Raw genomic sequence first — 72,089 nt, 5'->3', positions numbered from 1 at the left:
GGCATCAGGATCGCAGTCTGAAAAGCAACAAATCACAATGTCTATAAGCGCACCGTGTGTGCCAGCTTTAGTGAAGAGAAAAACTTACTGCGAGAGAACTCGCTGTTTGCGGCGCAGCCAGAAATCAATACGCATATGCAGACTGTGCAACAGTCAATGCTATATTTACTCCCCTGTATATTGTCACGATAGAATTCAGTGCGAGTGTAACTGATCACAGGCATGTCTTTTCTGTAGCTCAAACAGTAGAGCATGGCACCAGCAACGCCGAGCCGCGGGCCCGATTCCCAGGAAAAGCAAGACCCGAAAACGCCAAATGTGCACCCTGAATGCACTCAAGGTGCCCGGACAAAAGCGTCCGCCAAATGCATAAATGCAATGTCCGTTGGGCACTCGAATACAATGCCCAATTGGAGGCGCTAAACAAAACAGAAAACACACAATCAGGATTGAATGGTTCAGAGCTTGTTCACCGCTAATTCTGCCTTCCAGTGCATACGTTTGACCAACGAATAGTAGAACATCCAATAGATCATGATCCGGTGTAGTCAGATTGACCACAGCAGTTTCCACTGAGTTTATCTGAACTGAAGCATTTGGCAGTTCCATGCATTTATAAAGGAGTGCACTCTGCTCACTATATTCATAAAAGATTTGAATAATTGTATTCCCGTGCTGCGATTTAGATGCTGTGCGATGCAATCTTATGTTAACAGGTCGGATTGAGTAAGGAATTAAATTAGTACTGCTATCGAATATCAAGTCAACCTTGTTTTGTATGGACACCTTACCCAACATATGATGCTGAGAGTACAAGCGAGATACACATTTGTTTTATTCATGAATGTAGCCATGGCGTCCTAGCCGGAAGACCAAGGGAGACATAACACCAAATTCTAAGTTTCTAGAAATATAAGGGTGATTCTTCAATTGGGGGCTATTTTGCCATCTTACATTTTGATGAATGAAATTTGGTTGAATTTTGTTAAAATTATGTCAAGACAATGTTTACATGCTTTGATGTAAAGATATAATAATGGCCACGACTGAGCTTAAATGTAATTTGAGTATTTTATATCTATTTGCCAACTGGCACTGCAAAACGTCATTACCATCACAACATCAAAAAGTATCATAATGCAAAGAATGTATCAAGGAGATAATTTAAACTCATTTATCTTGCAAACATTGTTAACCTTCAACAATACGTATAAAAAACGAAATGTTTCCATTCAGCGAATTACATATATTTTCTTGTTCTCACCATCAAAGTGTGTTTTCCTGTGTTCATCAAAGCACACTTTTGTTTATTTCTGGAAAAATTTTTTTTTTTTTTTTCTTTGAATAGGTGGATGAGTATTTCATTAGGCTTTCCATGTAGCACCTGAAGATTGAACATAAAACAGCACCTTTATATGAGCACAGAACGCTACAGATCTTCCTCATAGGGAAGGAAGCCATATCGAATCACGAAAGGAAGCCAGTCCAACGCTTGGTGCCCCGTATGTTTGAGCAAAATATGTACTCTGCTGGATGACAGCCAACACTTCAAGCTTGAAACTTTGTTGTGACAGTTAAATTGCATATGTGACGAACTCACAACACTTGGAAGATGAATCTAACGCCATTGAATCAGACCGGATCAAAGCACTGATGTCGGTGCTGTACCTAAATATGCTTATTTGCTCAGCATAGTTTTTAAATTCAATTTTAGTGATCTGATAACACTGAACCCAATCGCGATTTCAGCTTAACTTCAGTTCAACATGAAGCCCCGATTAAATGGGTGCATGTTGCTTTAAACCCGTGTTAATTTTCCTTGCATTCGTAGGGAGAATGATAGAGTCAAAATATGCTGTGCATATCTGTTCTGTTTCAGTTTTATAACAAAATACTATGTATAGCGGTAACCGGTGTCATGCGAATCATTTACGAGCACTATGGGCACAAACGAGTCACAACGAGAGATCACGTTGCACGAGCAGACCGGCAAACACCTGTGCGCGTCTCACACGATGCATGTGTGTGCTCTATACAAACATGCTTGCGACAAAGTTGAAAAAGAGTAATATACTACACCCAATCGGCATCGGAATGCATAACCATATGCATATCACTGTGATAAACGCTGATGTAGTGATGTCGCCAGAATGGTGATGAAAACCACAGCCGTGTCTTTGATAACATGCCCAGATAGTCCTCATGAAGCGATTGATCTGAGTCTGACGTGAGACTTGCTCTTGTTAGTGAAGCACTCGCGTCTGTTACTGCGGTAACCCATTGAACAGAATGAAAGGCTGACATGGACTTAGAACGCCACTGTAAACACATTATTAGTTATCGTAGGACCAGCGATCGACCACTACGGAACGCCCGGATCGTCAAGTGAATTGGAGCGTCAGCATCTGCGAACTCAAACATGCGTAAGTACCGATCTTTTATACCCAGGTATTTAGCATGTGATTGGATAGATAAAATTAAAGTGACATGACAATTAAGTCTTCCCGGCAGAACTTATGCTAAAGCTTCCATTTCTCAGCACGTCTCAGTTCAGTGACAGTTGTAGTTACAGCATATACTTCAGGTTATTAGTCTATTTCTAGTCGGAGGGGCTGTCACTCATGTCAGAAAGTTAGTAACTTTAGTAAATTATGGATCAGCGCTGACTGGAGACGCGAACCGTTTAGAACGATTCAGTCCGATTTGGTAAAACTGATTCGGTTCACTAAAAAGAACCGGTTCAAAAGAAAGATCGTTCGCGAACCGGACATCACTAGTGGAGCAGAGACGGAGCTCAACGATTGCTAAATAAGTTATTTATAGTAACTACTAAGTTATGAGAGCGCTGTCAGCGCGAGTTTATTGTGTTTGTATCTCAGAGTTCTGAATAAACACGAGTCCCAGTCACACCGAGTCCGTCTTCATCATTATTACCAACTTTGTAACACATGCAAAGTACCATTACAGCGAGATGAACGAGTTATGAGTAAGTGTTGATAATACCATTATTTTTTAGATATGTTCCTATCATATGAAAAGCGTCAGTGACGCGCATTGAGTACACAGCGCAAACAAAGACACAACAGCAGCAGTAATCAAATGTAATCCAGTTTATTGTGGGGAAAGCTGCCTAGCCCGGATATGCTCACGCGTTTGGTGCCTCCGCTGTGGGCCAGATGCAGTACTGGGGGTCGGGGATGTTGAAGGCCGACCGGTCAGTGCAGCCCGAGCCTCGGCGTGTGTGAGGTTTATCTCTAAAGATGTGACTCTGCTGATGTTGAGCAGAAACCCACGACTGTATGTAGAACAGATAGACGCGACGAGGACGTACAAAAACACTGACTCACAAGATAGAAAACACGAAAACACCGTTCTGTCGGGAGAGAGAGAAGCCGCATTGTGTGCACGAATAATAAATAATTAGCTACACATAAGAAATCACTGATCACAGTTCAGAAGGAACTGAAAAAAGACTTCTGTTTTCATTTGTACATCCAAACACTGAGAAACTGCCAGCGTTCACTCGTTCACAAGGAATGATCTCTCGAGTGTTTGCATGGGCGTGCCAGATTCCCTGGGCGGAGGAAAGGGAGGAAACCGTTCCTGCTTGGACGTCAAACCAGGAGACTTCAGGATTGGCTCGTCTGGCCTGTCATTTTCTCAAAGGCAGAGAAAGACAGCCAGAACTCGGGTTTACACCGATCAACATTTCTATCCACTTGGGGACAATATTCAGGCTAGGGGAACTCATATTAATGTTGAAAAACCTCATAAAATGAAAATTTCATGCCATGGGACCTTTAAGCTACAGGTTGCTTCGTGGAAGTTAATAGTTGCTTTCCTAACATTTGTTTTAACGTTTGCTTTTGTTTATTTGATTTTGTTTTGTGTTTAAGTTCCGTTGTGGATTTGGACTGGATTCATTTCCTTTTTCCTTATTTTCAGTAGTGTGTTGGAAAGCATTAATGAGAGTTTTGTTTTATTAGATTTATTCTTTCGTATCATTCGTATCATTCTGTGAGCTGGTGCATCCTTATCTTGATTGTACTACATTTGTTTACCTATTTTTCTTGAACTACCTTCGTGTTCATGTTAACTTTGTCAAGTTCTTTTCAGTTTGTGGAATCAGTTCTCATCAGATTATCGTTTTTTCAATTCTTGTAATATGTTTCAGTTGTGAGTAGAACACTCGTTTTACTGTTGTGTAGTGACTGATTTCTGTGTGTCTTTTATTCTGTGTTTAGTGCAGGGCCGGCCCTGACCAATTTGCTGCCCTAGGCAAGATTTTACTTGGTGCCCCTTGTATCAAGGTTTAGCATGTTATCAGTCTAAGTCATACAAGGGCAATATACGGCCCGGGGGCCGGATCCGGCCCGCATAGTGCTTCAATCCGGCCCCCGCGATGCGCTCGATGTGCTGGCAATTTGGATGAAAGTTGAATTTTTGTATTCAGGATTACAAATGAAATGTTTAAGCTTTTGACGATAGACGATATTATATCAGACAAACATAGTGGAAGTAACTATTAAGTCTACTCTATTCTACTCTATGCATCTGGTTATTGTGGGTGCGGTGTCACGTGACAAATATGACGCATCGCCATGGAAACATTAGGCTTGTTTGAGATGCGCCTCGCCTCGCCTGCAGTTCAGCCGAGACTAGGCGGCTGCAGTGAGGGGAGGAGTGAAAAAAGTGCAGGCAAGCCGGACAGTTCTCTCTTCTCGTAGTGGATCCGACACCTGCGAGATCAAAGGCGGATATCGCGGGATTCACACTCGTGTGCTTTGTTGCTGATAAACTGAATGTAATTTAAGTTCTGTTACTTTTATATGAAAATAAATATTATGAACAAGACACCCAAAGTTGTTGTTATATATTTCCATTCGAAAGACGTGTTTATCAATCATTTTTACTTTAATTAGGCCTACATACATGTTTGTATATATATATATTTATAAATATGACAACAATCATATAACCCACAGAGAGATCGCCTTTTTTAGAGAGTTTGGGAATATTCACACCTAAAAACATGATATCAGAGTTTTAAAATCAAACATTTTTAAAAAGAACCATACATCACGGTTGTTTAAACCAATAAGCATTAAGCTGTGTCGTCAGGAAGTCGTTTCCCATCATGCTTTTGCTCAGCGCAGTCGGTGGAGAGCAGCTGCGCTCAACTGCAGAATCCGACACATCCGCCTTTCGCTCGTGAGAGTTTTTTGACATACGTCGGCATGACATCAGAGCAAGGCGGACCGCCCTCGGACACTTTTCTAACCGGAATGCATCTCGCGCTGATCACCGGTGATCGGTTCTGCGCAGATTTCGCTCATCTCAAACAAGCCTATTAAGGAACAATCTAAAATAGGAACCGCCTTGAAAAAACTCACTGGGGACGCTGGCTTATCTTTTTATTAAGCTAGTTATCAGTGTGTATTGATCATTGATGGTATAAAGTTAAACAACATTGTTCAGTTTTATGTTGCTATTTCTTATGCATGTCCTGTAGATGGTGATGATGATACAGATTACAGCTACATCAAATTTACATTTTGTGAGACGCATAGGACGACTATTCCATGTTGTTCTTTCTTTCAAGCAAACATACGTGTGATGAAGTTGATCTGCACTTAAATTGTGTTCTATTTTATAAAAGATTTAAACAACATATGTTAAAAAAAGAAATTACAAAAAAAGGAATAATAACAAGTGAAATAAGCTGAATATGTTTTTCATTCAGTGATGAAGTTATCCCCAATTAAATTTGATAATACCAAGCCAGATTGCCTGAAGTCTGTATGTTAATGTAACCTGCACACATACATTTGCAGTTTTGTTAATAGTTTTCGATCTTGAATAGCTACAGCTGGTATGAATGACAGTTGAACAATATGCAGGGTAGTGTAAATGAATCCTTTTAAGTAAATCCAGTTATTGTAACCTTAGAGTAGCTAATGTCAGACAGGCCTAGCAAAAATATATATCAGGCTTTGAAATAGGCTGGTAAAAGTCAAAGTAATTGTAGCCTTATACATATCTGCATTTAATTAATTTGTACGATTTAATCATGTAACGATATTTAATTGCAATTGTCCAAAGTGTGGCCCTCCGTTTACTTTGCCAAAGTAACTGTGGCCCTCAGACTAAAACTGTTGCCCACCCCTGGTCTAAGTTGTGGAAACACTGCTACGGATTTATTTTTGTAATGCATTGATTTTTTTTATTTATTTTGTTATTGTTGTTTTATATGATGTCCAGTCCTTTCTACCCCGTCATTATGTTCATGATATTATTATTTTTTTTTTTTTTTGAAAGGCTGATGATAGTTAAACTATACTATTATTATTTTTTTATTTGAAAGGCTGATGATAGTTAAACTATACAAAAATAGCACCTACGCCACATTACAGCCTAAACACAAATAGCAAGACTGCATCTGACATTCATGCACAAACTATTCATTGAGAACTAGCAAAAGTGTTTGTTTTCCTGTAAATGGCAGCAATCTTCCACTAAACTATGCACATTCATGTTCTCACCATGAATTAAACTGAGAAATTTAGATATTTAATGTGAAATTTACATAAAATTTTGCTATTTTAAATAAACCTGTATCAAAATATCATTTTTAATTTCGGCAAATACATTTTAAAATTGCCATATGTCCCCTTAAAACTGCACAACTGTAGAGTAAAAACATTAGGCTATTAAAAAAGTGATATTACAAAAACAGATATGATTTTTTTTTGTTGACAAAATCACACTGGCTGTGGCCACTGGAAAACCCAGAATGGCTGCTTGCATACAGTTTAAGGTAAAACTGGAATTAATCAGCGAACATTAGTAGGCCTATTTTACTACTATGCATTTAAATAAACTGTTCATTCATTAGCCTACATCACTTTAACTTCTGTCTTTACACTGCAAAAAATGCTCTTCTTATTTAGTTTTTTTTTCTTGTTTCCAGTCCAAACATCTAAAAATTCTTAAATCAAGATACATTTACTTGTAAAATGACATAAGATATAAGATATAGAGATATAAGATATAAGTGAGTTTTTGCTTAAAACAAGCTAAATGATCTGCCAAATGGGGTGAGAAAAATTATCTTTTTTCTGTTTGGGACAGAAACACAATTTCAATCAGAAACTATATTATTTTTCTCACCCCATTGGCAGATAATTTAGCTTGTTTTAAGTATAACCTCACTTAAGAAAAAATATAATTTTACTTATCTAGTAAATGCATCTTGATTTAAGAATTTTTAAATATAGACTAGAAACAAGACAAAAATACTAAATAAGAAGAGCAGTGTAGGCTATCCCTTATCTTCCCTGCATCAGGGGGCTTCGATCTGTCTTTTTTGACACTACAATTCGGCCATCCATCATAAATTATCAGGCAACTTTCACCGTGTCTATACCTGGAGCGAGCGGCCAAGCACCCTAAAATATGAAAGCAATCCTGTCTGCGCTGGATGCAGCGAGAGGCGACGCGACACAACAAATCCCCCCAATATAAACTTAAACTGATCACGCGTTATATTTCTGATGCACTTCAAGTAGCTCGGCGGGGGGTGATCGATGAGGCGGACCGGGAACAGGCGGGGGACTTTGTTTTTTGCGCTTTATTTGGTAATATTTCAAATGAATATGAAAAAAATAGTATCAGTAATACATTTTGGCGCCCCTATGGATGAGTGGCGCTCCTAGCATTTGCCTATTCCGCCTATGCCATGGGCCGGCCCTGGTTTAGTGTTTATTTTGTGTTAGTGTGTAACACATTTCTGCTTGCTTAGGCCAAGAAGAATTGTCTTTAAGGGTACTGTCTAACTAAACGCACAGTTACCTGACAAATATTTTTAAAGTAAACCTGACTCTCCATTTTCTTCCACCCCAGATAGGGGATCTCATCTTTAATTTTTATTTCTTTTCATTTCTATTATAACTGTTTTAATTCACTTACGAATATTTTAATTTAATTTCTGTGTAAAGCACTTTGAATTGCCACTGTGTATGAAATGTGCTATACAAATAAACTTGCCTTGCCTTGCTTGCAGGAGCCGAGTGCCTAAGGCAGGGTGGATTTCTGGTGGCGGTCTTTTCTTCACGAGTGCTGCTGTGACTTGTGGTGTGTGTGTGAGCATGGTTTTGCACAGGTGCATGGAAGTGGTGATGTGCTGTGGAGGCCTTGTTGTGCCCTTAATTCCCTCATGCTGAAACCCAGACGTCCAGGTCTACTCCTGTTGAATGGTGTGATTAAATTGTGTTTTCTTTTGGGTTTGACAAGTGATTATTATACTCTTAGCCTGTGCTTTTACAAAAAGATTTTATCTTTGAATAAAACCATATATATTCTTTATATCCAGGTCTCCAGCGACTTTGTGAACGAACCTGTGGTGCCTTAGCAAAATTAATTTAGTATTGTCCCTGCAATTTTTCCAGGGTGGCGTAGTCGCTAGCTGCAATCTTTACATTCAATGAACTAACGTATGCAACAATGCTTACACTAGCCGAAATCAACGATGTGATGTCTCAGTCACACCTCCTTTCATTATGATATAAATTAGTTTCCTCCTTAAATGGATAGGTAACATCTTCAGTATGAACCCTCTTGAGTCTTAGCTGTTTTGGGGCCCTTTAGAAGTTTTGACATGCTCTTACATTTGTGCTTATAAACACATTCATGGCAAAAGTGTAATTACACTGTATTCGAATCAAACTGGGCTACCATAATATGTGAGCAACATGTATGTACAGTACATGCTTGTATTTTTGAGAGAAAAATGTTTATGCACGTTTTTGAAAAAAAATAAAAAAGTGTTTTAAGATGAATGCCTCAAAACACACAAAAGATATGTGTCCAGAAGACTTTTGACTAATGGGTGTTGTTGACTAGTTTTTTCTTCTTTCTTCTGATTCACATAAAACAATATGTTCATGTACATTTTCTAAGACACTTTTTCTTAACAAATGCCAGTATGCGAGGAGGTGTGAAAGTTAATGAATAATGCTGGGTATCACACCTGAGAGACAAAATAACGCATAATGTGCTGCATAATGATCTGCATAAAGAATGAGCTTCAGGCATGTGACAGAGAGCAACAGAACAAAGGAAGTCTTTTTTGTAGTTTAAATAGAATGTAGTCAACAAAGGCCTATTATATTTTAAATGATCAAAATATTTGAATACACTGCAATAAATGCTTTTCTTATTTAGTATTTTTTTTCTAGTTTCCAGTCCAAATATTTAAAATTCTTAAATCAAGATTCACAATTGCAATGCAATGCAATTATGATTTCAAATAGTATTTGGTGACTTCAGGTTGATTGGGACACTTTTCCCAGTCATTTCAATGGCAAACATTGTTTTGATTTGATCATCATTTGATTTTGTAAACTATCATACACAAAATATAATTTTGAGCTTCAGTTCATTTATAAGACATGCGTGCAATGCATGATCACCAGGCTAACGCTATTTTGTCTGATATATTGGCTTCTTATTAAATAAGAAACAAATATATTAAAAACATTGATTAAAATTAAGGGTAACACTTTAGATAATAGTCATTAGTTAACATTAGTTAATGTATTAACTAACATGAACTAACCATGAGCAGTACATTTGTTACTGTATTTGCTAATCTTTTTTAATATAAATAAATACAGCTGTTCATGGTTTGTTCATGTTAGTTCACATTGCATTAACTAATGTTAACAAGATTTTAATAATGCATTAGTAAATGTTGAAATGAACATTAACAAAGATTAATAAACGCTTTATAAGTGCAGTTCATTATTAGTTAATGTTAACTAATGTAGTTAACTAATGTTAACTAATGACCATTATTATAAAGTGTTACCAAATTAAGATACAATTTATACAAAACGAAAACAGGCCAAATAAAACATATCTAAACAGTCTTGCGCCTAACTTTTTTATTTAGGTGCACCCACAAATTTCCCCTGGCTCGCGTCGCCTTTAACGCCAAAATTTCAAGGTCACCTTTTTATCACACTCCAATACATTCATTTATATTATTTAAATGACAAAATAATATATGCAGTTACACAGGAATTAAAATCAAGGGATACAATGCTTTGAACATTAATATTTTAAAACTACAGTTTAAACAAAGTGTTATAACCTAATTTAAAAGATAATGAAATAATAAACAATGAAATACAACTCATAAAAAATAAAAATACGGAATTTTTCATTTCCTCTGCTTGCTATATATATATATATATATATATATATATATATATATATATATATATATATATATATATATATATGCTTTGATGATTGTCATAATTACGTGATAACGTTACTGATAGGCTATTGTATAGTTTTTTATATTTCTTAATAAAATTGTGCCAACAGAAACAAATGCTATAATGAAATTATGAATTATTATGGGTTGATCACCGCAGGATTAAAAGTGGTTGAAAGTTTTTTCAAAGAGCCAGAAAGTAACTTTGCAGCAGGCACAACAAATTAACAATGATAACGTTAGCGTTTCAGGTAGGACAGTAGATACATCAGCAAATATCATTCTCAAAGAGATTATGCATTGTTATATTATATTCCAAAAACAATCACAGTGGTGATGCCGACTGGGTTAAGGGAATCTGAGGGAAATGTTGCAGCGCGTTCGGCCTCTTCAAAGGAAGATTACACACGACGATTTTGTTTTGGTGGTTTGCTTGACGATGTGAGTAAGTTACAGGACTCTTTCACTTTAATGTTAACGTTAGACTTTTTTTATTTGCCTAAAACATACGCCGCTATTACTAAATGTTTTGATTCTCGCGGCACCTGGGGCCTATACCATGAAGCCGGTTTAGCTGGCTAGCCAGATATGTTTAAGCTTAGTTTGTGCCAATCCTGGGTTTAAGGTACCATTAAAGTGGTTCGGCTTTTAGCTGTGTTCATCTCCATAGTAACTTACGCTCCACGGCTAACCTGCTCCAGGGCAGGTTATGTTCTGGATTAGAGATCTCAAACTGAAATTGGACCAATCAGCTGTGAGCAAAGTGACACACCTCTGATGCAATAAAGTCACTCCCCCTTTTTCTACTCCAAATTAAAGGTCACTACATAGCTAATGGCTATTAAAGACTTAAGCCCCTGGCTTTTAACAATGCTTATTTATAATAATAATAATTTTGAATTATTTAAAAATAATTTATGTAATTATTATACCCTTAATCAATTACACATGTATAATTTTAGTAAATCAATCATTAATATGCATTTTGTTAATATTAAAATAAATAGCCTATATAAAAGGTCATACAAATAAGCTTTAAATTCAATAACTAAATCTATAAAAAATTACATGTGAGCATAAATGTTCAATTCTCTCTATATATCAACTAAACTAACTTCATAACTTTTACTTGCATTGACGTATAAGATTTTTCTTAAAGTTGTCCTCGACAGCTCTTTTCTTCTGTGTAAATTTGTTTAAATTCTTAATATTTTTCAATCATGTAATATTCTGCAGAAGAGTGAAGTGAATCTCACTGTTTCTCTCGTGAGAAGTGAATCTCAGTTTCACTGATCCACAGCCTGTGATTGGCTGTGCACTGCTGATGTCACAGCTAAACTCCTAAACTCAGGATCAAAGCCTGAGTTGACAGAGAAAGTTGATGATCAGCATCATGGGACCAACAAAGCCTGAATAGATTGGTTTGGTTTTGTCAACTCTAAACTAATCCTGTAACCCTGAGTTTGTTAAACTACCATCATGGTACAGGGCCCTGAGCTGACACTGACAGGCGGTTGACATGACAATGAAGTAGTTTAGGGCGGCACAAGTTCACGTTCATTCTCTCTCTCTCTCTCTCTCTCTCTCTCTCTCTCTCTCTCTCTCTCTCTCTCTCTCTCTCTCTCTCACACACACACACACACACACAGTGAAATGGACTCACAAACCGTTTCAGCGTTGTGTTTAGCTTGCTGATCGCTGATTGCCGTAACTGATTCTCTGGTGCTTCTCAGGTCGCAAATTCAATCTCACACACACACACACACACAACACGGAGCAGGAATATCTGTACCACAGCCAATCAGAGGCAAAGACCCGCCCCCTCTCTGTCTCTGATTGGTTTAGACCACGACATGATCCAACCATGAGTGTGTGTGAGTTCAGTGACAGTCAAAGGAGAGGTAAATGCTTCATTCGTGGAGAGGCAGCTGAGCACATGCAATGACGTTAGGTGCACCGGTGCGACCTAGGAAAAGTTTTAGTCGCACCTTTACAAATTTTGAGCGCATTGGTCGCACTCTAGAGCCCTGCCAGTCAGCACTTACATTGCAGCACAAACGCAAGTGTTCAACACCTGCTATACATGATGTGTAAAACATGAATAAATCATTATACATTGCTTTCTAAATCCCCTAATCTAAAGTCTAAACTATTCATCACATGTTTCATATCACTTACAGATCTTCCTGTTACAAGTTATGCATCTAACATGATCTCATGAGCTTAGTACGCAAAGTCAGTCTGACATACTTGTGTTTGCATAAACACTAATGGGCGTATGTACAGCTTTTAAATCAGAATCAGAAAAAGCTTTATTGCCAAGTACATTTTTACACATACAAGGAATTTGTTTTGGTGTTGAGCAAGTTACACCGAGTCGACCATCTGCCGCGCCTCTTGAGTTGGAAAGAAGAATACAGCATAACATGAGGAGAGGTAAGGTGAGGAGAGGAGAAAAAAAAACAACCCCCAGACTATGCTCCAATCAGGAGGACAGTGTGGGAACAGTAAAAAAAACACTTCAGCAACGTAAGCGCATACACTTTACAACATGAAAAACACACGATTGCAACAGGGGAGAGGAGTGGGGGGGTTGAGGTGTCCCAGCACAGGCAGGCGGCCATCCGGTCCTGCAGCCATTCTCGGCGCTGGTCACAGACCCGCTTGTCAGACTGGGGGTACAAAGCGGCGAAGGCGAGGGATGTGGGGTGGGGGGTGAGTGCATAAATGTGCGTTTGTGTGTAAGAGTTCATGTACATGTATGTGTAGGCCTGGAGAGTCACGTCTGGCACAATCTCGGTGCCTCAGTCCGCAAGTTGCCATGGAGACAACCTTGATCAGGTCCCAGTCCGAGTCCGTGTCTGCGAGGAGTGGGGGAGGAACGCAAGAGCGTCTCACTGCAGTGCTCTTCCGGGGGAGTTGTTGTTCCAACAGCGGCCTTGGACCAGGCCAGTGCTGGTTGAGGGAGGCCGAAAGCAGATAAGATTGGAAATGTTTGGTCTTGGGGCGAGTAGCCACAGTTTACGACTACTCTCTTAGTTCGTTCTGGTCTCTGAAACGATCCATCTGCCAAGCCGTGAGCTTCTCCATGATGTTATCCATATTGCGTTTTATCTCCATGATGTTATCCATATTGCGTTTTATCTCCATGATGTTATCCATATTGCGGTTAATAGTCCCAGTCTGAGAGCTGACCGCTCTGCCCACTGCTTCAATTATGACGGGCAGCCTTGTGGAGGTTTGGACAGCTGTCACCGCTTCCTGAATTCCTCGAAATATACCAGGGCAATGCCTAATCCAATCAGCAGAAAACCTGTTATCATGGTTCCGAATAGGTAGATATCTTCAATGTCCTCCACAGAAAGAGCCACTAGACACACGACCTGCCACTTCTCCCACGCATCCATCGTGTAGCCAGCAGCGAACGTTCCGGCAGGGCAGTCAGGTTCCCCCAAACCCAAGCTTCTTGTCGAGAAGATGGTGTCAATTGCGTTGAGAGACCAGTTGATCAAATCCATATAAGTTTTACATATAAATACTTTTGGTAAGTACAAATGTTTCCTTTATTCTACTTCTCCCCAGAATGAATTCTCATGTGGACTTTAAGGTTTCCATCTTGACTGAAACTGTCTCCACAGTGAGGGCAGGTGTAAGGTTCAGTTCTATTGTGGATGTTCATGTGGACTTTAAGGGTTCCTTTCTGAGTGAAACTCTTTCCACACTGTTGGCAGGTGAATGGGCTCTGTCCAGTGTGAGCTATCATATGGTTATGAAGGTTTACTTTTTGCCTGAAACTTTTTCCACACTGTTGGCAGGTGAAATGGCTCTCTTCTGTGTGAGTCCTCATGTGTTTATTAAAGTTTCCTTTTCGACTGAAGCTCTTTCCACACTGTTGGCAGGTGTAAGGCTTCTCTCCAGTGTGAGTCCTCATGTGTTTTTTAAGGTATATTTTGTGCCTGAAACTCTTTCCACACTGTTGGCAGGTGAATGGGTTCTGTCCAGTGTGAATTCTCATGTGCCTTTTAAGGGTTCCTTTTAGCCTGAAACACTTTCCACACTGTTGGCAGGTGTAAGGCTTCTCTCCAGCGTGAATTTTCATATGAACTTTAAGGTTTCCTATTTGATTGAAAGTTAAACCACACTGTTGGCAGTTGTAAGGCTTCTCTCCAGTGTGAATTCTCATATGGATTTTAAGGGTTCTTTGTCGACTGAGAGTTACTCCACACTCTTGGCAGGGGTAAAGCTTCCTTCTAGTGTGAACTCTCATATGGACTTCAAGGTTTCCATGCTTTTTGAAACTTAGTCCACACAGATGGCAGGTGAAATTACCGATAGTCTTTTGAGCCCTTTTACGTGAGGTTGTTTTTTTAGTCTGTGAGGAACTAAAATATTTTTCATCAATTTTAAAATTATGATGTTTCCTGTCCTGATCTTTCTCTTCCATTTTATTCAGATCTTGACTCACTTTCAACGCAATCAGGTCTAAGGCGAAAAAAAAAAGACATAAAAGTTAATCCCAGTTTAGTGCCACAAAGCAACAGACATTTAGACACACAAACATTTAGACACACAAAACATTACAACTAATAACATTTATACTGGATCATATACGCCAGGGGTGCCAAACTCAGTTCTTGGAGGGATTCCTGGTTGCATTCACAAAAGTCAGAGATTACTTAAAGGGGTGGTAAACCACGATTTCACTATTCTAACTTTAGCTAGCGTGTAATGTTGCTGCTTGAGCATAAACAACATCTGCAAAGTTACAACTTTCAAAGTTTAAAGCAAAGGGAGATATTTGCTTTTAAAGAAATCAGTTTCTAAGAACTACAGCAAACGGCCAGTAGGCGACTACAGACATTCCTCCAGGGTTGGTGACATCAACAGGCTCAATATTTACATAAACCCCTCCTCCGAGAATATTAAATAAGGGGAGGGTGAGGCCATTTTGTATCGCGGCGCTGTTGTGGTATAGTTAGGCTGGAGTGTTGTTGCCGCAATGCCTACGAAACGCTGTTATATTCATCCGGATTGCAGGTCTGGGGTACTTGCTTTGTTCAGCCTTCCTTGGGACGGGGGTGCGTTGCAGAGCGTTTAACATACAGCATGTTATATGCACGTGTTTGAGTCAGCGAGGAATCAGGCACGCGCAGGGCTCCCTGCAGCACATCTAACAGAGGAAAACATCCACCGTCTTCGCGATTTCAATGCCGGATTTGCACAACGTCAGCTGCGTGAAAAAAACACTGCCGGTGCGTGGATGCACGACGCGCGCGCTGCACATTTCACGGAGGACAACACAAACGTCCACAAACTTCGCGAGTTCAATACAGGATATGCACAACGGCTTGTCCTGAAAGCTGGATTTACAAACAGAAGCTGTTTACGGGCCACAACCTGTAAGTCTGATTTATATTTCATCGATGTGTTTTCCTGTAATAGGTTGTAGCAAGGAAGTAAACAGATGACAGCGCTGTTCTGCAAACCAGTCTGTTAAATGCTCATTCATACTTAACGTTATCCGACGAACACCTAACATTACAAACACTAACATTAAAATCTCAACAGCGAACCTGACATTAGTGTAAATGATTCTTTGATTAGAGCTTTTATGTATTGTTTATCTTCAGGCATGCTAAACATGGTTCTGTGTGTGATTTGGCTAACTTACTAGTTAAAGCCAGTGCTTAGTGTTCGTTTTGGGTTAGTTCTTGCGACAGATATTTGGCTATAATCGTTCTAAAAATACAAAAGTTAAAGTGCCATTCAGTAGCGATCACTATAGACCCGCAGTCTTTACTCTTGAGGACTGAACAGGTTCTGCTCGATCATCTTCACTCAAATGTTCTGGGTCTGATTCGGGCTCATATGGTTTTATTGACGCCGACCAAAGCACAGCCTCCAGGTAAGGGGCGTGACGTTTCCGACAACCGTGCACTGCGGTTAGCGAATCAGAACACACTAGGCCAGCTAACCAATCAGAGCCCACTGCGTATTTTTGAGGGACTGGCTTCATACAACCCGGAAAGCATCAGACCGTTTTACAAGGAGGGACAGAGCAGTGTAGAATAAAGGTCAAATATATGAAAAATAAGGCAATTATTTTTAAAACGAAGCATGAACACATGTTACAGTGCACCCCACAAACACAGTCAAGCCTTCAAAAGAATGTGTTTTACCACCCCTTTAATAAGCACACAGTATGTGGAAAATATCTACGATAATACCTATGCCTAGAACATCAGGGAAACACTATCTGACAATTTTAGACCAGTTGCACAGACTTCTATCCTGGCAAAATGTATGGGAAGAATTGTAAGTAATCATGTTCTGTCTTCAGTGAGTATTATTTTAAATGCATTGCAGTTTATATATGAAGAGTTCGGTTGCAAAACGCGATAAACGCCATTTTTTGACATTTGGGTTTTATTATTGGAAATCACTGTTTAGATGTACCTTAATATATGTGTGAATTGCTGCCATTAATAAGATTTAAAAATGTACATTTTAAGCCTACTACAAAATGTATTTTTTCACAAAACGCGATATCCGCCAGCCTAGTTTCTTTACAAAGTGCGATATAGAACGTTCTGCTGCGCGAGCTCAGGATGTCACGCGAGGAGAGAGACACCGCCGGTGAAGTGCTCCGAGTTTGCCCAGTGATTTAACGATAATATCAAAACAGAAAACATATTTTTAAAAAGAGGATTCAATAGGCTAACTAAACGTTTACCATTTAATTGTTTATACTGTAGGCGAGCTGTCAGTCACGTAGGCTACGTCACTGATCAACAGCTGTCTGTCAGTCAGAGAATCAAAGCTTCAGAGTCAAGCTAACGTTATGGATTTCGATGACGGATTGGAGCCGGTCATTCCAGCTGCTGTTGGGAGAAAGAGGAAGGCATCTTAAGAAAATCATCAAAGGGAGAAGACAAACGGGCAAGGCATTCAGGGGAGGGAAAACATTCAAAGATGAATTGTGGTCATCGTGCGACTGCGAGTAATGTTGGTCTGTGTCATGCCGACAAACTGTCAGATGAAGATGTAGCCTTCAACTTCACAAAACTGTATAAAAACGCTACAAAAGTGGACCAGGATAACATTGATTCACTAGCTTTTCTTAATGGTATTACAGTAGTAGAATATAGCCTAATGTGGATATAGCGTTTTGCAAAAAAAATAAAAAAATAAATTATGTTGTGTATGTTCTGGCCAAAACTAACTCGGAATCTTATTATTATTAATCAATCTTTGTATATACTATTCAATATATTTATGATGTATTGTTTTTTTTAACCAATTTAAGATGTTTGACAATGTTAAGATAAATATGTTGCATTTTGGCATGGTTTTTGACTTATTTATGAACTATTTATGGACATAAAATTAAATAAAAAATATCCTGGATTTGAAGAATATTGTATCCCTGGCCTTCACTGAGCTCAAGTAATAGTTTAATGTACAAAAAATTGTGAATGAACTTGACTGTTGATGTCTTAAATAATAATGTCAATAACCAACATTTCTCAAAATGGATATATCTCATTTTGCAACGAAACTCTTCATATAGACCATACAGGGGTACAGAGTATGCCACAATTACTTTAATTGATTTTATTATAAAGCATATTCAGGACTCTTACGTAAAGGAACTTTTTATTGATTTCACCTCGGCTTTTAATAGAATGCAGGTTCACTTGCTTCTATCACATCTGTACAATGTGAATATAAATTCTGCTGTGGTATATTATTGGGTCAAAGATTTCAAAGATTCAAAAATGTGTGAAACATTTGTGAACGCTGCCATCCGAACCTTGGTACGCACCAAACAAGATGGGTCTCGGTCCGCTTCCAGACGAATGTTAGTTACGCATGTAACTGCCTCTGGCATTCACCTAGAACTCAAAGAACCACAGTGTAAACACTATTGAATTATCGCAGGGCCAGCCAGCTAGGTCTTTCTAGCTTTCGACAAAAAATTTCGACAAGACACGTGGATACGTATGCTGAGGCCTGGGGGGTTATAAGCCACAGTAGCTCAACAATCTGCCTCGAAACACCTTTCTCGCGCAATCCGAGTGATTAAGGCGGTCATTCAGAATTCACAGAACCACAGTTACATGCGTGGTTTCATTCCTACTGACCACCAGAGGCAGTCTACTGCACTAATCACTACTGCATGACACATACTAACACAGTCATGAGGAATGCCACCCACCTGATGTAAAATTGAGCAGTAGAGTAGAGTTCACATAACACTTCAAGACATCCAGCAACCAAACGCAAGTACAATTTGCAAGAAAGTGAGGATTCTGAGCAAGGTTCAGACAGCGTGCACCCTTCAGAAAACTCCAGAAAAGACTGCGAGATCCAAGAGGAGATCCACCAACTGGAACATGATACTCAGAAATCGCAGCAAGGTACGCTCGTCCAGTAAACGTTGAAAAAAGCTGAAGATGCTCAGAATGTCACGTTGCAGAAATCCTGTGTAATGTCTCCCATAACAGAGGGATAGGTGGAAACGCATATAGGCATTTCGGCCATTCGTGAGAAGGGACTGGACACTTCCATCCTTGCAAACCATAAGCGACAGTGAGTGGTCATCTCTGAAGCAAAAAGAGCCACACAGAGAACATGGAGGCCTGTCAGGACCAGAATGAAATACTTTAGAGCCAAGAACACTGCACGCAGTTCCAGCCGGTTGATATGTTCTGTGGCCTGGGTCAGTGTCCAGTGCCTACAAATACCCCTCCGATTCTTTGTTGCCCCCCATCTTGTGGGAAGTGTCTGTCGTGACCAACTCCCGACAAGAGGGAACAACAGGGCACACCTCCCTTCAGAAACTACTCTCCACCGCCTCAACGCACGTATGCAACGGTGAGAAACTACAATCAGTCGATGCCAATATCTGGTGGGATCTAGCCACAAACCGTTGTTCCATGGAGTGGTCTGAGGTGGAGTGAACCTAGGGGAATCACAAGGGGAATAATAGTGGCCATTAACATTCCTATTAGTTGTAGGACCACCTCGTACTGCAAAGACACACCCGGGTGAAAGCGAGTCAAAAGTTGCAAAATGTTTGTCACACATTCCTTAGACAGGGAGGCAGACATTAGGTGGGAATTCAGGGTCATTCCTATGAACGTAGTGGTCTGTGTTGGAATCAGACAGCTCTTTTTCATGTTCATGGAAAAGCACAACTTCTGCACATCTCAAAAGCAGCCTGGAGTCTTGCGCAGCCTGCCGTCTCGTGGGGGCACAAGGAAGCCAGTTGGTAGCACTTTGAACTGGTAGGATTGATTCAGGAAACTGTTGTTCATCACAGAAAGTTTCTGTGTTTCAATCGTGACGTGAAAGTATGCATCTTTCAGGTCGACAGGTCGGAAACCACCGTCCTTTGGAACAAGAAACTATTTTGAATTGAACCTGTCTCTCTGAATGAGTGTATGAATTAGAATATTGTGAAATGGTTCAATATTGAAGACACCTGGTCCCACACTCTAATTAGCTAATGAACTCAAAACACCTGCAAAGGCCTTTAAATGGTCTCAGTCTAGTTCTGTAGGCTACACAATCATAGGGAAGACTGCTGACTTGACAGCTGTCCAAAAGACGACCATTGACACCTTGCACAAGGAGGGCAAGACACAAAAGGTCATTGCAAAAGAGGCTGGCTGTTCACAGAGCTCTGTGTCCAAGCACATGAATAGAGAGGCGGAAGGAAGGAAAAGATGTGGTAGAAAAAAGTGTACAAGCAATAGGGATAAACGCACCCTGAAGAGAATTGTGAAACAAAACCCATTCAAAAATGTAGGGGAGATTCACAAAGAGTGGACTGCAGCTGGAGTCAGTACTTCAAGAACCACTACTCACAGACAGTGAGTTATTCCGCACTGGGTTTCGGCTGTCGCATTCCTTGGGTCAAGCCACTCTTGAACAACAGACAGCGTCAGAAGTGTCTCACCTGGGCTAAAGACAAAAAGGACTGGACTGCTGCTGAGTGGTCCAAAGTTATGTTCTCTGATGAAAGTAAATTTTGCATTTCCTTTGGAAATCAGGGTCCCAGAGTCTGGAGGAAGAGAGGAGAGACGGCATACAATCCACGTTGCTTGAGGTCCAGTGTAAAGTTTCCACAGTCAGTGATGGTTTGGGTTGCCATGTCATCTGCTGGTGTTGGTCCACTGTGTTTTCTGAGGTCCAAGGTCAACGCAGCCGTATACCAGGAAGCTTTAGAGCACTTCATGCTTCTTGCAGCTGACCAACTTTATGGAGATGCAGATTTCATTTTCCAACAGGACTTGGCACCTGCACACAGTGCCAAAGCAACCAGTACCTGGTTTTAAGGACCATGGTATCCCTGTTCTTAATTGGCCAGCAAACTCACCTGACCTTAACCCCATTGAAAATGTATGGGGTACTGTGAAGAGGAAGATGCGATATGCCAGACCCAACAATGCAGAAGAGCTGAAGGCCACTATCAGAGCAACCTGGGCTCTCATAACACCTGAGCAGAGCCACAGACTGATCGACTCCATGCCACGCCGCATTGTTGCAGTAATTCAGGCAAAAGGAGCCCCAACTAAGTATTGACTGCTGTACATGCTCATACTTTTCAGTTGGCCAAGATTTCTAAAAATCCTTTCTTTGTATTGGTCTTAAGTAGAGATGCTCCGATCAGCATTTTTGGGGCCGATCACCAATCACCAAGATCATGATCTGCCGATTGCCGATCACAGAACGGCAGGGGAATGGCAATCTTTTATCTATAATCTTGCAGAGTTTGCACCATTTGTAGAAATGAAACTAACTCTAAATTAACTGATTCAAGATCTTGAAGAACCACCAAGTGTTTATTTTAGAAAATGAGATAACTTAAGGCTACTGTGGGCCATCTTTCCCAAATAAATGTATATAATAAATGTATATTATCTCACTTAAATATTTGATCATGCAGTGCATTTTTGTTTTTAAAAACAATTTTTCAGGTAGGTCTAACATTAGTATTGAGGTAAGAAATACTTAAGACATTTAATAAGAAATCAAATGTAAATTAATATTGGTCTTCCCTGAATAAATTTAATTAGATTAATCCTTACACTTAAGGTTGCAAAAGTTAGTCATTCAAGCAGTGAGTGTCATAAAGGTTCATCAAACACCACAAGACAAAGAGAAACTCAGAGACAGCAGTTAATTCGACAGCTGTCACTTTAAGAGCGAACACGGATACGGTTACAGTTGCACAAACGTTCACTCGCGAGTCACGACGGGGTTTACGTGCATACTCGTCAAGACGGTCATTTAGTACATACATTTGTGTGTATCTGACCATTTCAGCGCAATTTGTACTCGCAAGCTTTTTGTGAGATGGCCTGTGTGTGTGTGTCTCTCTCTTCAGACCGTGCGCGTGAGTGCTGAGCAGTTTGAACAGTTTTATGTGTCGTCAGCATGCGATCGGTTCATGAGATCGGCCTTTTTGGAGACCGCCGATCAATCATCCCAAAGCGATTATCGACCGATCGAGATCAGTTGCCGATCAATCGGAGCACCCCTAGTCTTAAGTAATATTCTAATTTTCTGAGATACTGAATTTGGGATTTTCCTTAGTTGTCAGTTATAATCATCAAAATTAAAATAAATAAACATTTGAAATATATCAGTCTGTGTGCAATGAATGAATATAAAATACAAGCTTCACTTTTTGAATGGAATTAGTTAAATAAATAAACTTTTTTATGATATTCTAATTATATGACCAGCACCTGTATGTATATGTATATATATATATATATATAAATAAATATATTATTAGCTGCAAATTACTATATAAAAGTAAATTGCTATAAATTCCCTTGTTAGAGGTGTACCATAAAGCTTATTATAAATGTTAGTAATACGCATGTAACTCAATGGTAATTTTCTTCAAATCTGCAGTTCTGGGTATGCGGACCCACAGCAGCTTTGGTGCCTACGCTCTGTTGTTATGTATCGTCATCACTGTCCTGCGTTCTCATTGGTTCGCTGGCATATGAGGGATTTAATGAGCAGGGTAAGCTGTGAGCGAATCGCTAGGCCAAGAGGAAATATTTGCTATTACTGCCTTTACAAAACATAATAGACTGAATCCAGTGAAAAAAAAGTCATAACTATAAATAAATGCAATTAATGACTTTAACAAACACACAGACTACGATTAACAGCCTTGGATAGTTACAGGTCTGTTTACAGTAGGTCAGTCTTTAACAGTTAACAGTTTTCATTCAAAATAAAATGCTATGAAAATAGTTTCAGTTATGACTTTTTTTCAGTCTATTATGTTTTGTAAAGGCAGTAACAGCAAATATTTCCTCTTGGCCTAGCGATTCGCTCACAGCTTAGCCTGCTCATTAAATCCCTCATATGCCAGCGAACCAATGAGAACGCAGGACAGTGATGACGATCCATAACAACAGAGCGTAGGCACCAAAGATTTGAAGAAAATTACCATTGAGTTACATGCGTATTACTAACATTTATAATGTAAGCTTTATGGTACACCTCTAACAAGGGAATTTATAGCAATTTACTTTTATATAGTAATTTGCAGCTAATAATATATATATATATATATATATATATATATATATATATATATACACATACATACATACAGGTGCTGGTCATATAATTAGAATATCATCAAAAAGATAGATCAGACCACGTGACAGCAGCAAGCAGGCTCCTGATTGGTTAACGCGGCGCGAATTGACGCCAAAGTTCAAATTTTTGAACTTTTGAATTTAAAACTTTAAATTTAAAAAATGTTTGGCAAAACGCGCCGCGGGACCTCCAGACGCGCGTCAACGCGCCTTTCCATTGACTTAACATTGAAGTCACTCGCGCCAGACGTTCAATTCGCGTTTGGTGTGAAAGCAGCATGACACATTTAAATTGACACCTGTCATGGTGTTTCTTATTTGTCGTCTTGGATTTAGATACGTGTCCTCAGCCGATGTGCTGTACCATTTAAAGGTAAAGCAGTTAGTTTATGTGACATTAGTGCCACATTGCGGAATTACAAAAATACAGCATATTTTGCAAACGGCTCTTCCGCACGTCATGCCAGACTCAACTCAAACAACTCAACAGCTTTTACAGGTGCTTGGGAAGGAATCAACAGGTAAATGTAGGCCACTTTCAATAAATGGACAAATATATTAGGAAACTTTTAACTGTGAGAGTAAGCATTCTAGTTACTGGAGTTCCCCAGGGCTCAGTGCTTGGACCACTTCTCTTCTCCATCTACATGTCATCACTGGGATCTGTCATTCAGAAACATGGCTTTTCCTATCACTGCTATGTCAACGACACTCAACTCTACTTCTCATTTCAACCAGATGATCCCACGGTTGGTGTTCGTATCGCTGCCTGCCTAACAGACATTTCAGCCTGGATGAAGGAACATCACCTTCAACTCAACCTTGCAAAGACAGAACTGCTTGTGGTCTCTGCCAACCCAGCACTTCACCACAATCTCTCCATTAAGCTAGGATCATCAACTCCGTCCAGGACAGCCAGGAACCTTGGGGTTGTGATTGATGATCAGCTAAAATTCACTGACCACATTACTGCAACAACCCGGTCCTGCAGATTTGGGTTATACAACATTAGGAAGATTAGACCCTTCCTATCAGATCATGCCACACAACTCTTGGTCCAAGCTCTTGCTCTCTCCAGACTGGACTACTGTAATGCTCTTCTAGCGGGCCTTCCAGCATGCACTATCAAACCCTTGCAACTGATCCAGAATGCAGCGGTGAGGGTGGTCTTTAACAAGCCGAAGAGAGCACACGTCACGCCTCTCCTCATCAGTCTGCACTGGCTGCCAATAGCTGCTCGCATCAAATTCAAGACACTGGTGCTCGCCTTCAAAGCAACCACTGGCTCTGCACCAATATACCTAAACTCGCTCGTTCAGACTTACACACCCTCCAGGAACTTACGTTCTGCCAGTGAACGAAGCCTTGTGGTGCCATACCAGAGAGGCATGAAATCGCTCTCACGGAGCTTTTCCTGGGCTGTTCCCACCTGGTGGAATGACCTGCCTATCTCAATTCGAGCAGCCGAGTCTGTAGCCATTTTCAAAAAACACCTAAAGACACATCTCTTCCAGCACCACCTGACCAATCAAGAATAGCACTTATCATTCTATTCATTTTCTGTCTGTCTAATTTATTTATTAAAAAAAAAAAAAAAAAAATCTGTCCTGTGTTCTGTGCTAGATTAACTGAGACTTGTTACAGCACTTGCATACTGTTGCCCTTGACTGTTCTAGTTGCTTCTTTTGCTCTCATTTGTAAGTCGCTTTGGATAAAAGCGTCTGCTAAATGACTAACTGTAAATGTAAGCAACTGATCAGCAAACACACCAACTAGAGTGATGGCGAACGCGCTTATTTCAAACTCATCCAACATACAGGTGCATTTTTGACATAACACGTCACTCAGCATACCCGGGTTAAAACCGCTCGCCACTGATCTATATATGTAACAGATGTAGGCCAGTAAGAGCTGTGCGTGTAAAACTCACTCCCCCTTGCCTCAAGAGGTGTGCTAGCGGCTAGTCTTTAGCGTCCTTGTGAGAGCCCGCCTCCCATGCCGGATACTCCAGTTTGAATCTCGCTCGTAGTGGGTCAGTGGGTTACATATATCTAAAAGAGAAACCCAATACAAGTAATGAACTTTATCTTGTGTTCTCACTCAGCAGCAACTATTTATATTTAAGGCTATACAGCAATCTAGTGCTTACACCTTGATATTGCAGATGGTAAATGGTGCATGATTTAGAGGTAAATATTTAGTATATTTACTAAGTATTTAGTAGGGTGACAGACTTCCACGTTTTCCAGGGACAGTCCCGGTTTTTAGTGTTCTGTCTCCGACTGGAGCTGTCCCCGTTTTACAGCTTGTTCAAAACAACCCGAAGATATATTGCAAAAAAATCGCCCAACCAACATGAGCAGCTGCTGGTTATAGGAGCAATCGTGTAGTGATTATTTCTCCAGCAGATGGCGCTGTGAGCAACGCTGACTCTACTTGGACGCGTGCGCCGCTACTTTATGAAGAACGTAACCGAGAGCAGAACGCCATTATCATCAAATATCAAAAGAAACATTGTTATCGCTTTCAAGGTAGTAACATACTAACTGTTCATGTTTAATTACAGTAATGCTGTTTGTATCTGCTTTATAACAGAGCCTCAACAGGGATTGTTTTGTCCCCAAAAGTTCCGCAGTCACAACGCAGTGATTAGCACACATCTGAACTATAAAAAACCCAAACAATTACACTTGCAAAAAAAACATGTGCAGAATACACTTATTTTCTGCTTAAAATGAGCCTTAATTAGCCCAATGAAGGACAGTAAGAGTTATTTTCAAGCACAAACGTAACAAAACATTTGAAGAAAAAAAAGTAATTTATATAGTATAAACTTGTGAAAATTTAAATATTAAATACAATTTTAAAATGTTAAAATATTTGTTGAATAGTTTTATTTATATTTATGTTGTTTTATTTTTGTGATGTGTTTTTGTTGAGTCGTGTTATAATATTGTTTTTAACTGCTTGTTATTTACAATGGTTAGGCTTCTATTAATTGTTTTTTTGCGGGTGCGTTGAATTGTATTAAATCCAGACCAAAAATCCTAATAATCAAACTAAAATCATAATAATTATTAATGTTAATAATAATACAGGGAGACCACAACAACAACAACAAGTCAAATATATTGTCCCTGTTTTTTTTATTAAAAGATAATAACAAATGAGATTTTGACCACTCAAATAGGAAATGTCCCCGGTTTCCATTTCAGAAATCTGGTCACCTTAAGGGGATTTTTAGTAAAATATTAAAGGGAAAATATTATTGACATTCTTCAAAAATATACTTCATTTCTGTAGAGCTGGATATTTTAATAATGATCAAATGACTGAGTTCAGCTTTGAGAATGAAACCAACCTGTGTGTTCCTCAGTTTCCTCAATCTTCAGTTCTTCAGTCTCCTCTTTCTCTGTTTGTTCCTCAGTTTCTTCATGTTTCACTCTCAATGTTTCCTCAATCTTCAGTTCTTCACTTTCCTCTTTCTCTGTTTGTTCTTCAGTTTCTTCATGTTTCAAACTGAATGTTTCTTCAATCTTCATGTCTTCACTCTCCTCTTTAATGAAAACCATCTTTATAATAGTGTGTCATGTGGATAGTGTTTTTCCGTGTGTTTGTCCTGTTTAAGATGAGAATAATTAACAGAAAGAAAAATAAATCCACACTAAATCATTTCAGTAGGTCATCGCACAATGGAGTCAGTCAGAGGGATCGTTTTTTTTTTCTTTTCTTCAAAATTACAGAATTCAAATTATTATTCAACTCAGCTACCGATGTATCGGCCAATGGTTGGTAGCGGCCGATAAAAGCTGTTATTTTCACTGTTGGCCATCTGCTGACTGTTTAAAACAGATCAGGGATGCGGAAAAACGTGTCCGACTGCAAATCATACTGTGTGTGAATAAAATGTCTCGTATTGAATTTAGGGCAAGATAACGCGACAATAATGAAGGCAGTTTAAATAGCTACATAAAAGCTTCTCTATTTGACCCTATGAATCACCCGTAGCTCAAGCCAGGGTTGCAGGTGTGTGGTTTTTCCCTACACTAAACATGATCTGTAGCGCCTGTCATCCAGTAATCGCAAATAAACTGCTTTGTTACTTCTAAAAACCATCATCATCTTTCCAATTCTGTCCATTTTATCACAAAATTCAAAGAATAAATGCCGTTTTGACGCTCCTACATGTGACGTGACAGATCGCTGTAGCGCCTCAGTTCAAGCAGAGCACGAGTCCTGTCTAGCACTTTAAAGGGGTGATGAACTGAGAAATCAACTTTCCCTTGAGCTTTTGATATATAAAAGGTCATGGTAATATAAGAATATCCAGTATGTTTCAGAGCTGAAAACTTCATTGTTATTCAAAGAAAAGCTTTTATTGACACTAGGCCCAGAAATGCTCGATCTCATAATGTGCCCGGCTATGACGTGAGAGTGTAGTGAAGCACTGCCTCAACAGAAGAAGAACAACGCCTGATTCTGTAGCCCCGCCCACTCGTGCCACTAACATGACACAGGCCTACATGGAGCTAAACCGCATCGAATTTCTAAACATAGCGCATAAGCTTCATGGATCCCAATATTATGAATGCATGGATGAGCTTTATTTTTAATGAATAGCCTGCTCATGTTGGGAAGACAATGAACGTTTGTTCCTTCATTTCTCTGGATTTGTTTGTAAACAAGAGACTGGATTTGCAGACAGGATGAGATTAAACACTAATGTGAGTAAAAAAAATTTTTATTTGTGACAGTATTGCATTGTTACAGATCATTTGATATCTATTGATTATGGGTATGTGTCTAACTGAACATTAGCATGTTGTCAAAGGCTGGAGAATACTTTCTGGCGTTGTTTGTTCATTGCGAATCGGGATCAGACTTGGTCATGTAACGTTATGGGCTAGGGCTCGCAAAGCCCAACGTCCTGGGACTATGTGTTTTTCAGGCTACCAAAACAGGCTATCTTAAATAGTGAAATAACATTCCTTTCTTGATGTGCGTTCACTCTCTTGACTTGATATTTGAAGGAAAAATACAATCGCGGAAGTTTTGATCATGCAGTCTGCGACGTACTTGTTATTTTGGCAGGGCTGCCTGCTAAAATTTGCATTCCTGGGTCTGTATTAGGGATGGCGAAAACTAAACATTTTCTTGACCGACCACCGAGCCTCATTAGCCGGTTGAAACCGGTTAACCTATTAGTTTAAAATATGCCGCACTATTTGAAATAACTGCCGCGAGCCGCGCCTGCAAATTCGCAACTCTGTCGCATCTCTCTGCCGCTCTGCCTCCAGCTCTCACACACACGAGTCCCGCAAACGCGGCGCCGAGGAGCTTGTTTGTAATCGGAGGACAAATGGCTCCTTAGTTTCGAAATGGTTTGGGTACAAGGTGATCGCGTTGAAAATAAAGGCATTTGTCTAGCGTTAGAAGCTCATTTGAAACATTGCCGCGGCTCATTTAAGAAAATAACAGCTCCAAAAAGACGCTGCTTTAGTTCGAGGTAGTGCTAACAATAATAAAGAAAGATGATGATCAACACCGTACGTGTTACCACTGAAATGTAGATGTAATATATTTCCAAATGTAAGCCCATCTTATGCTGAATGTTGTCTAATAGACTGCAACACGATAAAACCAATGGATAAAACCGGCACCTTCAGAATGCGTAAAAGACGCACCGGCCAAGACGGTTCTAACTCACTGTGTGCCTTCTAATTAAGCACTGTATCACACAAGTTGCAACTTACATCTGTGTCGTTCTCTTTGGTGAAATGGTCCCACACACTACTTTTCTTTGCACCTTCATACTGTCGTCTGCCCTGGCTCCCTGGCTAACCGCAAACCTTGTGAGCGCGCAAACCCAAACGCTGTGACCTCGCGCCAAATGTTTTTATTGGTTTATTAAGTACAAACAGTCGAGTTATGAAAAATTGAGTGTGAGGGATTTGTTCACTTCACACAAAAAGATTTTGGAATGAGATGGCTAACTGTAGTAGCGTTTAGTCCACTGTCTATAATTGCCTAATTTAGAGATCACTTTTTGTTTTTAACCGACAACTTTGATCGGTTAACGTTGATACGGTCAACCATCGGTCAAACGGTTATCGGTTAACATCCCTAGTAGGGCTGCACGATTCTTGCTAAAATGTGAATCATGATTTTTCTCCATGGGAATTGAGATCACGATTCTCTTACACGATTCTCATTTTTTCTTATACTTTAAAAAACAAATGATCAAAATTTTAAATAAAAGTAGTTACAATTAAATTAAAATGTAGAAACAACAAATGTAGACAGACTAGTTGTACATCTATGCTTATTACTGTTTATTTCTATTTTTATGATTATTTAATATCTTGGCTTGTGGAGAGAGGGTTTTTGTTGTCTTATCTCGTTGTTTCTTTTTGTTTTTGTGTTTTTTGTAAAAAATGAAAACTATAAATAAAATATTTTTTAAAAAATGTTATAAGAAAACGCTTAGCGTGGCAAGACAGTGTTATTAAGAGACCAAACTCAGGAAACATAACAAAAATACTGTTCGCTAGAACTGCGTGTGCTTGGTTTTTTTTACCAGTGTTATCTGCGTGCTTCCTCAGCGATGAACTTCCACATTTGTGGCAACTTTTTTCTTCAACTTCTCAGGATCCATCTCGACGAGTGCAGTGCAGGCAGATTGCGTGCGCGGTTGTGATTGTCCTTGGAGGGCGTGTGCGAGGGCATAAATAAACTAATGGATTTGAAATTATTTTATCATCTTGAAATGCAGGTGGAGAGAGCATTTTCTTATATATATATATATATATATATATATATACGTGCATATATTTTTATATTCGTTTGCACGTGACTCCCTTGTCTGACCCGACCCGCATCCGACACAGTTGGGATGTTTTTCACCCGTTTCAGCAATATTTGCGGGTACCCGCTCTGCATGGCACTTTAAAAACCAGATAGTTTATTTATAGTTCGATTACGGATATTTCACGTCATGTTCGAATGCATATTCGAATATCAAATAAAAAGTGACAGCCCTAATGGCTTTTGTTATATCTTTGTACCGCTGGGAACTTGGAGGGTATGGCGATGCTCCGTACAACGTCTGAGTTATGGAAGTTTGCGTGGTCTGGTGGCTGGTATTTTGTGGTGTGGCTCCCTTGTCTCTCATGGCTAACTCATACTGTTTTTTGTGGTGACGTTTGAGGTGATTTTATAGATTAGTGGTGTTGCCTTGCGGTGCTGCGACGATGCAAAAGCAATTTTTGTCACACGTCAGTAACAGCGGAACGTGGCCAATGAGGGAGAGGAGAGAAGTAGAGATTTTTGATTGATTGGTTAGTGTTTTGTTATTGTGTGAGTGTGACAAGCTCTGGTGTGACCAATAACGCGTGAACGCAGCATGATCTGAGGAAAACACGGAAGAGAATCGCCAACATTAAGAAATGAGATCGCATTTATGTTTGAATCGAGATCGTGATTTTTTTTCGATTAATCATGCAGCCCTAATCCCTAGTCTGTATATCACATAATTGGGGTCGCTTCAACCCGCGGACTTGGCAACACAAGTCAGTTGAGTTCTGTTGACATTTGACGACTAACGTTATGCGTCGCTCCGTTGCTCTGATTGGTTGTAGGTTATCCAATTGATGTCTTTCCTGGTTCGGCTGAAACCCGCCCCATAATCACAGCCCAACGGAGCAGATCAGACTCATATTCTGACTAGAATTGAGTATGACGATGTCAGGCTAGTTCATGACACCTTTATATCTCAAAAAATATGCGTGAATATCAAAAGGTATGTTGAAAGATACACTACAACTTACCGAAATCTGTAACATGACTCATGCAAACACTCAATCACTGTTTCAACCGTGGAAATACGTCAGTAAAACAGCTTGTAAACAATAGGTCACCATTGTATTTAGCCTAACGTTACCTCAGGAAAGTCATTCGATGTTCCCTGTTTGTTAGTTAACGATAAAGAAACACTAGAGAGGAGCTTATTTACTGTTAATTATACATGTTTGCTTGAATAAATTTGTCATGAACACAAGTGCTTATGAAAAATACCTTATATGAGCAACATATGCATTATATGTGTACAATCATTTCAGTTTATACCAGATACCATATGAAAAGGTAATGCAGGATTTAAAATGTTTTTAAAAGTGCAGTGCAGAATAGGATGGTGTTCAGGACGAGTCTGTGTATTTTCTGTAGTTTTTCTATTTCAAGTTATCATTGTCATGGTAAATTATTGTGTCCAGCCTGTCAGGACATTGAGTCCACAGGTTTCCTTTAAAAAAAAAGTTAGGAAACCTGCATGGTGGCGTTTTGTGCAGATGAAGAGAAGGGACTTACAATGACATTTTCAGCTGTGTGGAAGGCCTATACTTCATGTTAAACATACATATATAGCGAATATATAATATCATCAGCCTACTGATACAGCAAAGACAACGTCAGCAGTTTTGACGGAAAAATAGGCTACAGTATATTTCGTTCTGTATTGACAGGTGCAATATTTGAAAATCGATCATTATTAATTTTTTAAAATTACAATTATATCTGCATTTATGTCAACCTAGAGACTTTCAAACATCTAAATGTTATTTATTAATATGTATTCATGTCAAAATGACAAACATATTTTCCTATTCTATTTTGCCTGGAAACGCGTCCAACACGCTCGTGTGTCGTGTGAAAAATAGGCGTCGGTTCTATTTCTAGCACGTTCCCAGCTTTGCTATTGCCTGAGACATGATAATAATCAGTAAAGTGTTGTGATCTGAGCACAGTGTTCATATCGTTAGCTAGCGTATAAACAGTATATATAGCTATAAGCTAACACTGTTCTCTCTCCGACACCTGCTGTTCTCCACTGGTTCTCCTCACACAACTCAATGTGTCTCCTCTAATCGTTGCTCTGTCTAATCCTGGCCTGTCCCTAATTGTGTGTCATTATTGTATGGCTGTGTTCTGCCATATGAGTATTAATAAACATTTATAATTTCCTCAGCGTCCGAACTGTCATTGCGATCCATTGTTTTCTTCACCGCACTCCCTCCCGTTATGTCACTTCCGGATTTGGCGTTTTTAGATGCGGAAGTAAAATTTTCTACATAGTTCCTACATTATTTTTCTATACATTGACTCACTGATGTCTCTGAATCATTTGTTGTGAATCAATCGGTTCAATTGACTCGGAGAGTCGATAGCTCCAGTTCTCTCATAATTATTATTTTTTTAAATTGAATTTTCCAACAAAACATACAATGACATTTGACATCAAACCAAAAAAAAAACAGAAGTTGGAGAATAACCGAGAATCGAATAACGAATAACGAGAATCGAATAACGAGAATAACGGAGAATAACCGAAGTATTACATTTTGCTAATTACTTTTTTCAGTATAAGAGATATTTTAATACACTTCTTATTTCTAGAAATTGAGTTCAATGAGTCATAAAATATTTTAAGATCTTTACAGAAAAATTTAAATGCAGGTGTGATAGACATTACTTTATCTTTATGAATATGAAACTTCCCAAGAAGAATAATTAACATTAATGTGTCATCAATTATATCAGATCCAGTATTGCAGTCCATGAAGAGGATCATAGACTCTCCTATTTTAATTATTTAGTCAAATGTATCAAAAACCACCACAGATATCCACTTCCAGAAGTCTTCTGAATATTTACAATTACAAAATACACGTATGAGAATTTCAGATTTGATTTTACTAAAATAACATTGTGGAGAGGAGTCTACTTTAAACTAGTTCAGAAACATTACATGGATAATACATGTGCAGTATTTTAACATTAATCTCCTTTACCTTATTTGGCAGTAAAAACATTACTTACTGACCAACTTTCTCAATTGAAAGTAAAGCGAAATATTGTTTCCATTTTAAAACTGCTTTTGGGCAACAACTGATATCTCGAGTAATGCAATTTCTGATGCAAACGTTATTACTATTACACATATCCAATATATTAACACAATATATTAACACATCCAATATCACGTTTTGGAGTCTGCAGACAAACTGAACTGTAACTGAGATGATCTTTCATAAGAGCCGCTTCTTCTGCTACTCAGGAGTTTATTCTGTTACTTTACTCACACAGCGCTGATACATGTTAGATAAAGCAATGCAGTGTTACATTTAATAATACATAACTCATTCTGCGTCGCTTTAATCACTTAAAACACAAACCTTTCCTCAGCTGAATCACAACAGATGCACGAGCGCGGCGCAGCCTTATGACGTCATGCACCAAGACCAAAATAAAAGTCCTGATGAACCAGGCCTGAGCCTAAAACCACAGAAGTGCAAACATTTATGTTCATAAAATATATTAATAAAAATAAGATGACAAAAATTCTGATTTTCAAAGTATTGATGAAATACATTTAATAACACAATGGTAAGTTAATAATACAGTTCACATTAAGAGTTACAAAATAATTAAAATTAAAGCAATATAACCATTTTTTTTCTTAATGATGTACTTCTTATTACTTAATATTCCATGTAGACTCACAACTAATGTCACAGTATTTATGTTCATTGTCCCATCCAGACGGTTCTGACACTACCCATACGGAAATATAATAAATATGTGTATGAAATATCAATATATGCGATATATAAAGTAAAAACATATGAAACCTATTAGAAATTGGAACAATTCCATATTTTTACATATAAATGTATCCCATATATTATACAGTATATGTTTATGTATGTATAATATATGTCTCATATATGAAATATCCTAATATGCTCATATAGAGTAAAATCATAAATGCACAGCTTTCAGAAATACCATATATTGACATATATCTCTATTCCACATATTATATATGTTCAAATTATATATGTGACAAATCACTATCACTGACAAATGTCGTAGAGTCTTAGTATAGATTGTATGTATAAAACAAATTATATTTGTAATGTTACTTCTTGTCAGGTGAGGCAAGGGATGAAGGACTCAAGGATGCAGAGGTTAATGGGCTTTTTATTACACTTCAAAAATAAACAATCAAAACACAACCAAACCCCTTCATGCTTGTAAGTGGCTCGCCGTAGTTTTTTATACAATAAGAAAGCCTCATAAAAGGGGAATTCACTTTTGCCAATAGTTTGTGTTCAAAATAACTGTAACAGTCTCAATGAGGGAGTGAAAATAAATTGTATCTATTGAATTGCCCCTACTTTAGTCCACTAATATAGTTCACTTGAAGGAGTGAATGAAAACGACTGCGTGAAGTCGGACAGCCGTTGCGTGTACATCGGCTGTACACTCGTTATTGAGGTGCAATGTGGGATTGAATGAGTGCACTCAATAATGTCCACTATGGTTTCGGACACCACTACAAATGACTGTTCCCTCAAGTAGTGCCTCATTTAAGGGTATAGGGGTTGATTTCAGATTCAGCCACTGACAACACAGTCAGCATGAACAGGGGAACCTGCGAACTGTGACAACACCCACATTTGCCACCAATTGCACCCTTGTATACATATTTGAAGCTAAATTGGACATACTTGTGAATAAACAATATAGCAGAATTGGTTCAGGGGGTTTGGTGCTTGAGTTACATGCTGTGGCCATTGTGTCTCAAGTACCAGTATTTGTGTGTAAACAATTGAGAAAAACTAATGTAAAAAAAAAAAACTCAAAGTGCAATTTTCATGTCATGGGACCTTTTTAATAAAATAAATGATAAGTAAAAGTATTTAAAAGACTGTGGGGTGAGAGATTAAAATGTTCTTACATAATCTTTTAATATTTATTGATGATAAACTTTTTGAATGCTGTCTATAGTCAACATCATGCACAATATAATATAATAGTATAATATTGGTTAATATAATATTTCTTAATTCTGCAAATTATGTTCACATTCTTAATTCAAAATAAAAGATTAATTTATTAATAATATCCATTTCTGATAATCATAGGTTGCTATGGTCATACAAGTTTGTTAACGCATTAAAACCGTACGACACGAGGACACGACTTCACATTGCAAGGCCATTGGCCACAATATAAGGATCTCATGGCCACGACATATAATCACATTCCCACAAGTTAATATTACGTTCCCATGAATTAATATCTCATGGCATGACAAAAAACTGTCACCGTAGATTACAGATATTATTACAGAATAAAAGTATTAAAAAAAATATGGAATATTACTAAAAACACTTTCACTGTAAAATACAAAATTGAATATTTAAGAATAAATATAATAAAACAATTTGAATATAATAATAACTTTATTTACAGAAAACTGCAGTTATTAAGCTTATATTCTGACACCTTGCTGGAGCATGCTTTAGTGTGTCTGCCACAATGTCCTCCACTTTTGCCTGATGGATTCCACGATTGGACGTTATCACTGCCTCTGTAAAATGAAATGCAGCAATGGTGTAAAAAGTACTGGTAGTAATGGTTGTTTTGGAGTCATTGATATATTGAACTGACTTTTTATGACCTTCAAAATAGTCATGTTTTGCAGTGGTTCTTCCCTTTCTTCCTCTTCAAACTGAACTCCTCCTCAACACTATAGGAGGCCACTGCCCGCATCACCCGCCGGGTGTTCTCCCCAGGGTTTGGACCTCCAACGAGAATTAAATGGTGTCTGTAAGATGGAATACATTTTCAAAATTGTGACCCATCACGGGAACCAGTGACATAAGTCGGCAGCACAACTTTCGAGCAAAATGAGAAAGAAGCTTTTTTTTTTTTTTTCAAAATTGGTGATTTTCGCTTTTTTGCAGAATCTGTTAGTTGAGATCACGAAGAAGCCTCTCCGTGTTTGAGATCGCAGAATTGGTATATTTAAAAGCGTACACTTTGAGGTAGAAATTGGCTTGTTTTTCGGAGATTCTAGCATGCAGCAGAGGCGTGTTTCTTTTGTTATTTGTTGTAATGACCTTCCCCTTTAATTTGCTTCGCTTTGCGCTACCACTAGAGGGAGCACTAACGTGTATAAGTAAACAGGAAACTAAGCAATGGCAGTGCACGTTTGTTCTCGAGCTAACATCAACTCGGGGAAAAATGGTTCAAACTTTTGTGTCCCTTTGGCAAGCAGAGCGAGGTATGTTAAGTTTGTTTCATGTATTTCTTTGGTAAGATTTGATTAATTTGAACAATGTTAAATGTGTAGTGAATGTTGGTTAAGTTTGTTTATGAATTTTTACTTTAAATGTTTGTTTCTTTTGTTATTTTGTTTTCTTGTAGTTTTACGGTGCCATGTGCTGTGATGCTATTGTTATGGTGCAAAGAGAGATAATTTGCAACAAAGAATTGAGACCATGAACACTTCAGCCATGAAGTTTATTGCATCTGAGTAAAAAATAAAACAAGAGCACCCGTCAGAAACTCTCTGCCTCATTCTTCGACGCCAAAGGGCCGCTACAGTAAAACTCGATGCTTCACATGGCGTTTGCATCGCGTGGCTGCTGTTTCTTCGCATGAGTGGGGTCCGACGCTGCAAACAAAGCCTTCATCGATTCACTGTCGTGTGCGTCGCAACAGCAAGAGACTGTTTCCACGTAAGGACTACAACATTACACAGTCAACTTGGAATGCTTTTATTCACGAAAGACTGAAGGTAATTGCAAACGAACATTGTTGTTACGGACTCATGGAAAAAAAAAAAAAATTGTGATTTTTAGTGAAACTTTTTGAGATTTTGTGGCTTGCAAAAAACAAAACAAAAAAAAAAAACAGATTTTGTAGTAAGTTTATAAATGAAGGGTGATTATTGATGAAGTGGAAGTTATGGATTTTGAGTATTCGTCTTACAAGTATTGACTGCCATAGTTAATGCTGGGTTTATATTTTGTGGGATGCCTAACAAAATAAGTGTAAAGGGTTGAATGTCAATTTATAATTGTGTTGCATATACGATTTGACTGTTCCTGTTTGCTAAATTATTTGAGTGTCAATATAGATGTCTGATATGAGTAAATTATTGCTCTAAGTTTGTAGACAGACAAAATGGAAGACACCGTTGAACAAGCGGTAGCACAGGCAAGTCAAAAACCAGTTCCTGATAAAGATTTAAACATTTCTGCAGGAATGCAACCGGTTAGATCAAGATCAAGTTCTCGAAAAAGAAATCGTACAGAGAAAGGCCTAGAAATGCATAAACAGGAGGCAAAGAAGCATGAGAACGCTTTTAACAAGGCTTATGACTTCTGGAAGCAGACAGCTAAGGAAACTAGGTCTAAACTGAAAGCTTTATGCACAGGTGAAGAGCTTGAACAAATTTTAAAGGACATTCAAAGTAGACACGATATAGTTACCCAGCATTATGCTCCCTTACTGCGTAATCAGACTACAACGCCTGAGATTGTCAAAAGAGTAGATGTATGTGCCACTTTGACTGCAGAAATCAGTGATTTGGTGAGCAAACGAATAGAAACTGTTGATGAAATCCATAAAAGGGAAGTCGTGAAAGAAAGAGTAAGGCAGATATTAAATAAAGACGAGTATGAATCTATCTTTGGTTACACCAATACAGATACTATAACCTCAGCATTATCACAGACTTCAGATTGCCTATTAACGACATCAGAATCCTCCTCCAAAGCTTCCAGTAAGCGAGCTGATGCAGAAGCAGACCTCGCAGCAAAAGTAGAGCAAGTAAAGGCTATGCAAGAAATTCACGATCAGCAGGCCCGATTACTTAAGATGGAGAAAGACTGGGAGCTGAACGAAGCAAGAATGCAAGCAGAGGTGAAACAGAAGGGAAAAGAGATGCACCTAAGACTTGAGGCAGAAAGGACAAAGTTGAAGGTGCTACAAGCAAAAAAGGAAGTTAAGGTAGCCGCAGCTCGAGTCAATGCCTACAATAATTGTGAGAGCGATCTTGAAGATGAGGAGGAGAGAGGAGATGCAACTCAGGCTGAATGGGGAGAGGCCGATAATAAATCCCAGCTGAATTCTGAGGTAAAGTCATTCCATTCTCAACAAGTGCTTCATAAGGTAAAGACAACTCAAGAGACTGAGAACTTAGCTCAAGTGTTAGCAAACTCCCTAAGCATAAGTCGATTACCTGTTCCAGAGCCAACGACTTTCACTGGGGATCCCTTGAAGTTCATTGATTGGAAAATGTCTTTTACAGCACTTATTGACCATAAGTTAATTCCATCAAGTGAGAAGATGTTCTACTTGAAAACCTATGTTGCTGGAGAAGCTCGTAAAGCTGTGGAAGGTTTCTTTTACAGAAATTCTGCAGATGCATATCAGGGTGCCTGGAAGGTCCTTGAGGAGAGGTATGGAAATCCATTCATTGTTCAGAGAGCTTTTCGAGAAAAACTCATGCGGTGGCCTAAGGTGGGAGTAAATGATCCTCTTTCTTTACGAGAGTTCACTGACTTTCTACAAGGCTGTGTTGAAGCTATTCCATATGTTAAAGGTTTGGCTATTTTGAATGACTGTGAGGAAAATTACAAACTACTCAAGAAATTACCAGAGTGGATTGTACGCAAATGGAACAAAATTGTGGTCGAAGTGCTGGACGCGACTGGTGAGTTTCCAGGCTTTAAGCGATTTGCAGAGTTCTTGCAGAAAGAGTCCAAGATGGCTTGCTGTCCTTTCACCTCTCCACTTCTAATGAGTTTCAAGGTTCCAGATGAGAGATTTCCCAAAAGAGCCAAAGCCTTCAACACAAAGGTTCAAGTTAAAGATTCACCAAGGCTAGAATTCAAGATAACATGTTCTGTTTGTAAGAGCGAAGCTCACAGCATTGTTAAATGTCCGACCTTTGCAGAAAAGCCCATGGATGACAAAAGGTCTTTTATTCGTGAGAACCATCTTTGTTTTGGATGTCTCAGAAAGGGCCATATTTCTAAGGACTGCAAAAGACGACATATTTGTGGCACATGTGGCTTGCGCCATCCTACCTGTTTGCATGAAGACAAAGGGTCTCTGAAGGTATCAAGAATGGATTTCACTCCTACAACAGTCCACACAAGTCAAGAAGTTCAAAGGGTTATGTCTCATGCAGTAACACAACGCGAGTCTGCTACCTCGAGCATTGTTCCGGTCTTTATTTCAACAGTTGAGGAGCCACATAATGAGATACTTACTTATGCTTTACTGGATACACAGAGTGACACAACTTTTATTTTTAAAGATTTTCTTGATGAGCTCCAAGTAAGCAGTCAAGCAGTGAAGCTGAGACTTAGTACTATGACGACCACAGATACAGTCACGGCAAGTAAGAAGGTTAGTGGGCTGCAAGTTCGAGGATTCCAAGGGGGAAAATGCATCAAAGTTCAGCAAGCCTATACATGTGACTTCATTCCTGTGGATAAAGCTTATATTCCAACCAGAAAAACTGCATTGCAATGGCCTCACCTCAAGCACATAGCCAATGAGTTGTCACCACTTCAGAGCTGTGATATAGGATTGTTGATTGGCTATGATTGTCCTTCAGCGTTGGCTCCCTTAGAGGTCATCATCGGCAATGAAAACGAGCCTTTTGCACAGAAAACAGAGCTGGGTTGGAGCATCATAGGCCTTTGTAATCCCCATCTGGACAGACAAGGAAGTCAAAGTTTCGTGCATCGAGTCTCTGCGAAAGAAATGTCAGTTCCATCAGCTAATGATGTCTTAAAGGTGTTGGAGTCAGACTTCAATGAAAGGAGTTATGAGGACAAATATGTGTCCCAGGAAGATGTCCGTTTTATACGCATTCTTAGTGATAACATCAAACATAAAGAAAATGGACATTTTCAACAGTATAAATCTGAGTATCCCACAGCTTCGTCATTCGTGAAGAAGAACTTCTATGTTGATGACGGCTTGATTTCAGTCCCACTGATCCAGGAAGCGAAAGAGTTAATTGCCAAGGCTCAAACCTTGTGCAAGCATGGAGGGTTACGCCTTCATAAGTTTAATTCAAATGAGAAAGAAGTTCTACATTGTGTGGATTCTTCAGAGTGGGCAATGACTAACGAACCGCTTCACCTGAATCCTGAAGTAACAGGATATGTTCTTGGAATTCAGTGGTCTACGAAAGATGACACATTTAGTTTTGATATCAAACTGAAAGACCAGCCTTCAACACGTCGGGGTATTCTGTCCATTGTTGCTTCTCTGTTCGACCCTATTGGGTTTGTCGCGCCTTGTCTTCTGAAAGGAAAATGTATTTTACAGGAGCTGTGCCGTAGAAATGTTGGATGGGATGATCCTCTTCCTGATGACTTATTCCTACGGTGGGAGGAGTGGAAAGGTAGTTTTCAGGACTTGAAAGATTTCAGCATACAACGATGCTATCATCCACCATCTTTTAGTAACATCATCTGGACAGAACTGCACCATTTCTCGGATGCTAGCAATGTAGGGTATGGTGCATGTTCTTATCTTCGATTCAAGAATGATAAAGACGAAGTATACTGTAGTCTTGTAATGGCGAAAGCTCGAGTTGCACCAACAAAGATCAAAAGTATTCCGAGATTGGAATTGTCCGCTGCCGTAGTTTCTGCCAGAATGAGTGTTATGTTAAAGGCTGAACTGGAAATGAAGATCGATCAAGAGTTCTTTTGGACTGACTCACAGGTTGTACTAGCATATGTTAACAATGAAGCCAGAAGATTTCATGTGTTTGTTGCAAATCGTGTCCAGCTAATCAGGGAAACCACAAGTCCAAGCCGGTGGTATTATGTTAATACAGCTGAAAATCCTGCGGATCACGTCTCTAGAGGTCTTCTTGTCTCAGATATATCCTCAACAAACTGGCTGTCAGCACCCACATTCCTGTGGAAACAAGATGTTTGTCCAACTCCTAACCCTTCAAATACTCTACTTGTAGGAGACCCTGAGGTCAGACTAGTTCAAGCCTTTGCGACCAAAGGAGGTGTTAATGCGGACTTTCTTGAACGATTCAGTCAATTTTCTTCCTGGAGAACCCTCATTAATGTCATTGCTAGAATAAAAAGGCTAGCCACAAGACATAAAGGTCTTAAGGGCGTTGTGACTGTGGAAGAATATGAAAGGGCATCTGAGGTTGTCATTAAGCTCATTCAACAACAGGCTTTTCCCCAAGAGTTCCGAGAAATTCAGGGAGGACACATTCTTCAGAGATCAAATTCGCTTTTCAATCTCAATCCGGTGTTGAAGGGAGGTCTTCTTCGTGTTGGAGGAAGGTTGAACCAGTCTTCTCTCAGTGAAGAGGTCAAGTATCCAGTCATTTTGCCAAAAGATAGCCATGTCACTAAACTCATTTTGACACACTACCATGCCAAAATTTGTCATCAAGGAAGCTATCAAACACTCATGGAGCTCAGAGCAAATGGATTTTGGGTTATCGGCGGCAGTAAATCCATAGCTAAGTTGATCTACAAATGTGTGCAATGTAGAAAGCTCAGACGGCCAGTAGAGGAGCAGCAAATGGCTGAGCTTCCAAAAGAACGCACTGAAGCTTCTGCTCCTTTCTGTTACACTGGTATGGACTGCTTTGGTCCATTTATCATAAAGAAGAGTCGAAAGGAGTGTAAAAGGTATGGTCTTCTGTTCACTTGCCTTTCTTCACGAGCTGTCCATATCGAAATGCTGGAGGATCTGTCGACAGACATGTTCATTAATGCTCTAAGGTGTTTCATCAGCCTCCGTGGAGCTGTACGTCAACTTTACTGTGATTGTGGTACAAATTTTGTGGGAGCGAGAAATGAGCTTCGTGAAGCTCTTAAAGAATGTGAGGTTAAGAGACTGGAATCATTTCTTTCTGAAAATCAGTGTGAGTTCATCTTCAACGCTGCGTCAGCTAGTCACTCGGGTGGTGTCTGGGAACGCCAAATTAGGACTGTGCGAAATGTACTGAATGCTACACTTTCTCAATGCCCAGGCAGACTTGATGACTCCTCCCTTCGAACATTGTTTTATGAAGCGATGGCTGTTGTTAATAGTCGACCATTAACTGTAGATGGAATAAACGACCCTAAGTCACTGGAACCCTTAACACCAAACCATCTTATCTTAATGAAATCCAAGGCCGCTCTTCCTCCTCCTGGAAAATTTGTGAAGGAAGACATGTATGCCACAAAAAGGTGGCGTAGAGTCCAGTACTTAATCGAACAGTTCTGGAGTCGATGGAAAAGAGAGTATCTCCTGAATATTTCCACACGACAGAAGTGGCATGTACCCCGACGTAATCTCAAGGTGAATGACATAGTCATCATCAAAGATGACATGTTGCCAAGGAATCACTGGCAGTTAGGTCGAGTTGTTGAGGTCATTCAAGGCAGCCATGGCTTAGTACGGCGAGTTAAAGTTCAAACAGGAGAACGAAAACTAAAGTCTAAGTTAGGGCATCACTCTAAATCTTCAGTCATTGAGCGACCAATTCAAAAACTAGTAGTTCTACTTGAGAGTGAATGATTCATTAGTGCAGGCGATTCTCTTGCATTAAACAAAGGTTAGCACAAGGATTTATATATTTATTTTTATTTGTGTTATGTAATTTTTTTTTTGTTGAAAAGGGTTTTGGAATTTAAAATCATGTTTGGGTTTGTGTTTATTGTAACATGATTTGGTGGGAGTGTAATGACCTTCCCCTTTAATTTGCTTCGCTTTGCGCTACCACTAGAGGGAGCACTAACGTGTATAAGTAAACAGGAAACTAAGCAATGGCAGTGCACGTTTGTTCTCGAGCTAACATCAACTCGGGGAAAAATGGTTCAAACTTTTGTGTCCCTTTGGCAAGCAGAGCGAGGTATGTTAAGTTTGTTTCATGTATTTCTTTGGTAAGATTTGATTAATTTGAACAATGTTAAATGTGTAGTGAATGTTGGTTAAGTTTGTTTATGAATTTTTACTTTAAATGTTTGTTTCTTTTGTTATTTTGTTTTCTTGTAGTTTTACGGTGCCATGTGCTGTGATGCTATTGTTATGGTGCAAAGAGAGATAATTTGCAACAAAGAATTGAGACCATGAACACTTCAGCCATGAAGTTTATTGCATCTGAGTAAAAAATAAAACAAGAGCACCCGTCAGAAACTCTCTGCCTCATTCTTCGACGCCAAAGGGCCGCTACATTTGTTCTTTTGCTCCAAGGGAAGCGTGGCTCAGTGTTGCCAAGTCCGCAGTTGGGCTACTTCAACACTGTTGCCGTGGGCTGTTTTTCATGTCCGCGGGTTGAAGCGACCCCAATTATGTGATATTTACCCCCGGGAATGCGAATTTTACTGGAGAAGCCCAGTTTGGGCTTGTTTTGGGCAAGTTTTGAGTTGCAATTATGTGGGTTTTGTTGTGAAAACCTGGCAACCCTGGTGGCTGGCCGCGCACAGATCTCTGCTGGCAGTGCCAAAGCAATAACGAGCAGCTGATATGAAGTGCAAACCTCCCAGATGATAGAAAGTCTGAAGCAGTAAAGAAGCAACAAGATCATCTTTCCCTTGTGCAGAAAGAGAGGGCTGTGTACAACGACATGACTGAAAATAAACATACATACAGGTCCTTAAAAATGCTTGAATTTATTTTGTGAAAGAAATTCCATATTATTCTCTCCGGTCCGATAATGTGTTATTTCGCCAACACTTCATGGACTATGTTTGATTTACGTGTGTTACTTGCATTTACGTGTTACGTTAAGTGTTTCCCGTGTGAGGTACTTTGTGTTTTGTACGTTGCCATGATGTTCACGCTCGCACAAAACCACTACGGTACCTCAGCGTTTCACAGACACACCGTGAAATATTGCAAAAATAGACTGGTTACTAGGCATGTGCCGGTATCAAATTTTCATGTTGCGATTAATTGCTGAAGCTTTTATCACGGTATACGGTATTATCACGATATTGAAATAAGTTGCAAAAAAAGTGTTGTCATACTATAACAGGTTAAATCACTTTCTTATAACAAAAGAACCAAACATTTAAATACAATAAAGCAATACACAAAAATGTATAAATTAAACAAATATTTAAAACAGATTAAAGAGCAAAAGAATTATAAAGAACAATAGGTAAGCTGAAATGTACATTTAACATAGATTAATACATGCTTTAGAAGTATTTTTCATTGTCAGTTTGTTAATGAAGGAACTAATGTTAAATACTGGAGCCTTGTAAAGTGTGTGATTGAACAACAGTCAGAACATATTCAAACAATATCTAGGGCGTGTAATTTAGTCCAGATTAAAATATAAAATGCAAGTTTGAAAATGAATAGCCTTAAGTCTTTAAGTATTATGTATTAGGTTATGTGATTACTGGGGAAACGGCTGTATTTCTGCTGTTGCGTCAGCGCCCTCTGCTGTCAAAGAATGAATGTGCACTTCAGCACAAGTCTCCTCATTCCGCCATGTGCTCGGGTCATGAACGGTCTATTTACATCAGTGCGCGTTCCTCTTTGACGTGTTGTTCATTTTAAACGGTTGACGGGTTAAGTATTCTTAAAATTCATTCTAAAAATCTGAATAATTCGTAATAAATAATTATTCACGGTATTTTGAAGTGCCCACGATAACTATATTGTGCATATTCATTATTGCGGTATATCGTATTACCGTTTACCGGCACATGTCTACTGGTTACATGAGCCTAAGCTCAATAAAATCCATGCAAAAGTTAAAATCAGATCATTTTAGAATACAGTATAGGATGTACTGAATATTCTTCAGTTTTATGCAAAACAGAAATATGACAAATAGAATATCAGACCTCTGTCATATGGCCAAAAGTAAAGTCCTTGAAAGGTTCTTGAATTTGAAGTTAACCAAGCTGTGGGAACGCTGTATTAACAACTATCCAAACAGTTTTAGACCTAAAAGAGTCTTTGTAGGCCTATGTTACTCTTAAATGTCAGAGAAAATAACAAAATATAGAATTTAAAAAAAAAAAAAAATAGATTTCCATATTTTTTTCTTATAGAAAATTGTACTTTGCATATTATACTATAAAAACACATAATTATAGTCGATTTTAGTTTTAGTTTAGTTTTAGTTTATCATAGAATTCATTTCATGATTATAGTGACCAAAATGATCACGGTTATCACAGAATCCTGTTCAAAAAGAACACAATGCATCCCGTTGGGTCTGTCGTTGCTATGCAACCATGCAGCTTTACAGGGGGTGTGGCTTATCTAAATGAGATGTAAATGAGCCCTATTGTCACTCCCAACAGGTGAGAACTGCACTTCTCCAAACATTATCAGATTTCCATGTGTTACACATCGTTGGAAAGCTTGGAGACTACACTTTCAGAATCTGTGAATAACTCAAAATGCCCCAGAACCGACTTGTGCCCCTACTTTCCGTGACTGGTCACATTTCTGGTTAAAAAAATGATGATGAGTGAAAAGTTGGGTTTGATGGAAATAGCAAGTTTAACAAGAAGGTTCTTGAGTATGTGAAAATAATGATTGAGATGGATGAGATGAATGTTCTAGTTTGGTTCTGTTTGAAGAAGAAAGGTATAGGATGTGAGGTAATTAAGATGGTACATGTATGTAGACGGTAAACTGAAGGGTGTTTTATTTAGAGACTGAATGTAATTGGATGGATTATTCTGTTTTAATTATTTTGTTGTTTATTTTTATTTCAGGCCACTATTGTGTTTTGTACCTGAAAAAGATCTGTGTTTTGAAAGAAAAAAAGTATTTACAATCCCTATTTTTGAGTGATTTATCTTGGTGGTAATGATGAGGATGGATATGTGTTTGTTGGTGATCAATCAAGCCAATGATAAAGCCAAATTATCCCAGTTAAATTCTTGAGGGGAAAAGAGCTTTTATGTTTTTCAAAATTATAACTTGACAATGGGGGGCATTGGAAATTATGAAGCTGCCTAAATTGGTAGACCATTTGTTGGGGGTGGGGACCCCAAAATTGGCTTAAGGGGGGACTGAAAGATGCGGGAATCTACCACTGCTTCAATATAATGAATTATGTGTATATGTATATGTATATATGTGTGTATATATATATATATATATATATATATATATATATATATATATAATATATATATCCTACTTAAATTAATAATCAAAGCCTCAATCAATATTCATCCTCCTATATAATTATTATGACTTTAATGATTCTTTCCAGTTAGGATTTTGCTTAAATCAAGGGGACCAATGATTGTTTCTACCTTTATATTTTCTAAAGTTTGTATTTTGTCTCTGATTGGTGATGGCTTCCAGAGATGAAATATGGATTTTTCTTTCATTTTATTTTATATTTCCTTTTACTGAAACCCTAAAGAATCAATATGAAAACAATTGTACTATTGTCTGTATCTCTTACTGAGAGAAAAGCACATGTTATCAATATGTTTTGGAAAACTTTCTCTGGTTGGGACCAGATCTCACCAACTCCAACCTTGGGAGAGCTGTGATTCTAGAGAGCTTTTGTGTGTGCGCGTTGCATGATCGGTGCAGGCCCAATATTGAAGATGGACGTTTTCTGCACACGACACCAGACCTGAAGACGCCTTTCTGCAACCTCCGGGTCATTGTGATCTAAATTTAGTCATGGGGCGACAACTAGTCTACCATTTTAGTGATATGCTCTGCTATCTATCCTTGTGTGGAAATTTACCGTGACTGTGCATTTTCTCTGCTGTTATCCTAAGCTGTTACCCCAACAATCTGCAGCTCATAATAAGATCTAAAGCTCATTGTGTGTTAGAACAGCTGTACACTTTATACTTTCACTGCACATGGGATTTTGAGGATTTTATCAAACACTTTAAAAGCACACATCAAAAGATTCAAATCAACAAAGAAAGTTTTATTCACTTATGCTGCATAACAGTATGTTGGTCTTACGGCTCTGAAAATATTTAAATGTTGACACACTGTTGTGTAATTCACAGAATTAACAGAGAGTTTAATCTGAAAATAGTGATTCTGGTTTGGTCATTAGTTGGTTCTCTCCTCTTGCTCATTCTTTGGTGGCATAGAAAAGCCCCAATCGTTGGTCTCCTGTCTCACAGCGCTGCAGTTTTTCTGTCCATCCGTTTATGATCGTATCATAGTCTTCCTTAGAGAACTCCTGTGGAGGAGACAGCGATTACAAGCGCTCTATCAGCATGCGTGCACACATAAAAAAGGGGGGGAAATGGGAAATAAAATATTTCCTCTAACAGTGTGCATGCAAATGTGAGGTTGTAAAGTGTGTGTGTGTGTTTACCTGTATTAACTCCTCTTTCATCTCCTCGGCTCTCTGCAGTTCAGACTTTGTGACCTGAATAAACTGGTCTGTCCTGTCCTCTGCACGGACATTACTGAATCCCACCTCGCTCAGGAACTGAAAAACACACAAACACACTCAATATTATCATGGTCAAGGTGAATAAACAAGCTTTTTGTTCCTCTGTCAACTTTACTTGGCACGTATAGTTAGGGGCGTCAGAAAGGGGGTAATAGTGGAACCGAGTAACCGGGGCCCCTACAAAGATATATTGATAATCCACAATATTAACATGACAATATTACATAGTTATAATAAAATGCTATCAGTAGGAATAACAATTTGCAAGTCTCAATTTCCCATTTGCAAGTTCTTTATTTGCTTAGCAGCTTCTGCCCTCCCATGTTAACAATCGCCCTATCAAAAGGAAAAAATGGTGTGGAAAGAAGCCTCACACTACAACACATGAAGCCTAAATCAGGTTATCAAAAAAGACAGGAGCGGAGAGAAAAAGAAAAAGCTGCAGAAGGGCAGAAAACTTATGACTACTTTTTTCCCCTCCAGTACCAGTTTTATTGAGTACAAAGACTTAATTCGATACACACAGATACACGGCTGCATTCAAATGGACCGTTTACAACATTTCCGTTTTCAGCACTGATCACAGAGAAGTCTGTTGACCGCATGAATGTAACGGCAGGCCAGAGTTTTCTTTCAGGGCGAGCTCAGAGTTCTGCTGAACAATCGCAAATCCCTTCATTGTAACCAAAATAGGAGATTCTTTGTGCTTAAAACGAGAGTTTTCACAAGAGTTTAGTACTGAAACTGAGAGTGCACTGAGAGCGCAAGCTTTCTGTAGGCTATATACACAAGTTTTTGAGCCGTTTCCGCTCAACATCGTAAACTCCTCCCATCGATGCAATCCACTTCCGTTCTGGCGGGCTGGGTTTGTTTTGCTAGCTAGCTCCGTTGTGCCGACAAAGCACTGATATCGCAGTTACAAAGAGGATATAACGTTAAACAATTACAACATGAAGAAAAGTGGCTCGGGAACGACGTGTGCGGTAGTAGACGTGCTCCCTCTCAGTCGTGTGTCTTAATTTGGCGTTATTATTGGAAACCATGGTAAACCGTTGCTGCATTGTGGGGTGTAACACTGCATCACATAATCGCCATGGGAAAAAGGTCGAAAATGGATTAACTTTCCACCGCTTTCCTGCTTGGAGACGCAACCACGGAGACCAAGTATCCGAGGTAACAAAGAGTCGTCGGCTCGCTTGGATCGCGGCTGTAAGACAAACTGTTACCTGGGGATATGGTGTTGGCTGATCGCGGCTTTGACATAAAGGACAGTGTGGGACTTATGTGTGCCGAGGTAAAGATCCCTGCTTTCACAAAAGAACGCTGTCAGCTGGATGCAAGAGATGTGGAGAGCACAAGAAAAAATGCCCACCTCCGAATTCACGTGGAAAGGGTGATTGGAACCGTCCGCAACAAGTACACTATTTGGTCAGATAAAGTAACGATTCACATGGTGTTGCCAAGCAAGGACGAAGACATGACATTCCTCTATAAGATTGTGTATGTATGTTGTGCTCTGACAAACATGAGCCCTAGCGTTGTGCTGAAATAAATGTGCATTAAATACAGCCATAAGTGTCTGTTGCATCCATACCCACAATCTTCACAATAAATATACTTAAATCAGTATGATGTGCAAAAGCAAGAAGTGTCACACAATCAGATATTTTTCAGTGTTTATTTGCAAGTAGTGCAACCTGAGAACACAGAACGGTGCAGAATGCTTCAAGGTAAAAGGTTAACGTTACATAGGCTTCATGATCTGCAGCTGCTGAACCCATCCATTTGTGAACTGCAAATTTCATATGAATCCAAACCGTTAATAGTTCCGATTTTATGTTCGCTGTGTTTACACCCCTATGTTTACACCGGCAGACGCTGCGCAAACCACTTCCGGCGGAAATGAAATGCATTTGTGTAGAGTAATGGCGCCGCCCACGATTTGGCGCGTAAACTTGTGTATATACACTTTATTGCCACACGTATTGGGACACCCCTCCAAATCGTTGAATTCAGGTGTTCCAATCACTTCCAGGGCCACAGATGTATAAAATCAAGCACTAGTCATGCAGACGCCTCTACAAACATTAGTGAGAAAATGGGTCGCTCTCAGGAGCTCAGTGAACTCAAGCGTGGTACCGTGATCGGTTGCCACCTGTGCAATAAGTCCATTCGTGGCATTTCCTCACTACTAAATTTTCCACGCTCAACTGTTAGTGGGATTATAACAAAGTGGAAGCAATTGGGAACAACAGCAACTCAGCCACGAAGTGGTAGGCCACGTAAAAATCACAGAGCGGGGTCAACGCATGCTGAGGGTTACAGTGCGCAGACGTGCACCAACTTTCTGCAGAGTCAATCACTACAGACCTCCAAACATTGTGTGGCCTTCAGATGAGCTCAAGAACAGTGTGTAGAGCTTCATGGGATGGGTTTCCATGTCCGAGCAACTCATCCAAGCCTTACATCACCAAGTGCAATGCAAAGCGGGGGATGCAGTGGGGTAAAGTGCGCCGCCACTGGACTCTAGAGCAGTCGAGACGTGTTCTCTGAGTGACCAATCACGCTTCTCTGTCTGACAATCCCATGGACGATTCTGGGTTTGGCGTTTGCCAGGAGAACGGTACTTGCCTGACTGCATTGTGTCAAGTGTAAAGTTTGGTGGAGGGGGGCATTATGGTGTGGGGTTGTTTTTCAGGGGTTGGGCTTGGCCCCTTAGTTCCAGTGAAAGGAACTCTAAATGCTTCAACATACCAAGACATTTCGGACAATTTCATGCTCCCAACTTTGTGGGACCAGTTTGGGGACGGCCCCTTCCTGTCCTAACATGACTGCGCTCCAGTGCACAAAGCATCGCCCAATAAAGACATGGATGAGCGAGTGTGAAGGAACTTGACTGGCCTGCACAGAGTCCTGACCTCAACCCGATAGAACACCTTTGGGATGAATAGAGCGGAGACTGAGAGCCAGGCCTTTTCGTCCAACATCAGTGCCTGACCTCACAAATGCTCTTCTAGAAGAATGGTCAAAAATTCCCATAAACACACTCCTAAACCTTGTGGAAAGCCTTCCCAGAAGAGCTGAAGCTATTATAGCCGCAAAGGGTGGGCCAACTCCATAATAAACCCTATAGATTAAGAATGGGATGTCATTAAAGTTCATGTGCATGTAAAGGCCGGCGTTCCAAAACTTTTGACAATATATTATGTCCCATTTACTATTTCAATAGGCTAAAAGCTGTGTTTTTCACGCTGCAATAAGCATTTATTGCTTCAGACAAGCACGTGCAGGTCGCGGTTTCTGTTTGCGTCATCACAACATTTCGGCCGCGTTGTTTGGTGATAAAAGTCTTTCGGCCGAAAACCGAAAATGCACTGTTGGCCATTTTCGGACGAAAATTTTCGGTGGCCGAATATTCGGTGCATCCCTAATTATATTATTGTGTTGCTATGTTAATAGTTTCTTTTTGACACTCTGAATATAGACCTTGTAAAAAATAAAAAAAAGTTTTAAATAATAGTGAAAGTCTACGGTGAAGTGTCCCACCCCTTTGTTTCTTTGACCAGGGCCCAACATTTGGTTCTACGCCCCTGCATACATGTAACCAGTCCTAATCGACCCGCTCCGAATGGGATTCAAAATGGCGTCTCTGGCATGGGAGACAGTTGTGCTAATAAGGATGCTATAGACCAGTGGTTTTCAAACTTTTTTTAAGAGCAACCCCCTTTTTTTAAATTGACACAAACCATATATAGGCCTACAACCATTTACATGCAAACAAGCCAAGAATGGACCATTTGACTTTAATCTCCTTTAAACCACTAGATGGCACAAATATTCAGCTCAGCGCTTTTCTTAAAGGGATAGTTCACCCAAAAATTAAAATTCTGTCTTCATTTCCTCACCCTCAAGTTGTTCCAAACCTGTATGAGTTTCTTTGTTCTGCTGAACACAAAAGAAGATAGCATGAAGAAAGTTTGTAACCAAGCAGATAGAGCAACTATTGACTACCATAGTTTTTTTTCCCCTACTATGGTAGTCAATGGTTGCTCTATCTGCTTGGTTACAAACATTCTTCATGCTATCTTCTTTTCTCAAGACCCAAGATGTCAGCACCCTATTTGAACACTGGCGGCTTCACTTACTTCAACGGAAGAGAGTGAAGATGCGTCGTCCATCTTCTCTTACAGTCTATGGTGTACACTCAGAATAAAACAGAACATTGTGCCTTTGTAAAATAAAACAAACAAACAGGATGAGCTTTCTGTTGTCTCAGCACAAAATTCCTCAGCACGGCACAGCGTGGAGGAATCCAATGTTTTGAGGAGAATATGCGGCTGTCAGTCCCCGCGCCGGTGTGGATACTGTCATTCAGAATCACAGATTATAATTTTTTAAAGTATAACCAACATAAGAATTTTCACCGGAAAATGTCATCTGAACAAGTAAGTAGATAACATCTCTGCAAAACGGACTTCAGGATGGACTAAAATGAACTCCCAAAACGTACTGCCAGATTCTGGAAGATGAATTCTTCAAACAGTGGTACTAGAGGATGTGGTGCTGGTCCTTCAAGAGTCACTCTCAACCTATCTGTCCATAAAGCCTATAAAAAAACCTTCTTCATGTATTTTACAACACTTCAGCTTGTGATTCTTATCAAGTGGGGGTCTTTTTTTAGGATTCTTTACCTAACTGAAGTCTCTGAGATCCTGACACCTTGCACTTCTGGAGACTCCAGGTAGGTTGCAGCTTTGGAAAATGGTGGCGCTGGAGACTAAAGGGTTCCTGATGGTTTCACCCTTAATTCTTCACCTTAATTCTTAATTCTTTTGCAGTTAACAGGTGTCTTTTCTCCGCCACATGTTTTTGTCAGATCCTGCTGACCCAACGAGCATTTCACTGTCCAATGGTCACGCCTTAACTGCAATGTCTAGTATTGCATTAGTATTGCATCCTTCTCATGGGCATTTAATACTTTTTGACTTTTCAGTCTGAGTTAAATCTCTTTTTTGGCTCAATTTATCTGTAAAAGAAAACATGCCTAATAATTCTGCACACCTGAATATAAGGTGTTTTTCATTTCCAGCCTTCATGAACAATTATATATCACTTATACATTATTAAATACTAAATCAATAGTAGTTATTAGGATTACTGTGGTTTGGAATTGGTCAAATGTGCCTGGAAAAAAAATATGATCAGAAAATCAACGTGCCTAATAATTCTGCACTCCCTTGTACTGTTTTCAAGGTCTAGCCACGTCATTACTGCCATGTGAAATGATTCTGATTGGCAGAGAAAAATGCACAGTCACAGTAAATTTCCACACAAGGATAGATAGCAGAGCATATCACTAAAATGGTAGACTAGTTGTCGCCCCATGACTAGATTTAGATCACAATGACCCCGGAGGTCCTAGAAAGGCATCTTCAGGTCTGGTGTTGTGTGCAGAAAACGTCCATCTTCAATATTGGGCCTGCACCAATCATACAACGTGCACACACAAAAGCACTAGGGTATAATCGCACTCTAGTTAGTGTCAGCGGATCCTGACATTTATCAAAAGAACACCCAATACCTAAACAAAGATACAGCCATCGCTCTCCTTCGCCAGAGAGAGACATACATACTAGATATTCTTTTATTCTTTAAGGACTGAATATATGAACATTGAGAAGGATAGGTGTATAAAAGAGGAGACACAGGTATCTGACCTGCCCCCTGAATGAGTGATACTGCTCCGTTGGGCTGTGATTATGGGGCGTTTCAACCGATCCAGAAAAGACCTCAATTTGATAGACCTACAACCAATCAGAGCAACGGAGCGACGCATAACGTTAGTTGTCAAATGTCAACAGAACTCAACTGCACTGTGTTGCCAAGTCCGAGGGTTGAAGCGACCCCAATTATGTGATATACAGACCCAGGAATGCGAATTTTAGCTGCCAGCTCTGCCAAAATAACACATATTTTACCCCCCAAATGCCATTTTTTCCCGGAGAACCCCCCCGGAAAGCTATTGGGCTTGTTTTTGGCTAGTTTTGAGTAGCAATTGGGCGGGTTTTGTTGTAAAAACTTGGCAACCCTGTCTGCACGCTGGAATAAGTAACGTTAGAAGAAAAAGATGATTGTAAACGGTCTTTGCTGGTGTTGTAAAAAAAGAATTTAAGGATACACAGAGTACTTACCAACACGATCATCATTTCTGAGAGAAATATTAAAGGTGAATGTATATTTGAACAAGTTCTCCGTTTAGGATTAGAACAAATTCAACCCAAGCGCCTTTGATGACGTGGATGATTATGTTACTGTTGATCATCTGTCCATCATCGTCTAAAGCCCGCCCTGACAATATCATTGGTCCGAACAGTTTCTGTTCGGGCATAATTACTTCTCTACGGATCAAGTCCAGACTGAACTGCCCGAGCTCAAATGTTGTGGGTGGTGCTAAGTTCGGCTGGCATCCAGGCTAGTGTTACACAAAACAAGACTTCGCAATGAATGACTGAAATAACCAGGCTTATAAAGGGTGAAGTGAACAAGGAAATGAGACACAGGTGTAAACAGTGAGTGCTAATGAGTCTGGGCAAAGGATTATGGGTAATGTAGTCTATGAAGGAGTGACAGTCCGGGGTGGAGTGCCCTCTGCTGGTAATCACGGGCACTCACACTGGTGAATTGTGACATTTAGTATTTTATTACTATTATTTTATTCTATTTTATTGTCTTGATTCTAGTCTAAATATCTAAAAATTCTTAAATCAAGATGAATTTACTAGATGAGTAAAATGAGTCGACAAGATATTTTTTCCAAAATGATCTGCCAGTGGGGTAAGAAAAATATTCTATTTTCTGTTTGAAATCTTGTTTCAGATAATTTTGCTTGTTTTAAGTAAAAACTCTTTTTTGAGTTATATATATGTCTTATGTTATTTTACTTATCTAGTAAAAACATCTTGATTCTAAATCCAACCACAAGCCAGCTTTAATAGTACACTATGATTATATTTTAGGTATGTTAGGTGTTCTTGTGTATTCCGTGTCCCACCTGTCCGTATCTCTGAGGTGTGTAGAGAATATATCCCCTCTGGTTGATGTAATCCTGAAATGCTGGAGACCAGGGCTTCTCTCCACAGCAATAGTCACTGATCAACAGCTTACCGCCCGGCTTCAGCCATAACTGAAAAACACAAGCATGTTAAAGCAGTAGTTCAATCTGTTATGTACTCGTATGACAATACATGATTTGTCCATTAGAGGGCAGACCATGCACATTCAGTTTGCCCTATACTTTTATTTCCTGAAAATTATTTTTCATGTCAGTATGGTATGTAATTGCATTTGCCTATTTGGATACTATCCACTATAGATCAATACAAACACAAAAGCTTGTTTTTATAAGCCATAAGTAATGGATAATCTCATTTGAGTCTTCTTAGTAAAAAAATAAAGGGGCTCAAGATAATCTTAACTGATAAAACCACAAACACTGAACACCTAACACACACATATTCACCGGAACACACAGACACACACACACACACACACACACACACACACACACACACACACACACACACATGTAGTGTTTTCATGTTTTATGGGGACTTTCCATAGGCGTAATGGTTTTTATACCGTACATACCGTATATTCTATCCCCCTACACTGCCCCTGCCCCTAAACCTAACCCTCACAGGAGACATTCTGCAATTTTACATTTGCAAAAAACATCACTTAGTCTGATTTATAAGATGTTTTCCTCATGGGGACCTAAAAATGTCCCCACAAGGATGAGGATTTCGGATATTGCTATCTTTGTGGGGACATTTTGTCCCCATAACGTGATGATTACCAGTCCACACACACACACACACACACACACACACACACACACACACACACACACACACACACACACACACACACACACACACACACACACACACACACACACACACACACACACACACACACACACACACTGACTACCCACTGACATTTACACGTACAGATAATCATTTGTATGTTTTCATACAAACACACACAAGCCTTATGCATGCACACATACAAATATATGCTACTTCTACCACATATAAAGTCACAGGCATGAAAACATGCAGACAAGCACCTGTTTACCTCTGTGAACACTCACATAAAATTTTCTGAAGAGATCAAGTTTGTCCCTGATGTGCAGAATCGTGCCTCTGCTGTAAACCACATCAAATGTGGCTTCAGGAAACCTTCTTTTTGTGGCATCCGACACCTCAAACTGCACCTGCAGAGGGAGGACAAAGTTAATCTGCTATCAGGAAGTGAAGAACGACACCCAAAGCTGTCCCAGAATGCAGTTCATTCTCAAAGCTAGACATATAAAAAAAATAATTAAAAAAACTATTTTTTTTGTTGCTATGCAGTTGCTAGGTTGTTATAGGTGGTTGCTACGGTGTTGATATGTGGTTTCTGAGCAGTTCTGAGTAGTTGTACTTGTGGTTGTTAGGGTGTTGTGGGTGGTTGCCAGAGTGTTGCTATGCAGTTGTGAAGCTGTTCTGAGTAGTTGCCTTTGCTATGAGGTCACTCAGGTGTCCATGTGGTACCACGGTGTTGATATGCAGTTGGTGAGCTGTTTTGAGTAGTGTGTGATTTGCTATGAGGTTGCAAGGGTGATCTGGTAGGTTGTCAGAGTGTTGCGATGCAGTTGCTAGATTGTTGTAAAAGTGTTGTGGGTGGTTGCCAGGGTGTTGCTATGCAGTTAAGAAGCTGTTTTGAGTATTTTTTCCCTTAGCTATGTGGTTTCTAGGGTGTTGTGAGTGGTTGCCAGGGTGTTGCTATGCAGTTAAGAAGCTGTTCTAGGTAGTTTTTTTGCCTTTGCTATGTGGTTTCTACGGAGTTGTGAGTGGTTGCCAGGATGTCGCTATCCAGTTAAGAAGCTGTTCTAGGTAGTTTTTTTTGCCTTTGCTATGTGGTTACTAGGGTGTCATGGGTGGTTGGCAAACTGTTGCTATGTATTTTTTTTAAAAGTCAACTTACTAATGGGAGTTTCTCTTTGACGGCTCTCTCCGTGGCGATCTCCACCATGTTTGAGGACAGGTCCATCCCCAGAACCTCCGCTCCAAAGGTCTGTCATTAAAACAGTAGTCAGTAATTAATCATGGTAATCAGAAACAACAGGTGTCAACTTTATTTATATAGCGCTTTTATTTTTTACAATGCAGATTGTTTCAAAGCAGTTTCACAGTGTTAAACAGGAACATAATTTTATTCAGCCGTATAGCCATTCTGGAGGAAACGGTGATGTCATCAGTTCATTTCAATTATCATACATGACAGTGTGGGCTTTAGATCAGTAATTAGATCAGAAATTTAGTTGATATGGTTAATTTAGTTTAATAATTAGATTTATTTGGATATTTAGTTGAATAATTTAGAAAAATTTAGTGTCCCCAACTGAGCAAACCAAGCCAGAGGCAACAGTGGCAAGGAAACCAAAACCCCATCAGGTGACCTGATGGAGAAAATTAAACCTTGGTCCATGTGAATGATCATATGCAAGTAGTCAGATTGTAAGCCAACACCTGTAAATAATAGATTAAACTGAATTTATGTTTGATAACATTTATGTCTCTAGAAAGTTTAAAGGTCCTGAGGAAAGTGGACTTAAAGAGCATGAAACACATTCTGTGGCAACACATTACCCCATCATATGTCAACCTTTGGCTCACCTTGGCCATGTAGAAATCTCCACCTCCAATCCCACAGCCAACATCTAGAACCTTCTCTCCTGCAGTCAAGTTCAGCATGTCAACAAACTCCTGATGGGTTACAGATTAATATATCAAAGAGATCAACAGAAAACAAACCTTTAATTATTCACTAAATTATGAGATAACACAGAGAATGCAGAGAGCAGTAGTTATCCACTGATATAAAAACAATTATAAAAAAAGTTTGATGTCTTAGTATTACTGATCTAGGGCCCTATCACTCACCTGGCACAATGCGACGCCAGGCGTGACTCACGCGAGTGTTTTTTGCTAGTTTCAGCCTGACACGGTTATCATTTTCACGTCCAGCTCCACGTTGTTTAAATATCAAATGCACTGGCGCATCTGTTCACCCATGGGCATCTGGGCTGAACACCAGGAGTGATCAGGAGCATTGTTGGAGCGTTGCTATTTTGAGGAACTGAAAACGACTGCGCCACTGACCAACAAAAACCTGGTCTAAAGTCAATAGTGCAGCATTTTTGTGTTATTTAAAGGCAGTGTTAGTAATATGAGCCTATAGGCCAGGGGTCGGGAACCTATGGCTCGCGAGCCATATATGGCTCTTTTCCGGATTTTATATGGCTCTCCAGTTTTCAAATGTTGACTGAAAAATACACCCTCGATGATGATAATTATTTTTAAACTATTAGCATACTTGATTAATGTAGAATTTAACATTATGAATATGTAAAATTAAATTAAATATTAGGGATGCCACAATTCTCAATATAATATTGTACCGTTCGACGGCCTTCATGGTTCAATACGCGCCTGTGAATTGCGGTTTTTCGGTTTTGCATTTAATTAAGTATTTTTCTACAAATTCTATCATTTGCCTCCATCCCAATATACTGAACAACGCATCATACATTCACATCACACATTAGTGGTAGAGTTATACTCACGGGACACTATAGTTATTCACAATCACGAAAGTTCATTATTTTCATGCGTTTTAAAGCCTTGCCGGCGTGTGCGCGGTTTTAACATGCGCTTTTCCGAACGCGCGCACTAAACGCTTGTCAAACACGTGATTACTGGACTAAGTCGTCTTACTGCGCTAATACTGTCAAATACACACCATGTTTACATAAACACAGTCGGTTATGTCTAAAGTGAAAGTAAAATCGGCGCGTGTCTGTATATTAGATGCACGCAGACTGAAAACAGGTCTTTAAAGCAAATTGAAAGCAGCGCAGCCTAGTGAACACGCGGTCCTTAAAGGGACAGTTCACCTCTAAAATTATGTCATTATTTACTCACTCTAATATTGTTCCAAACCTGTATTCATTTCTCATTTTTGAGTGAACTGTCCATTTAATGTTAATACAACAACAAAATACAAAGAGAAAATCACTCACTGCTCTTGACTGAAAAACTTTAATACAGTAGCTTTAATAAGAATCAATGTATATTTTATAGTGAAGTCTATGTAGTGTTTTATTTTTACATTTATTCATTCAATTTCATACTTAAATGCTGCTGTACATCTCTGAGCTGCCAGTGTAAATCTTTACATATATATATTTTATATTATACAATACACTAGGTATGTGTACAAGGGTTTTTTTAAAGTAAAGTTTTAAGTTTAAGTAAGGTTTTTCAATTATTTTAAGTAAAATAAAGAAAGAGAATTGCAATTAAAAAATAGTCTTTTTTCTCCTTAACCTCTTGCTGTTCCTGTCGCTTAAGAATAGAATAACAAAAAATTGATGTGACAAGCCATCAGAACCGAACCGAAAACCGTGGTTAAAAACCGAGGTATGTATTGAACCGTGGACTAACTGTATTGTTGCATCCCTATTAAATATGTTCAAAAATATTTAGGTAAGACACTTACAGCTTAATATGATTGACAGCGGTGTTTGGCCTGTATAGCCTACCTTTCAGAGAGCTGAATTTTAATTGGTTAGGCCTGCATCATGTCTAGATCAAGTTAAGCAGCTATCTAAATTAAAAATCATCAACGAGAGCAAGATGGCAAAAAGAAAAAAAAGACGACGATTACCGTTCATTCCGACCCCAACTTCAAAGCACTCAGCAAAATGATGCAGCAACAAAAATCTCATTAATGCAAGTATAAGGTACAATACTTCTTGTTAATCGCGTGTTTATGCTGCCCGTTTCTCTTTTTTTGTGTTAGAAATCAGCACTATGTCAGTGAACAAAATATAGTGCTTTGTATATATTGTGTAATCGTTAGTTTGCATTTTTGCCACCTACTGGTGATACAACTACCAGAACTACTAACATTGCAAGTGGTATGTTAATGCTGTTGTTATTACATTAAAATGCATAAAAATGTGCAAATATTTCTAATAAACAGGTGTAAATTTTGCTGTGGCTCTTTTGAAAAATTTCTCTAAAATTTTTTTTTTTTTGGCTCTTCTTGGTTAAAAGGTTCCCGACCCCTGGTGTGAGAGAATGAATGTGAGTGTGTATGTGAGTTCTACCAGAAAGACTCGGGAGAATAAATACTGTGACATTTATCCATTTATTAAAAACCCAGCAAGCAATAAAGTACTTTGGCATAGGCCCCGTCCGTAGCTCGCAATCTGAGGGTCCGGACACTGCATATCCTGCCTGAAGACGAAGGCAGAGGCGCAGCCGACCCCCAAAAATTAGGTGAAAGAATGCTTCCACCCGGACGGAGCCTATCCTTTCCCCCAAAAACGGTAAATAAAGTAGACCCACCGGTCTTGTGTCCTGGAGTTCCTACAAAGAAGAAGAACAAGAGTTAACGTGTTAAGCATGGACATGGAACGCCACCTGCTGATGGCTAAAAGGGAAAAAAAAGAGTACTACACATGAGCAAATAATATCTGCTGCTGCATAAATGTAAACATTTGGCTGTTTTTTTTTTTTTTTTTTTAAAGCACATGTATAAACCACAGAGACAAGGCCGCAGGGCCACACGGTCTGCTAGATCACAGAGACAAGGCCGCAGGGCCACACGGTCTGCTAGATCACAGAGACAAGACCGCAGGGCCGCACAGACTGCTAGACCACAGAGACAAGGCCGCAGGGCCACACGGTCTGCTAGACCACAGAGACAAGGCCGCAGGGCCACACAGTCTGCTAGACCACAGAGACAAGGCCGCAGGGCCACACAGTCTGCTAGACCACAGAGACAAGGCCGCAGGGCCACACGGTCTGCTAGACCACAGAGACAAGGCCGCAGGGCCACACAGTCTGCTAGATCACAGAGACAAGGCCGCAGGGCCACACGGTCTGCTAGACCACAGAGACAAGGCCGCAGGGCCACACAGTCTGCTAGATCACAGAGACAAGGCCGCAGGGCCACACGGTCTGCTAGACCACAGAGACAAGGCCGCAGGGCCACACGGTCTGCTAGACCACAGAGACAAGGCCGCAGGGCCACACGGTCTGCTAGACCACAGAGACAAGGCCGCAGGGCCACACGGTCTGCTAGACCACAGAGACAAGGCCGCAGGGCCACACGGTCTGCTAGACCACAGAGACAAGGCCGCAGGGCCACACGGTCTGCTAGACCACAGAGACAAGGCCGCAGGGCCACACGGTCTGCTAGACCACAGAGACAAGGCCGCAGGGCCACACGGTCTGCTAGACCACAGAGACAAGGCCGCAGGGCCACACGGTCTGCTAGATCAAAGAGACAAGGCCGCAGGGCCACACGGTCTGCTAGACCACAGAGACAAGGCCGCAGGGCCACACAGTCTGCTAGACCACAGAGACAAGGCCGCAGGGCCACACAGTCTGCTAGATCACAGAGACAAGGCCGCAGGGCCACACGGTCTGCTAGACCACAGAGACAAGGCCGCAGGGCCACACAGTCTGCTAGACCACAGAGACAAGGCCGCAGGGCCACACGGTCTGCTAGACCACAGAGACAAGGCCGCAGGGCCACACAGTCTGCTAGACCACAGAGACAAGGCCGCAGGGCCACACAGTCTGCTAGATCACAGAGACAAGGCCGCAGGGCCACACGGTCTGCTAGACCACAGAGACAAGGCCGCAGGGCCACACAGTCTGCTAGACCACAGAGACAAGGCCGCAGGGCCACACAGTCTGCTAGACCACAGAGACGAGGCCGCAGGGCCACACGGTCTGCTAGACCACAGAGACAAGGCCACAGGGCCACACGGTCTGCTAGACCACAGAGACAAGGCCGCAGGGCCACACAGTCTGCTAGACCACAGAGACAAGGCCGCAGGGCCACACGGTCTGCTAGACCACAGAGACAAGGCTGCAGGGCCACACGGTCTGCTAGACCACAGAGACAAGGCCGCAGGGCCACACGGTCTGCTAGACCACAGAGACAAGGCCGCAGGGCCACACGGTCTGCTAGATCACAGAGACAAGGCCGCAGGGCCACACGGTCTGCTAGATCACAGAGACAAGGCCGCAGGGCCACACAGTCTGCTAGACCACAGAGACAAGGCCGCAGGGCCACACGGTCTGCTAGACCACAGAGACAAGGCCGCAGGGCCACACGGTCTGCTAGACCACAGAGACAAGGCCGCAGGGCCACACGGCCTGCTAGACCACAGAGACAAGGCCGCAGGGCCACACGGTCTGCTAGACCACAGAGACAAGGCCGCAGGGCCACACGGTCTGCTAGACCACAGAGACAAGGCCGCAGGGCCACACAGTCTGCTAGACCACAGAGACAAGGCCGCAGGGCCACACGGTCTGCTAGACCACAGAGACAAGGCCGCAGGGCCACACGGTCTGCTAGACCACAGAGACAAGGCCGCAGGGCCACACGGTCTGCTAGACCACAGAGACAAGGCCGCAGGGCCACACAGTCTGCTAGACCACAGAGACAAGGCCGCAGGGCCACACGGTCTGCTAGACCACAGAGACAAGGCCGCAGGGCCACACGGTCTGCTAGACCACAGAGACAAGGCCGCAGGGCCACACAGTCTGCTAGACCACAGAGACGAGGCTGCAGGGCCACACGGTCTGCTAGACCACCGAGACAAGGCCGCAGGATCACACGGTCTGCTAGACCACATACACATGTTTTTTTGTTTTTTTTATACATCATTATTAAACCACCACCAGTAGTTGCATAGGGATTTACTTAGATTTTAGACCATGTACTATTTTGGGTTAAGATGCGAAACCACTGGCCATCATAGTTCCTGACGCGAGAGTCAGAGATACCATGACGTACGGACATCTATTGATAGGACACGTGGGCCACAGGCCAACTTTTGATAGGACACATGGGCCACAGCCATCTTTTGATATAGTAGAAAGACCGTGCTATCATAACGTACCGAGCCGAATTGGCAGGAACACCACCATCAGTAGTTGCATAGGGATTTACCTGAACCATTACTGGAGAGCTTGCTGAGCTTCAAGGATGATTTTTGAATCTGTCTTATATAAGACTCAAATGTAGATGAACACCATCTCCCCAGTAGCTTGAAATTCCGCGGTCGTAGCTGTAGTAAAGTCTGATACGAAGAGAAGGAGGTAAACTGCAGCTTTTAAGGTCAGTATAAAAGTGGTTCTGAAACCAGGCCTTAGAGAGAGGTGCTCCATTAGATAAAATAAATAGGGGGGAGTGGTTAGGAGTCTTAGGACGAAGATATTTAACCATGGAAGTGAAGGGACAGAAATTATTCTTCATCTTAGAATTGTTAATGTGATACCAGAACCTTTAGAGTCATTCTAGAATGCTGAAGTAAAAGAGTAAAGAAATTGAGTGCGAAGTGAAGATCAGAATAGGAAAGACTGAGAGTAGGATCAAACTGATTAGTTTTAAGAGAAATTCCCTGGACACATGAAGCCGAAAAGGGCTGATAAAACACGGCTTCTAGCAGAATATCGGTGTAAGAGCAACCTTTACGATTTAAGTGTTAGGAGTTAAATTAAAAGCTTTGAACTTACCTGATGTTTGTTAAGACAAGTAGGTAATCTTAGTTTTACTTTTGGAATTATGGGAGAGTTTACTGAACATGCCTGATGGTTTGAAAACCAACCATCTTGACCATCATGGAATCCCGCATTCAGATGCTTCTTGATAGGGGAGACCTTGGTAAAGGATGCCAACTCAACACATTGAGCTACAGTGTTGTGCCAGTTCACAGCTTTTCTGAACTAGTTCAAGTTCAGTTCATACGTGCTCAAAGTGAACAGTTCACGTTCAAAGTTCACATTTTTAATTCTGAACTAGTTCAAAGTTCAGTTCATTTTACTTTTTTCGTGAGATATTCAAATAAATACTTTTTTTCACACTACGAGCTAGAAATCACTATACGTTCTTTGAAGCTGCTCATTGTAGACATTTGCTCATGACAATGCAATTGTGGGTTTCTTACCAGGTGATGAAACTTGCAGCAGTACAGACAAGGTAGACCAGTTCTATACTTAGTGCAATGAAATCTACCAGCATTTAATTAAAAAAAGAATATATAATATGAAATATGTATATATTATTTGATATATATGATATTATATATACATATGTGTGTGTATGAAATGAGCAAAACTCTTGAATGAAGGTAATGAAGGCAAAACTCAAAGGCACAAAAAACTTTATTTTTAAGGAAACTGCGTATCTTTATGGTTGATACAGTGATTTGTAAGATGTAACTTTGTGTAAGATGGAACTTTATGCAACTTTAGGTAGGTAACTTCAACTTTCATACAGTAGTTGGTGACCTTTTCAATTCAGTGCTGGGGACATGATCTACAGGAACATGGTTACACTAGTGCGAACTGAAAACTGAACCCCACCCCCTGGATACTTCTTTCTCCCCTCAGGTCAGTCCAAAGAGTTTTTTGTTTGCATTCAACACCAACTGTTTTTCGAAGTTGGCATCTCCCAATCGGTTTCTCCTGGGCCTAAATATCTGGCCACCAGTGCTGAACAGCCTCTCCACTGGAGCACTTGACGGGATTGCTGTGTTGTACTTCACAAACAGCTTTTTCAGCTTGGGTAGGACTGTGTACTCATTGAAGTTGTCAGCAGTTGGGGCATCCAGGTACATGTCCACCTCGGACTTGGTGACTGTTACTGGGCTTCGACTGAATTTAAAAAAGGAGGAAGCACTGCTTTTTCTCTCTGTTGCAGAGGTTTGCGCTTGTTCAGACTCCACCACAGAGATAGATTGCACTTCTTGCTTCAGCATCACTCTGTACTGCAAGCGCTGAATGTCATCCGACACCCAGTCCAACTTGAACATTGGGAGTAGTACAGCTGCCAGGATGTTCTCTTTTTCTTCAAGCCTGTCATCCAATCTTTTGCAGATTGCCTGAATCATGGTTTGGATGAGAGGACGACATGCAGCCAGACCTTCTGTAGCTGTAGGCTTTGAGCTCTCATCCAGCAGCCCTCTCAAGTCATTTTTCAGCTGCACAATTGTAGGCACCAGGTACCCAAGGAATGTGCTTTTCTCCCCTTGAAGAATGTTTAGTGCAGCGGCTAAGGGATGCATCACACTCACAAAGTTATGGATGAAATCAATCTCCTGTGGGGAAAACCGCCGAAGGCCGAACTCATCACAGACGTTGTGCAGAAGCAGCCTGTCATATTCAGGAGCTGGATCACCTGGCGCTATCAGGTCGCTGGCCTGTGGAGTCAATGTGGCTATGTGACTCAGGCGCTGCATGGAGAGGAACATTGAGTTCCATCGTGTGTTATTTGGAGTGACAAAGCCAATCTTTAGCTTTTCCTCAACCAAATCTGAGGCTTTTGAGCTCCGTTTAACTCTGTTCCACAGAGCGCATGCTTTGGAAAACACAGGCCTCGCCAGTGTGTTGTACTGCCTGTCAGTTACATTCTTTGTGTCGGCAGCAACAAGATTTAAGGTGTGGGCCATGCACCTTCTGTGAGGGGGGAGGCAGGGATCCTCTAACGCTGAGAGGGGTGCTGGCTCAAGTCCATCATCATCACCATCATCATCATCATCACCATCACCATCATCCAAACTGTCAATTGCCTGGACAGAAGCCTCTTCCACTCTTTCATCAGCAGCTGCAGCCGCAGCTGTAATAGCAACACCCTCTCCAAAACAGTTAAATGCCTTAACAAAATTTGAGGCATTGTCTGTCACTGTGCACACAATTTTGTTCTGGATTTTAAATTCCCTGTACACCTCTGCCAGTACTTTTGCCAGTACATCATATGTGTGTGACCCCCTGACACGACGGCATGCAAGTGCAGCTGATTTCCTGAGTGATGGATCATGTTTGTCAAGCCAATGAACTGTAATGCCCATGAATCCCTTGTTGACAGCTGACCAGCAATCAGCTGTTGTGCAAACAAAATCAAGCTCGGCAAGTTCACTTTTTAATTTATTGATAACCTCCTTAAATTCTCTATTCAGTAGTCCCTGCACTTGCTTTCTTGAAGGCACATGTCTGGTTGGTTGCAAACCTGTCACTAGTCTGATGAACGAGGGTTTCTCAACTTTGCTTAGAGGTTGTAAATCTTCCACAATGTAGTCGATAGTCAGTTTATCTACCTGCTCCTGTGAGACCACCACGGACCTCTTGAAGGCTGCTGGCAGTGTCATTTGCGTTTGGGGTTGGCAGGCGGTCTTTTTTCCTTTTCCTCCCTTATGACCCTCGAGGGCGTGCATATATGCATTTACACTGGATGGATGTTTTAACTCCATGTGCCGTTTCAAATTCGAGAAGGACGTTGTTGATGTCCTAACTTGTTTTTGCTGCGCAGGTGGACATATCTTACACAGAAAGGTAAGATTTTTGCCGTCGGGGTCTTGGTTTGCAAGAGTGTAAAATTGTTTTAAATGTTCATAAGGAGAATCGGTGTCCGTCTCCGTGCCATCACTTCCACTAGCCATTTTTTTTTAAATTGCAGCGCTTTCTCTCACTCTCGTCTTTGGTCTGTCTCTCTCTCTCTCTCTCGCTCCTCTAGCCCTCCGCGCTCTCGTCGTTGCCTGCTACGCGGCGTTGCTATGCCTACCCCGCTCTGCTGCAATTCATCACGGGTAACGTAACTTGTGCGGAAGCCAGTATGCTATTCTCAGCCGGACACTACGTTGCACGCAATGCATTGCGCACACAATGTCAAAACCATTTCTGTCTGGTGATACATGATTTAAGCGGCACCAGCGAGAATACAGGAGGGAGGAACTTTCTCTCGTTGCGTTTCAAAAGAGAAAACAGATGTCACTCAGTTTTCAATGGAAAACAAATTCCAACATTCATTTACAGTGATGTCTGCCCGCCGTTCATGACACATAATGTGAACTAATTCACGTTCAAGTTCTTTATTAAAAAATGTGTTGCGTTCAGTTCAACGTTCACGAAAAAATGAGCGTGTTCAATGAACGCGTTCTTTTGAACTCGTTCACGCACAACACTGTTGAGCTATGTTCATAGCAACACCAATCTGAAAGAATGGCCCATGCACAGGGGAGTTGGAGAACACATTTCTTTCCATCTGCAGTTAGGAGGATTCTAAACCCCTGGGCGTAGCTCCCGCTCACAGCTTGATAGAACACCATCTAACCGTCAAACCTGCTGAGAGAACCCCCGAAAGAAAATAAACCAGAACAGCATGACAAATACATAACATGCGCTTGTGATTGAGAACACCGGATGATGCCCTTGCAAAAGGAAAATAATGTTTTATATGGTTAAGCTTTACTAGCTAATAAAACCATAACTAGCTATATAGGACCCGACACAGCTACCGAACCTATGAAAGAGATCGATGCGAGATTCATAATTTGATAACCTAAGCCAGGATAATACTGTGTGATTTTGGCCACATTTGACAGTATGAAACAAATATCGCAATCCAAAAAATTCCTTTGACCCTGGAATAAAATCTGATGTCTTCAATAGTTAGTTTGACATGCTCACCAACCCATGATGAAATTTTGGCCTGAATAATTTTGCTAAGTGAATGGGTTGATGTAAAACGTCCTCATGCGTCTGATTAATGTACAGCCTGCCATTAATGCACTGAGATCCCACAGGGTGGCATCAGTATCACAGTCTGAAAAGCACAGGGTACCCGCGGGATCTTAAAAAGTCTTAAATGTCTTTAAATTTCAAAATCAAAATTTTAGGCCTTAAAAAGTCTTAAATTCGCTGAAGTATTGAGTTCTAGGTCTTAAATAATTTTAAAAGGGTCTTCATTTTCCTACGTCCATGTAACGCTACCTCTTGCTCATTGAAATGCTCCGGCAGCGCTTTAGTGTGTGTGTTGTAGTTCGTTCTTTCGCTAGTCCAACTATAGTTCGCTGTTTTACAACTACAAATGAGACCAGCATGCATCTTATATTGCAGCCAATCAGCTTTCATGTTATTGGCGCGAGACTCTTTTGGATTGTCCCACAGACACATCAAACAGATTTTATTCTTCAGCTTCAGTTCTCCAGTTCTTCCAGTTCACGCGATCGTGAAAGCGAAGGCGAATCTTTCTTACCTGCCATCTCTCATAATGACCAAATAAAATTATGATATTCCCGATAGAACTAAAAAAGCGATGTAAACCCCGAACTGATTCGCTACTGCCACACGGACAGATGTCAGACTGGCTGCGGATTCTGTGCACGCGTTTGCCGCCTGTCAGCGCTCGTGCAAGTGTACTACCGAATGTGTGCATTACTGTAGGTCTTAAAGTGAAAGCAACCCAATATAGCCTAGCCTATACCCACTCCTGTCTATGTAGTTCATATTAATCAAACAACAACAACGGGGAAAAACAAACAGTAGCCTACCTAAACTAAAGCACTGTTTGTATCTGTATATTTAAGTTGTACTTATTTGTCCTATTGTCAAACAAGATTCATTCATTTTGTTTGTTTTATTGCCATGTGTGACTATTGTGCATCTAACATAATTAGATTAGATTAGATTAGATTCAACTTTATTGTCATTACACAAGTACAAGTACAAGGCAACGAAATGCAGTTTAGGTCTAACCAGAAGTGCAATAGCAGCAAGTGCAGGATATACAACGTTTGCATAAGTGCAGGACATGGATATGTACTGAGTATATATAAATATGTCTATAAATAGAGAGATGGTTATTACTATAAACAGAATTTACAGGTGAATATGTACAGTGAATAATATACAGATGGTTAATACTATAAACAGAATTTACAGGTGGATATGTACTATGAATATAATATAATATACAGATGGCTATTACTATAAACAGAATTTTACAGATAGAGGTATACAATGATATGTTAGGCTAAAATGAGGAATATGGCAGTGGATTAAGGTAGTGCAATAAATTATGGACAGAAGCTATCCGAAAAAAAGTGTAAAAGTGCAGTGGAAGTGATTGCATATTACAGTTAGAAGTACGGTGCAAAATACAAATGTAAACAGTAGGTACTGTAAATAACAGTCGGCAGTGCAAATGAGCATAATCCAGTTACGGTGTGGTAGTGCAAAATGAATAAGTAAACAGTTGTTACTGTAATAAAGAGTCGGTAGTGCAAATAACAAAGTGAAGGTGGATGTGAGGTAGGAGAGTTATCAGTATATGAGGGGAGTGGATCAGCGGGGGTTTGAGTTCAGTAAGGAGACAGCTCTGGGGAAAAAACTGTTCTTAAGTCTGCTGGTCCTGGTCCGGTGGATCCTGAAACGCCTGCCGGAGGGCAGGAGAGAAAACAGTCTGTGGGCTGGGTGCGAGGAGTCCTTGAGGATGCTGCGAGCTCGATGCAGACAGCGTTTCCTCTGGATGTGTTCGATGGCAGGCAGTGGAGTCCCTGTGATGCGCTGGGCAGTTTTCACCACCCGCTGCAGTGCCTTGCGCTCCGCAACAGAGCAGCTCCCATACCACACTGCCACACAGTTGGTCAGGATGCTTTCTATTGCGCAGCGGTAGAAGTTCACCAGGATAGCCGAGGAGAGCTGATTCTTCCTCAGTGTCCTCAGGAAGAAGAGGCGCTGGTGAGCCTTCTTGACCAGGCTGGAGGTGTTGGTCGTCCACGACATGTCCGCCGAGATGTGGATCCCCAGGAACTTGAAACTGGAGACACGTTCAACAGCCATTCCATTGATGTGGATGGTGTCGTGTGTGCCTCTTGACTCCTTCCTGAAGTCCACGATGAGCTCCTTCGTTTTGGTGGTGTTGAGGAGCAGGTTATTATCAGCGCACCATGTGGCCAGGTGCTGGATCTCCTCCCTATAGGCAGTCTCATCGTTGTTGCTGATGAGACCAATCACCGTTGTGTCGTCCGCAAACTTGACGATAGAATTAGATCCATACACAGGCTTGCAGTCGGCGGTGAAGAGGGAGTAGAGAAACGGACTTAGCACACAGCCCTGTGGTACACCAGTGTTGAGTGTGATGGATGTGGAGCAGGTGGATCCTGAACGAACATTCTGGGGTCTGTCAGTTAGGAAGTCCAAAATCCAGTTGCACATTGAGGTATTGATGCCCAGGTCTCCAAGTTTGGCTATTAACTTGGTTGGGATGACAGTGTTGAATGCTGAGCTGAAGTCAACAAACAGCATGCGTGCGTAAGTGTTCTTATTGTCCAGGTGAGTGAGCACAGAGTGCAGTGCCATGGAAACGGCATCCTCTGTGCTCCTATTGCTGCGGTAGGCAAACTGGTGTGAGTCCATTGTGGATGGTAGAGAGTCTTTTAGGTGTTCCAGGACCAGCCGCTCAAAGCACTTCATGACGATGGGTGTGAGTGCTACAGGGCGGTAGTCATTAGGGCACCTCGGGTTAGAGTGTTTTGGCACTGGCACAATGGACGTGCGTTTAAAGCATGAAGGTACAGCTGCTTGGGCAAGAGACAGGTTGAAAATGTCTGTAAAAACCTCAGCGAGCTGCTCCGCACATGCCCTGAGAACACGACCAGGGATGTTGTCTGGTCCAGCAGCCTTGTGCGCGCTGATCCGGCTCAGTGACTTGCAGACATCTGTGGAGGAGAGTGTGATTGGTGGGTCAGCTGAGGGTTAGAGCTTGGTGGCAGTTTCTCTGTTGTCTCTTTCAAAACGAGCGTAAAAGTGATTTAGCTCGTTCAGGAAGTTGACATCAGTGGCTGCGGGGGTGGAGTGGGTGGGTTTGTAGTCACTGATGGCCTGGATGCCCTGCCACATGCGTCGAGGGTCAGAGTTGGAAAAGTGACCCTCTATCTTTAGCTTGTAGCAGTGCTTGGCCTTTTTGATGCCCCTCTTCAGGTTTGCTCTGGATGCGCTGTAGGCTTGTGCATCTCCTGATCTGAAGGCAGTATTGCGTGACTTCAGCAGGAGTCGCACTTCCCTGTTCATCCATGGCTTCTGATTTGGGTATGTGGTGATCTGTTTCTGGGTTGTAACACTGTCAATGGTGGTATTGATATGATCCAATACAGAGGAGGTGTAGGAGTCAATGTCCGTGTGAGCGCCACTGGTGGCTTGAGAAGCAAACATACTCCAGTCTGTGTTTAGAAACCTTTCCTGGAGTGTGGAATCAACCCCCGCAGGCCACACCTTGATGGTCTTCACTGATGGCTTCACACGGTTGATGAGGGGTGAATATTTGGGGATGAGGAACAAAGAGATGTGGTCTGACTGTCCCAGGTGGGGGAGGGGTGTCGCAACGTAAGCTCCCGCCATGTTTGTGTACACGTGGTCTAAGGTTTTGTTTCCTCTGGTGTGGCAGGAAACATGCTGGTGAAACTTGGGTAGCACTGACTTTAAGTTTGAGTGATTAAAGTCACCTGCAACAATAAAAGCAGCTTCCGGGTGATCAGTCTGTTGTTTACTGATGGCTGCATGAAGTTCTTTCATAGCAAGCTTGGCATCAGCATCCGGGGGAATATAGGCTGCAGTTATAATGGTGGAAGTGAACTCTCGCGGCAGATATGGTAAATGATATGGTAAATGTGGCATCCTAATTATGGAGAAAAAAAAAAAAAAACATGCACATTTCTGAAGATTTTGATCTCACAAAAAATTATATATATACATGCAGACACACACACACACACACACACACACACACACACACACACACACACACACACACACACACACACACACACACACACACACACACACACTCACACACTCACACTCTCACTCTACCGGTCAAAAGTTTGAGAATGGTATTTAAAGAAGTCTCTTCTGCTCACCAATGCTGCATTTATTAACTTTTTTTTATATTTGAATATGCAGTTTATTTCTGTGATTCAAAGCTGAATTTTCAGCATCATTACTCCAGACTTTAGAGTCACATAATCCTTCAAAAACCTTTTTTTTTACTTTCTATTTCAGATAAATGCTGTTCTTTAGAACTTTCTATTCATCAAAGAATCCTAAAAAAAATGTTTTACACAACTGTTTTCAACACTGATAATAATCATAAATGTGTGTTGAGCATCAAATCCTCATATGAGAATGATTTGTGAAGGGGCATGTGACACTGAAGAGTGGAGTAATGATGATAAATTCAGCTTTGATCACAGGAATAAATGACACTTTACTATATATTCACATATAGAAAAGTCAAAACAGAACTGTCACAATATTACAGATTTTTTTGTATTTTTAATAACATAAATGCAGTATTGGTGAGCAGAAGAGACTTCTGTAAAAACATTAAAAAGTCTTACCGTTGTCAAACTTTTGACCGGTAGTGTGTTTGTATATTAATCCTGGTGGGATTGAGCTATGAGGAAGTGCAAGTTTACTAATACTTTGTTCAATTTTAATAAATGAATTTGCTTTGCAAGTCATTTTGTGATTCTGCATTTCCTATTGTACGTTTTTTTATTGCTTTATATAGGTCTTAAATTTAATTCATAATGGTCTTAAAAAGTCCTAAATTTGACTTGGTGAAACCTGCAGATACCCTGAAGCAACGAATCACAATGACTATAAGCGCACCGTGTGTGCCAGCTTTAGTGAAGAGAAAAAGCTCACTGCGAGAGCGCTCGTCGTTTTCGGTGCAGCCAGGAATCAATACGCATGTGCAGACTGTGTCAGCAGTCAACGCTATATCTACTCCCCTGTATATTGTGTTAGTCACTGTAGAATTCAAATATGTTGCCGTTTACAATGCGAGTGTAGCCGATCACAGACATTTGAGTCTTTTCTGTAGCTCAAACAGTAGAGCGTGGCACTAACAACACTGAGCCACGGGTTCGATTCCCGGGGAAAGCAAGACCCGAAAAAATGCCAAATGTGGACCCTGAATGCAATTCAAGTCGCCCTGG

The 72,089-nt window shown here is 40.5% G+C and overlaps 2 protein-coding genes across 2 annotated transcripts; both read right to left on the bottom strand.

Moving 5' to 3' along the window:
• Positions 1 to 12,573: 12,573 nt before the first annotated feature.
• LOC307126467 (uncharacterized protein) lies at positions 12,574 to 33,201 on the bottom strand. Its single transcript, XM_079816982.1, has 3 exons — positions 33,147 to 33,201; positions 26,279 to 26,536; positions 12,574 to 14,764 (listed from the first exon to the last, which is right to left on the bottom strand). Exons 2-3 carry the CDS (start codon positions 26,487 to 26,489, stop codon positions 13,851 to 13,853), a joined length of 1,125 nt encoding a protein of 374 aa, XP_079673108.1. The 5' UTR covers positions 26,490 to 26,536; positions 33,147 to 33,201; the 3' UTR covers positions 12,574 to 13,850.
• A 13,476-nt stretch (positions 33,202 to 46,677) lies between these two features.
• On the bottom strand, positions 46,678 to 57,451 carry LOC307127234 (uncharacterized protein). Its single transcript, XM_079818355.1, has 6 exons — positions 56,902 to 57,451; positions 56,210 to 56,299; positions 55,335 to 55,457; positions 54,231 to 54,362; positions 47,099 to 47,215; positions 46,678 to 46,960 (listed from the first exon to the last, which is right to left on the bottom strand). The coding sequence occupies exons 1-6, from the start codon at positions 56,977 to 56,979 to the stop codon at positions 46,850 to 46,852; spliced, it is 651 nt and encodes a 216-aa protein (XP_079674481.1). The 5' UTR covers positions 56,980 to 57,451; the 3' UTR covers positions 46,678 to 46,849.
• Positions 57,452 to 72,089: the final 14,638 nt, after the last annotated feature.

This window comes from Gobio gobio (genome assembly GCF_949357685.1).
Source record: "Gobio gobio genome assembly, chromosome: 5".
Taxonomy (NCBI): Eukaryota; Metazoa; Chordata; class Actinopteri; order Cypriniformes; family Gobionidae; genus Gobio; species Gobio gobio.
Note: the sequence above shows the minus strand (reverse complement) of the source record. Positions and strands in the feature narration are given on the sequence as shown.

Coding starts and splice junctions, on each gene's coding strand:
- LOC307126467 (XM_079816982.1), bottom strand. CDS start 26,489: ATGGTTTTCATTAAAGAGGAGAGTGAAGACATGAAGATTGAAGAAACA. Junction 14,765..26,278: donor GGAAACTGAGGAACACACAG/GTTGGTTTCATT, acceptor TTTTCGCCTTAG/ACCTGATTGCGTTGAAAGTG.
- LOC307127234 (XM_079818355.1), bottom strand. CDS start 56,979: ATGCTGAACTTGACTGCAGGAGAGAAGGTTCTAGATGTTGGCTGTGGG. Junction 56,300..56,901: donor GAGATTTCTACATGGCCAAG/GTGAGCCAAAGG, acceptor TTTTAATGACAG/ACCTTTGGAGCGGAGGTTCT. Junction 47,216..54,230: donor CACCTCAGAGATACGGACAG/GTGGGACACGGA, acceptor TGTGTTTTTCAG/TTCCTGAGCGAGGTGGGATT.